This window comes from Thalia democratica, chromosome 4, assembly GCF_965202585.1.
Source record: "Thalia democratica chromosome 4, ktThaDemo2.hap1.1, whole genome shotgun sequence".
Classification (NCBI taxonomy): Eukaryota; Metazoa; Chordata; class Thaliacea; order Salpida; family Salpidae; genus Thalia; species Thalia democratica.
In genome coordinates this window covers 13,795,835-13,853,635 of record NC_139168.1, presented here as the reverse complement: position 1 = coordinate 13,853,635, position 57,801 = coordinate 13,795,835, and the positions used below count along the sequence as shown (strand labels likewise).

The 57,801-nt window shown below is 25.8% G+C and overlaps 1 protein-coding gene across 1 annotated transcript; it reads left to right on the top strand.

Annotated features, from left to right (window-relative positions):
* Positions 1-26,692: 26,692 nt before the first annotated feature.
* On the top strand, positions 26,693-28,000 carry LOC145833047 (kelch-like protein 25). Its single transcript, XM_082940248.1, has one exon. It carries the CDS (start codon positions 26,693-26,695, stop codon positions 27,998-28,000), a length of 1,308 nt encoding a protein of 435 aa, XP_082796374.1.
* Positions 28,001-57,801: the final 29,801 nt, after the last annotated feature.

Sequence of the window (57,801 nt, the reverse complement as noted above, 5' to 3'; positions counted from 1 at the left end):
CAAAAAAAGCTCTCAGAAAGTTTGTTCCAAAAATTTAGTGTACGGATGAACTTTGCGGTTATCGAGTTTTACACCACTTAGATCAGTCTAACGTCATTGTCCAGATAATTTTTATTATGCAAATGAGATAAAACAGTGTTACATCAGTATATGAATAACATCTAAACCCCTATCCGTAACTCACCTTAACCAAACGTGTTCAGATAAAACAAAAGAAACTTTTTTATTTAAAACAAAGATAAGTAAAGTATCAGCCAATCAATTTTGGCGCCTAGAATTTGCAGCTGACAAACAAATTATATTAAAATTAAATATTCTTCAAAAACTAAGCATTTATAATAATATATTTTTGATTGCGCTTAAACAAAGGTTTCGCTAACTGGCATTATCTTTAGGCTATCAGGGGCAAATGACTAATAAGTCTGCAAAAAAGAAAACGAGTAATTAACTAGTAACAACTTATAAAGGGGAGCAATTGTTTATTGGATATTTGCCCCAAGGGAGTGTTATGCAAATTAGTTAGATTAACCCTGGTCTAAAGCTATTATACTAACAATTCTTATATTAATAACAAAACTTAACTTGTAAGAGTTTTCTATACTTTGACAAATATTTTCTAATTGGTGGAAATTTAGGTTTCTATGTAGTTGAAACTTATATTAGTGTTTTCACTTAGTATTTATAGTGCTATACTTTTCAAATCTGTAGTGTATGGTAAGAAAGTATCAGTAGGTCCAAATTAACAACAAAAAGCTTAAAGCTGTTTGTTGTATAGTCAAAACTTGTAACACAAAACTACATAATTCTTACAGATGGGAAAGATGGATTAAATTTTCTAGCTTTACTATCTGCAGCTTTCATAACTTAACTTGAAATCTCAATCAAATAAGCACGCATCTTATTATTTCTGATCCATCTTTGCATACTTTAGTATAAGATAGATTTTAATCAAAAACTTTGCAGCGATGGGAGACTGAAACTGGTAAATCACTGTAAAATGAAACCAGCGGTGGACCAAGTTTTCTTAGAGAGAGTAAATCATGTTTAAAAAACAATGATATTGAGATTTACTGTAGACTGTAATTAAATATTAAAAGTTTTAGCTGCATACTTTTTTTAATTTTCATTTGTACCATATGAAGCAAAGTGTTAGATAAGTTTTTTTTTTAGTTTTCTGTATTAACAATGATTAAATATTAAGTTTGTGCTTTAAGTAGAGATCAGCAGTCTTTATAAAAAACGGGCAAAACTTACTCCGAAAAGTTCTTTTGAAGGATGTATCATATTTAAAACTTTTGAAGACTGTTTAATAATAATTAATTATGCAGGCAACAGCATTTCAAAAAGTGTTATACTTTAGATTAGGTCTGTACTAAAAACACATTGCAGGCTACAAATGTTTGTTCTTCTTGCAACAGTTGACCCACGGACTGCAATTTAGGATATCTTGACTTAAAGACTACGTGTTTTGCCTCTAAAATATGCAAAAACTTCAAGTAATTTTTTGGATTTTTGAAAAACCAACTTTTGAAACTATTAAAAAATGTTAATCGTAAAATAACTACAGCCTTTTGAGTGAAAATTTTTAAACTTTATTTAAATATGTCATAGCTAAAATTTTAGTATTAACTTTTTCATCTTAAAAGTTTCCATTAAAAAGTTTAAAAATTGTTAAACATTACTTAATAAAAAAAGCAGCATATTTCAGTTTTTGTAACTTATTAGTTCATCACCAGAAAACATATTTAGAATATGTCCACAAAAGTTCTATATACAACCTCGATAAGTTGATTCCTTACACAGAAAACTAGTTTTATTTTATACTGTAACTTGTCAGCAGGTCATAACAAAGGAAATTTAAATCTGTTTGACTACATACAGCATTGGTTACAATCCAAAGCGTCTGCGAATTTTTAAAGCACACAAAACTAAAGTTAATATGAATATACTACGAAAATTATTAGTTTTAAAAAACGCTTTAAAAAAATATAAAAATTATAAGCTATTAATTTTCACGTTCACTTAACGACTTTGTACATCTATTGAATTAAAACCAGCTTTTTATATTGTAAATAATAAGTCACCTTTGTCAAAAAAATCACGGGCTGTAAAATAGCATTGACCTTATACTAAGCAGTCTTTCAGAGCACTCTGGTTTGTGAAAGAAATAACAAACCATCGCATACCCTTATAATTAATATACATAAATAAATGATGACTAAATTAGTTGTATTAAAACCACGTTTAATTTAAGAACTACATTTTATTTACAATTGACATCGAATAAAACGAGGCGTGTGTATCCAAATAATCAACTTAATTTCCTATTCTACAAAAATTACAACTATTTCTTCAAGTTTTTGATGTTTTTATCCAAAATTTTGAGGTGGTGCTGAATTTTCTTCATATTCGTGGTGTACTCACGTTTATATTCCTCATACATTTCTATTTCTTCATTGTACGAACTAAAATAACATAGAATGTATTAAAAACATCATCTTATTAAAAAAAAAGCTTGATACTCAGGTGAGCTTATATAAAAACAAATTATTAAGGTTTAGTTTAATACGATAAAGTTATAACAATAAATTTCGAGTTATAAAATTTAGTATCATTCTTCAAAGTTCTGTATCAAAACCTCAGTTTACATTGCCTGCAAATGTCAAAAACTACAGTACTAGAATACTAAATCCAATTTATTTTATTGAAAAATGTTTATAATAAACAAATTTTAACAAAATTAACTTATAAAAAACAAGGTAAATACTAGCTGAAATTTAACACCTACTATTTACATACAACAAGCCTTTACTGTCAATACAAAACTCGCTTTAAAACTACTGATAATGTAAAGCGTTTTATATGATAAACTAAACACAACTAACTCCAAGTTATATCCGGTCAATCCGTTAAGAAGCTCTTCGTCAAGGTCGTTCAACTTCTTATGGTGAGCATTTTTGCGTCTGAAAAACATTATTTGAATTTTTAATGTGCTTCTTTGGGAGAATTTAATACCAGATGGACTTAAACATGATAATATATTATAGGCCTTATCCTTAAAGTTTAAGGTTATTTATTTTAAAGTTTCTTTATTGTATAAAATTACAACATTTTGGTGAATACCTTTCATTACAGAAAAAGTACTGTAACAAGTTTTCTGGCTAAACAAACGTACAGAACCATAAATTTTCAACTGTTAGAAAATAAGTTTTGTGCTTTTAAAATTCAAAGTAATAGACATTAATGGAATATCCTTGGTCTTTAATTTTGTTTTAATTTAAAGATTAAGAAATATTAAGATAATTCATATTATAATTGGTTTGAGTTAGATAGAAAAAAAGCATTTAATTATTTTTGATATCCTACGATTTTAAAAGACATTTTCCAGTCTGAAGTTTACTCGATATAATTCATTTTAGTTTTTATTGTAAGTTCTGTTTTCATTATATCTGAACTTTCGTTTAGTTTAAACGTGGATATAGAGTTATAACTAGTTAATACTTTGTTATTTATACAAACTGATTTAAATTAGTGGTACATTAGCTTTTGTTTCAATAATTGTCTAAGACATTTATGAAAAACTATATAGTTTTAAATACTTGTTGCAAAATATTTTAAATATGTTTTTCAATATATCAGGTTGTAAAAAAGAAACATACTAACTCCTCAAAGCTTTCTTCAACCAATTGTTTTCTTTGAAGGAACTGATTTCGTAAAGCGACTACTTGTTGTAATTTTTCTTCATCTTCAATAGAACGCTAAAAATTAAGGATAATAAAAATCATATACTATGATAATACATTAAACCTACTTTAATATAACCACAATTCTTAAAATTAAAAAAAACTTAGTTCAAGTATAAGCTATGTTGTCCGTTTATGACAATAAAAAAAAAAACAGTTCCATTTAATTAAAGTAAAGCTTATAAGCGTTTATGTTCAGCAGACTGCTAAAACGTACTACATCATTACAAACGTAAGCTAAATTTACAGTACAGCAAACTAAATAAAAAAGCAGCTTAAATTAACTAAATAGCTCAACATTTTTGCATCAAACTAACCATTTTTGAGCTTTTTCCACCAAACTCTTTGCACTTATCAACTTGACAAACCGAATCTTCTTGATATCCTAACTCCTTCAATTCTTTTTGAATGTTCTTCAATTGTTTGTTCAACTTCAGAATATTAAGATGCTCCAGTTTATACTCATAAGGTCTGTCCGTTCTACAGGTCACTTCTCCTTTTTCCAAATTAAAGACCTTCTGACGATAATCCTCATTAAGTCTGAATATAATATAAGTTAAATTATTATTAAATATTTGTATAATTAAAGCTTGACTAAAATGATAAACTTTAATATATCTTATTAATTTTTTTTTATTGAAAAGAATATTTCAATTATGAAAATTTTGAAAAATTATGAGAAATAAATAATGTTGAAATAAAGAAGCTATACAATATTCAACTCTTAACAATTTCTTAGTAGATTTATTTTCTAAAGTTTTTTTAAAGCTAAGTCACCAATTATCTGCAGTTAAAAGTTCATAATGTTCTAAACCTTATTAAACTAAAAACATCTTACTTATTTTCAAATTTAAAATTAAATTATAATTTTTTAGGCACAATGGTACCATAACTACAACAAAACAAAAGTAAGTGCTTAAATGTTGAATAAAACTTTATACTAATTAGTGTTCAAGTTCACAATATTTTGCTTATTGAGATCTTAATATCTTATATCATTTTTTGAAACGGTACAACCACGATTTATCTTAAATGCTAAAAACCACACAATCTACCTTGGATATCTAATCAACTATTTACATACAACATAGTTGATAATTTGAATAAAAAAAATTAAAAAAACATAAATATTTTATAGTACTTATAAGTAAAAGAGATTATTGTAATTTTAAAACATGTCAGCACATTTCAACTTTGATCTTAGGCATTATTTTAGGCTATATTTAGCTTCTGTTATGTTTTAAATTCTAGTAAAGTATAAAAAAATCATCCAGTAATTTTTTTTTTTCTAATTTTTTTGAAATTAAAATTAAACAAGCTAACTGTTTAGATCTTTCCTTCAGTTTTTGTTTTTCTTCTAGGAGCTTATATTTACTCATTAAAAGTTCACGAATCCTTAATTCTTCATCAGAATAAGTTTCCTCGAAGCCCTGATAAATATGTTTATTTTCATAAAAATCATCTACAAATGGTAAAGGAATTTTATTAACCTTTTTCAAATAATAGTCTACAGTTTGTTACAAATAGAGCTTACTAAATTTTAAGGCGAAAAAAACAGCTTTAATATCTATCAGAAACTTAAGTTTTAATAAACTAACATTGTGCTGCATATGTTTTTTTTCACTACCTCTTTAAATTTATTTAAAAAGAGCAAACTTTTTCATGTTACAAAAAAGAAACTTATAATTGAAAAAAAAAAACTAATAAAAACTGTCAAAATAATTAAATACTTTAGTTTACATACACCACACCAACCATCTTCGAATTTTTTCCACCGAATTCTGTGCACTTATTAACTTGGCAAACCGAATCTTCTTTGTATCCCAACTCCTTCAGTTCTTTTTCAATCTTCTTCAGCTCTTTATTTAATTTCAGTATCTTAAAGTGCTCCAGTTTATATTCATAAGGTCTGTCCGTTCTACAAGTCACTTCTCCTTTTTCCAAGTTGTAAAGCCTCTGACGATAGTCTTCACTTAGTCTATATGTATTTTTTTAAATAATATAAAACTATCCAAAAAAATTTTTTTTGATGGTAATTAAAATTACAGTTAAATAAATAGTATTTAACATAATTTGGTATATATTAATCAGCTTATAACAATCTTTTGGTTTTATCTTTTATTTTTTGCTAAAGCTAGTTTACCCAAGCAACATAATTATGGAAAATAAAAACTAGAAAGATGCCCTTTTTTTTCGATAAAACCTATTGTTGATTGGCCTTCAAATAACAATTTTTTAGTTTTTAAAATCTACGCTATATTTCAAGTAACGGTACAGCTTTAATTTATTCAAGCTACTTTTTTTCTTTAAACGCTACAAAATCACGAGTGTCATTTTAGATAGGAGCTAAAATTATACTAAGAGGACATTTTAAACAAAATAGTTTAGAAAGTTGTAGACCAACAATAGTACTTGAAAAATTATAAGATAATTTTATGAGCATTTATAACTATGCTCCTAGTTGTTATCAACTCATGCAATGTTTAATTTGTTATAAGTTCTATTAAACTATTAAAAAAGCATCTTACTTCCTGGTTTTTTTAATGAAATATTATTAAAAAGCTAACTGTTCCGATTTTATCTTTAGTTTTTGCTTCTCTTGCTGAAGCTGGTATTTTTTCATCAACAGTTCACGAATCATCAATTCCTCATCAGAAAAAGTTTCCCCAAAGCGCTGATAAATGTTTAAAACTTAACTTTAAAATCTTTTAAAACGTATTTCAATATGTAAAGTTTAAAAGTATTTCATTAATGCATCAGTGTAAATTAAAAAATGTAAACTTTAAATAAATTTTTAAACCATCATAGTACATTTGGTATCATATGGACTTTTGTGTGCTACATTTTTTGAAAATTTATAAAGCTAAACAAGACGTAGTTTATTAATGGCACAGTAATTTAATTAAAAAAATAATTAAAATTTGACTGTACATTTTTGCACCAAACAAACCATCTTTGAACTTTTTCCACCAAACTCTTCGCACTTATCAACTTGAAAAACCGAATCTTCTTGGTATCCCAGCTCCTCTAAATCTTTTTCAATCTTCTTTAATTGCTTGTTCAACTTCAGTATCTTAAAATGTTCCAGTTTATACTCATACGGTCTGTCCGTTCTACAAGTAACTTCTCCTTTTTCCAAATTCAAGACTTTTTGACGGTAATCTTCACTAAGTCTGAATGAATTGTTTATTTTATGTTATTGTTCTTAATATTTTAATTTTTTGAGCTATTTACTTTTCACTGTTTGTTTTTTTTACATATTTTATATCTATATACTTGTTTTCTATATACATTTGTTTTTCTTATAAGATTAGTTTGGTTTAATATGAAGCATTTTAAAAACCGAGGTCGATTAACGCGAGCCAATAAAACTGCCTAAAACAAAACAGTTTTATTTGGTCTCCATATGAAAGTTTTTAACTTTAAAGGTGTAACAACACTTGCATAAACACATGTATAAAAACTAGAAGTAGTATATATCACGAAGCTTTCATAAACAAACAGTTACTAAATAAAATACTCTAACAACAAATCTTAAAGAAAGTTCATCAACGAGATGCAATTTCAAATTCATATAGTTGGAAATGAGACAAAATTATACTTCTAATTACTTATAAAGTTTAAAAATAACTTAGGAACTTAAAACATGTGAGCAGTTATTAATTCTGTACCAAAGAGTTGTTATCAACTAAAGTAAGAATTTTGTCAATTTCTAAAAGTCTAGAAAATATAGAAATACATATGATTTTTTTTTGGAATTTATTATAATTAAAAAAGCTAACTGTTCAGATTTTTCTTTCAGTTTTTGCTTCTCTTGCTGAAGCTGGTGTTTTTTTATCAACAGTTCACGAATCATCAATTCCTCATCAGAATAAGTTTGTTCGAAGCGCTGATGAAAAAGTAAAGTTTTACTTTTAAAACATGTCTAAAAATAATAATAATAATAAACAATAATAATAAATAAATAATAACAAAGTTGATAGACTATTTGAAAATATTAAGATTTAAGACAAGATTGTTAGTAAATCAATAGTCCTTTATAAAGTTTGAGAACTTTTTAGAGACAAAAAGTAGTTCATAAAAATCAAACGTTCAAGCTTAGTAAATACAAATCTAAAATAAATATAATACGGAAAAACTATGCATTAACGGTTTAGCAAACTCAAGTAATAATAAATATTAATTTTACTAAAAACTTGATGTACAGTTTACAAGCACCAAACCTACCATCTTTGAACTTTTTCCACCAAACTCTGTGCACTTATCAACTTGAAAAACCGAATCTTCTTTGTATCCCAGTTCATTCAATTCTTGTTCAATCTTCTTTAACTGCTTGTTCAATTTCAGTATCTTAAAATGTTCCAGTTTATATTCATATGGTCTGTCCGTTCTACAAGTCACTTCTCCTTTTTCCAAGTTGAAGACCTTCTGACGATAATCCTCACTAAGTCTAAATAAATTGTTTAAAACAAATCATTATGAGTCAATAAAACCTTCATACAACATTGTATATTTTTATTACTTGTTAATAAGTTTAAAAATTAAAAAATAAATTAAAATAATGTTATACAGTCTAAAAGTAATATAGATATTATTTAGCTTTAACAATCTAAAAGTAATTTTAATTAAAGAATCGATTCTTAATGTTATTTACTAATTAGCTTCTACTGTAAACTCATCAAATTTGATATCTATAAAACAATTATTAATTAAATTATTTTCTTATACCTATTTTTATATTTTATTGTTGCTTTTTTGACATTGTTGTTACTTAATAAATATTGCTATGTAACTATTCTAAATTAGACTAACTATAATTAGTGTATATTTATTTTCTAAAATGACTCAATAAAGCATAACTAAAAAACAGTTTTTCTTTTGATACTCAACTTGAAGTTTTGAAAAGTTAATTTATTTTACAATAATAGTAAAAAGTTTTAAACTAAAGAAAGTAATATGTTTTTCAAATGTTTCCTAAAAGCTAATTTACCAAATAGCTTATTTTTTTTATTTTAACTTTAACACCTTACAAACTTTTATTTTTACAACTTACATATATTTAGAAAAAGCAAGTTGAAGTTTTACAGGTCTTAAAACATTTATTTATATTAATCAAAAACAAAAATAGATAACTTTTCTAAAAATAAAATGTAATGTTAATTAGTATTTACATTTTTACTACTTAGTTTTAAAAAATTTGAGCTACTTTTTTTAAGGAACGTAAGAGCCACAATTGACTCAAATTATATTTTAACTTCAAATGCTACAAAACAAGAAATGTCATCTTAGATAAGAGGTAAAAGTCAAACAGTTTACATACATTACATACTAATAGAGAACATTTAAGTAAAGCAATAACAAAATTAATGGTATACAACAGTGTTTGAAAAATAGATAGTTACAAATTAATCTATTGTGAGCATTTTAAATTATGATCCCACCTCTTATTATTGACTGAAACAAGCTTTTTTTTGTTTCTTGAATTCAATTTAAACATTTTACAAAACATTTAACCTCCTTTTTTTTCAATAAAATACAAACAAAAAACTAACTGTTTAGCTTTTTCTTTCAGCTTTTGCTTCTCTTGCTGGATCTGATATTTTTTCATCAAAAGTTCCCGAATCATCAATTCTTCATCAGAATAAGTTTCTTTAAAGTGCTGAAAAGTGTGTCAAATTTTAATTTCAACATATTAAATAAACTAATAATGCTTTACAAAAAAAATACGTTTTAAGTTAAATAACTATTTAGAAATATTTAAATTTAAAATACTTTTTTTTTCAAATTGAAAATAATATTCTGTATTCCATTAACGAATTGTTAGATACAAAAAGTAATTAAAATAACCAAACTTGTATCTAGTATTTACAAACTTAAAACATACTTAATGTAGAAAAAAATGTACATTTATGGTTTAGCAAACTGAAATAAAATAAAATATTTCTAAGTAAAAACTTGTTGTCAAGTCCAAACCAACCATTTTTGAGCTTTTTCCTCCAAACTCTGTGCACTTATCAACTTGACAAACCGAATCTTCTTGGTATCCCAACTCCTCCAATTCTTTTTCAATCTTCTTCAACTGCTTGTTCAACTTTAATATCTGAAAATGCTCTTTTTTGCATTTATACGGTCTATCAGTTCTAGAAGTTTCTTCTCCCTTTTCCAAATTAAAAAGCCTCTGTCGATAGTCTTCACTAAGTCTAAAAGCATTATTTAGAATTAGATAATATAAACCAATGAAAACTACCATAGAAAAAAATTATAATAATACAAGTTTCCGTTATAAATATAGTGTTAAGCTTGAAGCGGTCTACGTTAGTCAGCTTCTAACAATTTTGTAAATATATTTTGAAAGTTAGTTTACTAAAGCAACATAATTATGATCAATATAAATAACATATATGTCTTTTTTAAATAAATAATATCGTTTATCAGTATTAACGTTTACAATTTTTATATCTTCAAAATATATGCTACTTTTTTTAAACGGTACAGCAATAGTTTTCTAGGTTTTTATTTTTTATTCAAATTTTACAAAACGACGAGCGTCATTTGAGGAACTATTTAAAATCGTACTACGTGGATATTTTAAACAAAATAACTTAATTTTTTTCATTAAAATAGTATATAAAAATGAAAGAGATAGATTATGATGTATTTAGGTGATATTAAGAGCATTTTTAATCATACTCCTAGCAGTAATAATTAACTTAAGGAAGTTTTTATTATTTCTTAAATTCCATTTAAGCTCTTTTAAAATTATTAATTTTTTTTAATTAAATAAAATTAAAAAGCTAACCTTTGAGATTTATCTTTAAGTTTTTCTTTCTCAACCAAGAGCTGATATTTTTCCACCAAAAGTCCACGAATCTTTAGCTCCTCATCAGAATAAGTTTCCTCGAAGTGCTTTTGAAAAAAGTAAATTTTAATAAATTAAAACGGTAGTGTTGACTTAATAAACTAATATTTTTAAACACAAAAAAAAAACTAGTTCCTAGGTGTTATATTTTAAAATCTTAAATTTTAATTGTATAGCACGTAAATACTACAAATAACCTTAAAATATATGATGTACAAAAGTAAAAATTAAACAAAAATCTGTGTATGTTAAAGTCTTTAGTGTTTTATATTTAAAAGCCACAACATAACTTTAAGAAGACAAATATACATTGATTCGTTAAATTATGTATATATTAACAAGTTTGCATATAACGTAGTAGACTTGGAGGTTATGAAGATTTTTGAAATGAGTGTATGATAAATTTAAATATGACAAAAACAAAATTGTTCGAAAACAAACTCGGTCTTACAAATTGGTGTACAAAACGATCTCTCGGTTATCGAGTCATACACTACTAAATAATTTAAGCTTATAACAAAACTTAAATCTAAAAACTTTCTTTCAATACCTTAAGTATACAGAAAAACTAAAAACACTGTCTAATTATTTACTATTATATTTAAGCAACTTATTCAGTATAGTATATATAGAAAGAAAGTGCCTATTTTTAGAGCGTAGGTGTTCCATCTATAAATATTTTAATTATTTGTTTAACTGATTTCAAACTGTTTTCGTTATGTATTTTAAGTTTGTTTAAAAACTGTGTATAAGGCAGTGCTTCTGAACCTTTTTCTAGTGGAGGAACCCTCTTCCAAAGTTCAACTTTTCTGCGGAACCCCTAACTTTAATTTCACATAAAATTTTTAATTAAATAAATGTTCTTTTTCAACTTTCTAAAGGCTTCGCGGAACCCCTGAGAGGCGTCGCGGAACCCTAGGGTTCCGCGGAACCCCATTTCAGAAGCACTGGTATAAGCTAACTAGTATTTTTGTAAAGTAAAAAAGTATCAAGTAAATAACTAAATTTTATGACAAAATATAAACTGCACATTTACGGTTGAGCAAAGTGAATAAGAATTAGAAAAATGTTAAAATACCTAATTTGCTTAGTGTATAAAACCAAACCAACAATCTTTGAACTTTTTCCTCCAAACTCTTTGCACTTATCAACTTGACAAACCGAATCTTCTTTGTATCCCAATTCCTCCAATTCTTTTTGAATATTCTTCAACTGCTTGTTCAAATTCAGTATCTTAAAATGTTCTAGCTTATACTCATAAGGTCTGTCCGTTCTACAAGTCACTTCTCCTTTTTCCAAATTGAAAACTTTTTGACGATAGTCCTCATTTAGTCTAAATATGTCATTTAAAATAATTCAGTATAATTCAACAGAAACTATTTTTCACTTAACATAAAAATTAAAAAAGATATAGAAATGAATTTTTAAGACTATAAGTAATATTTTTACTCAGCTCCTAACAATATCGTAACATTTTTTTTTCTTTTCATAAAGCTAATCAGCTATAAGCTGTAGATATAAATAGATAAGTTTTAAAATTGAACAAAACTGTAATTAACTAGCCTTCTTAAATACATAGTAACTTTAATACCTATTTTTTAATGAAAGCTTTGTTTATTAATACTTACGTTTTAATTTTAGTTTTAAAAGTTTAAGTTGTACTTTATATAAAATAGATGAATGTTATTTTGGCTACGAGCTAATTATTAAAATTATATAAAGATACAACTTATTGAATACTTTGAATTAAACAGTTTTAAAAAATTATGGTATATACTAGTATTCAACAAATTACAGATATTATTGTAAAGTGAAAATATATGAGCACTATTTATTTTGCTTATACACTTTGTTAAATAAAGAAAGCTACTACTAATCTTATAAATTTTAAATGTTTTAAGAACCATTTAAGGTCTCTTTTTTAGGTTATACGATAAAACAAGCTAACTTTTCAGATTTTTCTTTCAATTTTTGCTTTTCTTGCTGTAGCCGATATTTTTCCATCAAAAGTTTTCGTATTTTTAGTTCCTCAACTGAATAAGTTTCCTCAAAGCGCTGATAAGTTTGTAAAACTTAATAAACTTTATAATGATTTTAATCTACAAATAGTAAAGAAGTTTTAGTAAATTAATTGATAATTAAATATATCAATAAAAATTTATTAATAGAGATACGAACGAAAACCGATGCACCAGTGTTATATTTTTAACTTAACTAAGCACTTAAGTAAAACTGCATCAAACCAACCATCTTAGAGCTTTTCCCGCCAAATTCCTTATTCTTTTCAACTTGGCAAACCAAATCTCCTTCAAATCCTAATTTCTCCAACTTATCCTTTACTTTTTTCAATTGCTTGTTCAACTGAAACATCCTAAACTGATCTCGTTTCCATTTTTCTAACCTATTTTGCTCCTTTTTCATCAGACTGAAAAGTAGGAGAATGTATATTATACGTTAATAGTTTACATACAAAAAAATATAATAAGCTAAATTCGGTGTTCCAGATCTTGTTAAGCTGTAACTATAGCTGTCAAACTAGCTGAGTATTCCAAAAACTATAATTAAACAGATGTAGACGAAAATAGACAAAAACTATGGCTGCAATGCTTGTGAATGAAGGGCTAAAATATATTTAATATTTGTTAGATTGTAATAAATTTTGAGCATAACAAACTTTAATTTGATACGTTAGATAACTAATCAAAAATGCATATACTTCTTTGAAAGGACTATCTAAATAAGTTTGTTTCAAAAAACATATAGTAAATAATTTAATTTTATCACTGATGTAAAGTATAAACATTAAACATTTGTATTAAAGTATTTTAAACTACTTGTTAACTTTAGTTTGTCTAACTAATTGTAAATGCTCAATGTACTCTTTAAAATTGTTTTATTTATTAGAATATGTACGGTGTATATATTGGACACGGTAACTCATCAGTCACATACCCTTTTTCCAAACTAGAAGCCCTTTGAAGATAATCCTTATCTAGTCTAATCATATTAATATATTATTATCATAAGTTGTTATTTTTATTATATTGTTTTGTGTTTATTATTTCAGTCATTTTGTTTTGCTACAAACTTGTAATTATCTATTAAACTAACACTTTTTGTTATGTACTGTTTTCATGTTACAAACTATACAAGCTTTCTTGGATACAAGATTAAACTCAAACAATTATGTAATTATAACTTAACGATATTACAAACAAAAAAGTCTAAAAAAAATTATACAATTAAACTAGTATTTAAAAAAAATAAAAATAAAAGTTAAATAGGTGTGAGCATTTATTAACTGTGATCCAAACAGTCTTTATTGACTTATATAAAAGTTTATTGTTTTTAATTGCCACAAAAACTTTGAAAATTATCTCAGCTTTTATATTTTTAATTCAACTTTACAAAAAACTCACTGCTCAGAATTTTTAGTCAGTGTCTGTTTCATCTCCTCATCAAAATGTTCCTTCATCAAAAGTTCACGCAGAACTAAGTCCTCATCAGAAAAATCCTCCGCGTTGCTCTGTCAGATATATAAAAAGTATTAATAAATTCAAAAAAAAATTCAACGTCTAAGGTTTTAATGTAAAAGCTCAAGAACGATCATGCTTAGTGTGTTTTTAAACAAGTAAATAAACAATATTACTGTTAAGTGATAGGTTATGCATCTATATCCATACAATTTGCTTATTCTTCGGTTGTATGTATTTAAAATTTTAAAATTGCTAAAATATGTTGAAACTACTAACACTTTTTCAATGCATTAGTTACACAGTAAAACTTCAAATTTAACGAATGTTTTGTGTTAGAACTAGGGAGTGAATAATAAAACGGTTCAAAAAAAAAAATCGTGATTTTCATAAGCTTACTGTTTATATCTAAAATGTTTAATAAATTTTACTTTCATTGTAACTTTTGGTTACTTTTATCAAGTTAGGAGCCATTAAAAAACATGTTGAAAATAATTGTTAAATGTAGCGTTTAAAAAACCTCAAAACTGTGCTGTGTAAAACTTTTTAATAAAAGTACTCAAAAATAAAATTTAAATATTTAAACTTATGTATTGTGCAACAAAAACTTGTCGATTTTCAAAACTATTATTTGTCGTTTTAGATTTATTGATGCCGTAAAAAAATCACAAACAAAAAAATGACTCTGTCCTGGACTGATTAAATCATTATATTCAGTATATAAATTTTTTTATTGTACAAACATTAAAGTTTTTTAACTAGATGTCGTACTTTTACTTAATAATATATTATTCAGCAAATATATTAAATCATGCTATAGTTGAGCAGTTTTAAAGTAAACACAACGTTTAAACACTTTGATAAATTACTAAACAAGTAAGATTAGTAAATGCTTACAAATCCTTACTTACCAGCCAAGAAGAAGCTCCACAAAATTGCTTGTTCTTTTCAACCTGGATAACCAAATCTTCATAAGGGTCTTTCATGATCTTAGGTTGACCTGCTACTGCTTCAATGTCGACTTTCTCCAACAACTTTCGGTTCACCTCGATTTGCTTTTTCAGGTTGAACATTCTTTTGGAAAACTCGCTTTTATACTTTTTATAGGTTCTAATCCGCTGGTTTTTTAAACTGAAATTGTATATAAATACTTAATAAAGTACTGAACCTGGTTTTTTTCTACTTGTATAATTTTTTTTACATTAACTTAGTAATTGGTATGTGACTTGTAATTGAACTGACTAATACTTTGTGCAGTAATAAGTATATATCAGATTTTTTTGCAAGTTAGTACAAAATAAGTAGAAGTATAATAAAAAGTTTGTTTATCAAAACTAATACTTTTTCTTGGTATCTTGTGTGCAAATAACTAAAACTTAAACCTTGTATGAATATTTTTTGTTATAGTTTATATATATATTTATTATATACCATTTACAAATGGTAATATTCAAAACAATTAGTTGAATTGTATCATATATGCTTCTGCATTTTACCTTCAGCTGTTCAAATTCAAAATGAATCAAATGAACTTGAGATTAATTAACAATTCAATTTACTCCAAAAAAAAAAAGTAATTATGAAGTTTTATACAAAACAAATCAGTGCATAATTTAACTTTGTTCAAAACAAACAACTAAAATTACAAAGTTACAAATAAGTGACAACAAAATCAAAATTTCAAAATTTATTGAACTTTAACATAAGCTTTTTCATATGTCGGCAAGACAATATAAGTTTGCTTATCTAGTTTAAGAAACCCTTTTTTTTCAACGCATACGCAACAGCTGTTAATTGTTTTTAGAAGCACAGCCTCATACTGGTTTATTACTATCCGGGGTACTACTGGATTATTGCCGACTAACATTGGATCATTATAATCCGGACTATTACTGTCGTTGTTTATGCGTTGAAACCAAAGTGTTTTCTTAAACAAGAGAACGAATCTTGCCGAAATACGAAAAATCATCTCTTAAAGTTCTAAATAGATTTTATTTTTAAGTTTTGTAATTGTAGTTGTTTGTTTCGAATAAAGTTAGACTTTTGTACTGATATGCGTTTTGTACAAAATGTTTTAATTAAATCGTAAATTTTTTTTTGTTTTTTCATGCAATTGATGTTATGTTAACTTCTTTGTTTAAATAAAAACAGCCGAGTATTGTATGCAAAATCACATTTGAAACAATTATACTGTTTATTTTCAGTGTTACCTTTTGTAAAAAAAAATCTAAAACCCCTATAAGTAGTATCAGTGAAAGTTGACTTGGTAATTTTTTTCTATTTTGTGTACAAGCACATTTATATCTGCAACTTACTCGTTATACTGATTTTCCGTCAGCCGGGTACCAAGGTGCTCTTTCAAGTAAGTTAGTTTCTTTTTATGATCGGTAGCTTGTCTGAAAATAAGATTTTAACTAAATCATTTTTCATATTTGTAAGAGTTTGTTTAACTAAAAAGTGTTAAACCTTTCATATTTATGTTAGATCAAAAGCTCAAGTTTTTTTACTTATGGAAATATTACAGGCATTGTTGACTTAAAATTAACATTACATATTTAAAATTATTATCGAAATTCGTAGCTAACCTTGTATACTCGTTTTGCAACAATTCTTTGTTTTTCTGTAGCTGAAAACTTTCAAGTATAAGCTTTTCCGTATTACTAAGAACTCCATCATCATCGCCATAACAAAGTCCGTTGACCTATATACATTTTTTAAAGGGCTTAAAAACTTGATAACAAAAATTAATATAAAATTAGTTAATTAACACACTTCTTGCATCATAGTTTTCAGATTTTTTCAAAATAAAAAACATATATTGCGTTATAATTATAAATAGAGTAATCTTTCTGTTAAGTAAACATTTTTATGCTAAAATATATTTTTAAAAATTTGACTAAATTGTAAAAGATTATATATAAGTCATTAATTTTTTTATAAAGTTATAACGATGTTAAGTAAAGACCTAAGAATATATGACAAAGAATAAATATTGTTAAAAGGTTTTCAACTACAAATATTTATTGTTTAATTTATATTAAAATATTATATTTTGATATGAATTAACAATGGGTTCAGAGAAAATTATAGGACAACAATTTTGGTGTAAAAACAATGTTTAATTAATGAGCAAGAGTCGTATACTCAAAAATGTTACTGTTTCATCAAACAAACGTAGCTTAACAAAATTATTGTTGATACAACATTTTCCCATTTTGCGAGCTTACTGTATTACAGCAATTTTAGTATATGGTGTAGTATACTAATGAGGTGGAGTGGAAAATACTCACAAACGAGTTACTCACCATTCTGGAACAAAATCCTCCAAACTCCTCCTCCTTGTCAACTTGGCAAACTGGTCCTCCTTCGTTCAAAATATCCGACTCATTCTGAATTTCCTTTTTGCTCGTCCTCATTGAATAAGTTTATTTATGTTTTACAAGTTATTCTACACCTGTTTTAATCAGGCTTGTAAAGTATTCACAATTTGTTATATTTATATATATATATATATATAATCTGAATCTCTAAACAAAAGAAACGAATTACAAACTGGCTGCATACATTATCGAAAGCAATTTATCTAAAAACTCTGTTAGTAATTTTGTCTAAAATCAACTATCTATTATTACGTAATACTTAATTTTGTATAATTTTATTGCTGTACTTACAAGTTTGCTTTTCATTGAATAAAACTTGGCAGAGGACGCGTATTAAACGCAGAAACAGCTGTACCAAGCAAAAGTTTATTTTGTGTATGTTATTTCTATATATATATATATATATATATATATATATACACAAAATCATTTTTGTTAAGTGAAAGTTTTAATGTATTATCCATGGACGTAGCAAGCTCAAAAAAGTTGTAAAGCTGCACATAAAAACAAAAAAGTGGCGACGTGTGATGACGTCATGAGGGGTGGAGATAAAATCGCCAAGAATCGCTACCTATAATAAAACATGAAGTTATGTTTAAACTTTACAAACAAATTAATTTTGATTTGTTATAAAAGATAACTCTGTCTTCAATGAAGTTTTTGTTAATCCACACCCCTATGACTTCTCACGTGTAGCTTCTTTTTGTACACACCTGTTAATGTTTTCAATTAAGATAAAAACAAAAAATCTTTTTTTAAATAAGTTTCTAAAATTTCTTAAATTTACTGTTTAAACTTTTGCCTTTATCATTTAAATGCTAAAGTTTCAAGATTTTAGTTAAGAATGATATAACCTTAAAATCAAACTTTACTTCAATGACTATATCTTAAAAGTTAATTGTAATTGTGTATTCTATAAAAAATTACGATATATTATATATTTTTAGCTTTTAAGTAATAGCCAATACCAATTTTACAAAAAAAAAAATCAACCGCCTTGTGACTTTAAGTGTTTAACAAGCAAAATTTTTGTCACTAGCCAACTAAAACTAAAATATAAATATGGCAATCTAAAAGTAATTGCCAAGCTAAAAAACCAGGGTTGCCACTCGTTTTAAAAAAATATTTTCCAAGTTTTTCAAACTTCTTCCAGGTTCAAATTCCTTCGAAGTGTACATTTTTAGGTCTATTTTTAGTTTAAATTTAGGTTTGTGGTAAGAAACTGTATTGAACAGTAAACAAACATTATAAAGATACTGTAAAGCAACTTTAAAAATGTTTTTTAATAAAAAATATTTTCGATGATGCAAAAAACTTTTTATTTATATGATAGATTTTTGAGTCAAATCTAGGTTTTACAAATGAATATGTGAAAATTTTGTAAATTCCAGGTTTTTTTAGTAAATTTTGTTAAAAATTCCAGGTTTTTCCAGGTTTGCAGATAAAATGGCAACTCTGAAAAATGCTTTAAATCAAATGTTTCATTCAAACTAGTACTTGTATTTGAAATTTCATCAATAAAAATAAAGTCTTTTAAATATAATACCAATAAAAAATCTCTAACAATATGTAAAAGAACAACTTTATATAAATTATAAGTACAAATTATTGAGTTTTTCTATTTATTTTTCAAAAGTTAAGCCTATGCCAAATGTTAAAGCTGTTGTGAGTTTTTTTTTAATATAATTTAATCAAATAAAAGTTTGTGTTTTAAACCTTCTTTGCTTTAAATTTTATTTAGTTATTTGTGATTATTTGTGATTAGCCAAAAACTTTTTGATATTGATCTTTAAACCCTAGCTAAATTAAAAAGTAGACTTACTATGTATTAAGTTTATGTAATCATATGGAACACACAAAATTAATGTTTATTTTCCAAGAAAGTTCTAATTACTAATAAAATTGACTCAAAGTAAAATAACTTGTCCCTCTAATTATATATTTTTTATTTTCTAACCTTCTTTTCTACATGTTCTAAAAATTTAGTTTAAACTTTGTTAATAAAACAGTTTTTTATTATAGAAAATTCAAAATCTAACAAGATTTTATAGTCAAACTTTTTAAATAAGTTTTGTATGTTTACACAAAATACACAAACATTGCTATAGAGCTATTATACTAAAATATCAATAGAGTTAGCACTACTGAAGTATAATTACATACTAACACTAAAACTAGCAAAGTCTTTAGTTAGAAATTTCAAAAAAATATAGAGTTTTTTTTTCTAAGCTGTGTGCCTGATTTGGTGATTACTAACTAACTAAATGAATAACTAAAGCTTACTATCTTTAGTTAATATTTATGTACCTTTTGGTTTAGGTTTAGTATTAATAACCCACTTTATTTCTTTAATTAAATTATACTCAGTTATTTTAGTTATAACTAAATAAAATAGCTGTTAAACTAATAATAATCAAACTAAATAAGTTTAAATTAAATTTAATAACAAGTGTCTTACTTATTTCTATCACAAACACTTACTGTAACAATGCAGCTAACTAAAAAATATTTTTTAAGTGTTAGCTAACTATACAAAACAACAGTGGTTTACTAGTTCAATGCTTAATTGAGTCTAAGCAGTGTTGTTAACTTTACATCACGCCATAAACATGCCATGCAATTACATCATACCATATCAATTTACATAATTAGGATTGCAACAATATTTCCCGCTGTAATAGCCTTAAGCATTTCCCTTTAAAGGAAACTATATCGTTAGGCTAGTGCATTCAAGCGCGAAATTTAAGCGGGAAATAAAATGTTGAGCTGTAGTTATAAGCGACTGAAACTCTTATAGCAGGTTCAAATTTCCTTTAATCCATTTCTTTTATTTTTGTTAAGTTTCTGTAAGTCTGCGCTTTTCAACATCTTTTTATTCTAAGTGATTAAATGAATTTGCTTTAACTTGAACATTATTTTTATATCTAAAATTATTTTAGTATACTTGTATTAGTTACTGAGTGCTTAAGTTACATATTTTTACTAAGAGTCTACTAGAATCAATATCATTATTACTTTTTTGCAAGTTTATTGTCTTACGCTGGACCCGGGCATCGAAATATGGGCCGCTTAAACTGAAAGACACATTAGTAATAGCCTATAAAGAAAGAAATAACACAAAAACTCATTCTGTAGGCATAAATTAAAGTTCATAGTTTCACATAAATAACAACTTTCAACAAATAAAACTTTTAAAATCAACTTATTTAGGTTTTAAAGTGAAATTTTTTTAACATCTTGTTAAACTTAATTTTTTAGTTTTTGATAAGTACCATCACCATCTGCATTTTTTTTGATTTGTTGTTCTTAATGACAGCAAAAAAACTAGCACCGTTTTGAATTTTATCATTAAATTCCAGCTTTTAACCAACATAAAAAAAAGCCTCTGCAAAGTCAGCAAAACATACTGAGCTGCTCAATTCAGTTATTTCAGTAACTTTGATATAAAAATCAGCAGCATAGTCTTAATAAAGAACTGCAACAACAAAACAGGGTTTTGATTAAAATTTTTCTTTGTCACTTGGAACTTTCTAGATTTCTAGATTTAAGTCAAAAATAATAGTTTAAGACTAAGTTTTCAACTTAAATAAACATCAATTTGCCATACACATTCGGAATATTAGAACTTAGTTTTGCACATTTGTGCAACTTAACAAAGTTAATATAGAAACCATTGTTAAAAAACATAATAAGTTTAAATGCATTTACTAACTAAAAGTTAAAAGCTCAAAGCAATACGCACATTAACAGCAGACGGACAAATAACTAACGCATTGAAAAAAGACTTAATATTCGTAAAAGAAAGGCACTGCTAACAAAATGAAATTAAACTATAAGTTAACCAAAATGCTACAAATTAAATCCACGATTAATAAAGAAAATTGTATATAAATTCTACTGATAAATATTCAGTTCATATTAATGACAAAATTAATTCGAAACTTTTTTTTTCCGTAAAAAATATAATCGTTGTGAAGCTTGTTCTACATTTCAACTGAACGATAAAAAAATGTCAACATCATTATCGAAATAATGTCTTAATATAGTTTTTTTGTTTTTACCTCTCAGACTGAGAGTCTCAGTAGATAAAGATAAGACGTAAAAGATTAATTGCAGCGGTTGAAGATTATTCTAGTGTAATTGCTTGAAAATTTCTAAAAAGTAAATATCTTTTCAAGTGTTAAAACCAGAGTGGTGTGATGTATTTGAACTGTAAACAAACGTATATGAGATACATTTCTTTAGGAAAAATTATATTTGTAGGTTTAAAACTATTCAAAACTTGTAAAGATACAGTTGATGCAATTTGTTTATTGTAATTAATATGGTGGTTCGATCCAAATTTCCAGCAATAAGAATTAGGAAAATTTTAAAAACTTTACTTAATACAAGCTTATATAGTACATTTTAAAGACAAAAGTAGAGAAAAGAAACACTTTTATCAGTATTTAGAAACATGAAATTTAAAAGAGTCAAGTTAAATGTTTTATAAATACCTAAGATTAAAAACTATCTAAACATTTTAATAAAATTGTGGTAGTATAGAACGGAGATAATTTTTGTGACGTCGCAACTTTGTCTATAGCGAATCTAGTAGTTACTTATTGATTTAATATAACAAGCCTTTAATAGAAAATAAAGTACATCATTTTGTTTTTTTTATCGTTGTTCAGTACTATGTTCAGTAAGCATGAAAATACTGATGAAATTTTAATACAGTTAAGAATAGGAGAAAATAAAGAGCAAATACGCAATTCCTGATGTAATGTCAATTAAAGTTGAGAACATTGCTTTATAAACCAGCCACAGAAATGGTTGACATTGTGGCCACAGCCTGCTGCAGTAAATATGTTTTTTTCAAAATAGACATTTATATTGTTTGTTGAACATTGTAAATTTTTTTTTATTCAATTTAATTTCTTACAACCAGTTTTTTATACAAATTCTAAGTAGTAAAATGTAATAATATTTTATAAATTCTTAAAGTATACTAGATTTAGTTATTGTCAAATGTTTTGACCACACTTAAAGTGCTTTCAAAGACCTAAAGTGTATTGTTTTTATATATTTGTTGGTGTTTGCAATTGTTCATTAATATAAAAAATGTTCATTCATGTCATGCCGAGTATCATATAGAATAGCCATAAGTATTATTTAATATTAGCAATTAGTATAAGTTAAGCATAAGTTCAATTATGCTTTTGTGGTTGTACACTACACTACACTCTAACCTTGCAACATTTCAAAAGATGATTGTTTCAATTTTTTTGTATAAAAAATAAGAAAAAATACTTATCACATTTAGGTAATGTATCAGAGCAATTATACAAATAGTCAATTTAGCATCTACTTTTTAAGTTCTTCAATTGTCCAGAATCAAAATGAAGCACTTAATAATTTGGTCTTTTAGTATATATAAGATTATAAACTTTCATTTTAACTACTTTTTAAAAATAGAATACTTGTTTTTATAGAGTATTAAATACATTTATTAGCTCTATAGATACAACTTTTCTGTAACAGTAATTATACAATAATTGTTTTATACTTAAAAAATAAAAAGCTAGCTTGAAGTTTCAAAGAAATTATTAAACAAGCATATTATGATTGAAAACGTATATATTTTTTGAAGAAAAAACACAAAACATTTATACAATAAAAATGTATATTATTGAAATTAATTTTAGAAAGCTGAAGAATGATTGCATGTAAATTCTAAGAAAATACATATATTAATGAAAGAAACAAAAAGTTATTTTTATTGAATTCTATTAATAGTAACTTATTAAACTCAATTATATTTAAACCTTATACCTTTAAATAAAATTTTAATTAAAAGAAAAGGAAAAAAACAGCTACAAATTAAGTTAAATATCTTTAAGAAGCCATAATGTTAAATAAAGTGGTACTCCCTATGGCCTTGACTTTCAATATGTATTAGATACACAGACATTTGTTTTACTTGATGTTGTGTTTGCAACTCATACACCCTTATATCTAGAATTGTAAAAGATATATAAAAGTTTGTAAAATTTGATAGACTTTTAAATTTGAAATTTATATTGTTTAGACTTAGTTTATTTTGTACTTTTAATTGAGGTTACTTTTACAGAAAGTTTTTGGCTTTAACAAATTTACTTTAATATTAACAATATGTTTTAATTAGCATTTTAATAAAACTTAACTGAGAGTACTAAATAAATTAGTTTAAATGACATACTACAATCAAAATTGGTAATGCAAAAGGCCACATTTGACTATTATGAAGTTGATTCTATTTGCTCTTATAATTGCACTATATATTTTTAAAAGCTAAAACTGATCTATTAATTGTTTCTGCATCTCTTAAATCTGTTTGCGTTATTTAAAAAAAAATATTTTGAAAAATGGTATTTGGAGAGAATATTCCTTAAAGCTACTGTTAGCCAGAGAGGATTGTTAATATTGTAACTTGTTTCAACATCAACTTTAAAACTTATTGTTAACTAATTTAGCTGTTTTGTCTTACATACATTATGTTTAATAAAAGTATCTTTATCTTAATGTATTTATTTAACTTAAAAGTTTCAAAACAGTTTAAAAAAAACAGTATGATTTTGTGTGTAATTCATGATTTTCAAACAGATTTAATGATCATGAAATTCAAGTTCAAAAGCTATATGAAGTGCAAGGCTTCATCTATTATTAGAAAGCTTAAATTGTATAACATTATTGAGCAATGTATCACATCAAATTTTTGTTGTTTACTTTATATTGACAAGTTCGTAGGTTACAAAAATATTTAAATTTAGCTTTTTTGGTATAATATTAAGCATTTTAAATTGCTTGTTTAAAAAAGTTAAATGTAAAATTTGCAAAGAAATTAACTAGCACAATAATGTTTAGGTAATGTTTTTCTGTATGTTACTTTAACTGATTAGACAAACTTCTTTTTAATCAACAAAAGACTTAGAGAACTTTTTTCAAACAGAACTGTGTACTTCACTATTTTGATAAATACTAGAAAATATATTAAAAATTTGTAAATTTTTACATTTTAAAGTTTTTAATAAAAGTATACTTGTATATCTTTGACTTTGATTTACAAATTTCGTGTTTTATTTTTTGATTTTTTAATAGAAAACAAAATATATTTTGAAATATGACTTAAATTTTATTTTATGTTTTTGAGTATTTTAGTAAGGAAATATAATAAGATTTTTTAGTGTCTTAAAATTTTTTATTTCATTTATTTTGTATGAACAATAAAAAACTAATCAAAAAAAGACAATTGGTTTTTATTTTATACTAAAACATTTTTTGCTAATGTTTTTGTTTTCTTATTCAATCAGAGAAGCTAGAAGAAATAAAACTTTTAAGTGAACATTTGACTTTCATATTTCTTTGCAATAAAATTTTTGAAAAATAAAAGTTTTTTTTTAATATATCTTTGCGAGACTTTTTAAACTTCAAAAGTTTGAGTTAACTGTGTTTTAATTACAAATCTATATGTTTTTATTTTTAATCTATTTTTATTTAAATTCTGTTAACTTAGTATTTTTGTATATCAAAAACAACAGTTTTAGATAAAAGTTTACATTACCGTAAGAGTATTGTGGAAATTATTTTTTAAGCTAATTTTTTGTTTTTGAATTCAATCATTAGTTTAAGGTGTTTTTCCATTTGAAAATATGTACTTCAGTTGAAACATGTGAGAGTCGTGGGATGTGGTCACTGACACCTATCATCTTTCATTCCGCATATTTTTAACTGTTAACACAATTGCAAACTTCAATACATTAAGTACGAAATCATTCGAAACAGTAAACCTATGACGTTGCTCCTGTTGTATTTTATCGCAGCATCGTATTTTACTCGAGCTCGTTCTTTGTATAAAAAATTAAGTATAATTGCTTAGTAATTTCATTGTCCAAACATATTTATTAATCATTTAAATAATGTTTTATTTTTTCAGTAACATTAAAGTATACACTATCTAACTGATTTAATTTTAGGAAATACTAAAAATTATATTTACATAGAACTACTTTAAAATGTTTATTTTTACTTACAGGTTTTTTTTTTGTACTCTGTGAAGCTTGGCTAAAAGTAAAACTACATTTTTGTTTAAAAAAATGAAAGAAGGAAGCTTAAATATTATAGAGCTCTCAAAATGTAACAAAGCCAAACTTTGCAAAAAGGTAACAAACAAGCTGAAACCATGGTACCCTAAGAAAAAATATATAAAAACTTTCAAGTTTCATGCACTTAAGGAGTTTGATGAAAACACCCTTAAAACACTTATGAAGATTGATAAGTTTGGTTAGTGATACGATAATTTTTTTTTTATTAAATTAACTATTGTAAGTAAAAATTCTAAAAAATACAATGCTATTTTATGTGTAGTTAAATTACTTTTTCTTATTTTTAGTAAAACGTCAAACTAATAAGTTTTTGATAGTAAGCTAAAATTATGATCATATATTAACTTGATTAGATTCTAGGTTTTAAATTTATAGCTTGTTTTTTGTTATAGCTCAGTTTTTACTGCAGTTTAACTATTGATTAAATCTTGTAGTTGTCTTTTTATTTACTTAAGTACTTAATATTTGCTTGTAATAGTACTTACTTGTACTCAAATAATATAATATTTATTCTTGTTTTTTTTTTGTTTAAAAGCTAAAATTTTTAACTAAGTTTTCTTTGATTTTGTTTTTTATTCTTGTTTTATATAAGTTTAAGTTATTTATCAAACTCTTTTCATTTATCAAAAAGAACTTTTTTTTTAGTTTTTAAAATTATTTAAACTTATTTATCTAAAAATATATATATATATATATATCAGTTTAGCAGAAAAAATAAATTTTAAACTGGAAAAACATAACTTAGTTACAAATACATTTTAGTATTTACTAACATTTTAACAGTTATCTTTTTTATTTTTTTATTGTTATATACAGAAACTTATGATACTTTTAACTAGTTTGTAAAATAAATTTTTGAAAGAATAAATTCATTATTTATCCTCTAGTAGTTGAGATCTCATTATTTGTTTTGTTACAACCGAAACATATAACATGTTTTTAATTAGTATAGTTTTTGACAATTTAATTATTAAATAATCAAAATAGTTGAAACATATGTTTAAGGTAGTAATTTTTGGTACTTTGCTATAAACTTTGACTAATATACTATTTCGCAACAGATTATACCACCCTTGCCAGCCTGAACATCACACAGATCTTAAAAATTGCAAAAATGCTAAACTTCGACGTCGTTAAAAAACAACTCACGCGTTCAATCAACAGGAAAATGAGCCTGGAAAACGTCGTGTTCTACTACCAGTTATCCGAAGTCTTCGACCATTCCAACAGCGCTTTCAAGTACGTCGAGAGGTGGTTCCGGTTGATCTGCGACAGAAACATGCACCCGGATCTGAGCTACCCGCTTTTCAGAAGGATTTTGTCCAGCTCCGCTTTGAAAGTGACGTCGGAAGTTGAGGTTTTTAACGCGTTGGACGGCTGGGTGTCACGTGACGTGGATGGGAGAAAGGAATTCGCGATTGAGCTGGTGAGAAAGGTCAGGCTGCATCTGCTGTCAAAAGCCACTTTGGACTGTTTGCTGGCGAGCGATGGTTGTTTGGTGAGAATTGCAGAGTGCAGAGAATATATTGAAAATGTAAGAAGCAACAATAAAGGTAGTTTAGAGTTAAAAGAGAATGGGGTAGATTTTCAAAATAGGTACTGTTCACAAGCAAACTTTGACGTGATTGTCAGCGGCTACACGGAAAAATTTCAAGGCATTTACAAGTTCAAGCAGCTCCAGCTCACTGAGGCGCCAAGACTGATGGGCTTGAAAAGAGACTTTTCCGTGTCCAAAACGGTCTGCGTCAACGAAAAAATATACTTTCTCGGTAAGAGCTCGCTGTATTCGTACTCAGTCTTAACTAAGCAGTGGAGCAGTAACATCAATTTTCCGCATGACCGCCTCTACTACTGCGCCTGCAACTTCATGAACAAGATTCTCGTACTGGGGGGGATGGGACCCGGCGGCAGTCCGGTGGACAATATGGCGTTTGACACTGCGACTGAAAAGTGGGAAAAAATACCCAAAATGAGGGTTTGTAGATTGCAGGCGAGTTATGCGGTGTTCGGTAGTAGGGTTGTCGTCACCGGTGGGAAATTTTTTGAAGAGCTAAAATCAGCCGAGCGTTACGACGGTCACGCTTGGTCAAGGGACATCCCCAACATGCTCGAGAAGAGAAGCAGGCACGCTAGTGTCGCCACAAAGGGAAAGATGTACGTCATAGGCGGCAAGACGTCATCGTGCGAGGTTTTCGACGGTTTTGCTTTTGCTTACGTCACCGCAAAACTCCCCCACCGCTTGTCTCTGGTTTGCGGTGAGCTGAGGTGCTTGGCGGTCGGCAACAAAATCGTCGCGTTCGACGGAGACAAGCATCGTTTCTACGTGTACGATTGTGATGAAGGGTGGTGGTCCGGCCGGAAGTTCTTTCAGCTTTCCAAGTTTGTCGACGGTTACGACCTGTCGAAGGTGCCAATGTTGTGAAACTGAGTTCTTGTAAGCAAGAAAATATTAGCAAGAGACTGAAACTCGATGTTTTTCGATGCTGTTAGAACCCTTTTGTAGTTTTTTGATTCTGCTTTAATGGTGTTTAAGTAATTTAAGCGCTTTGATATTTTAAAACTTAATGATAATGGAAAATATTTACTTTTAATTTTAATATTAGAAAGTTATTTCAAAATATCTTGATATAAATTTATACAATGAACGTATTAAACTTAGCAAATAACATTGTATAACTTCTCAATATCACATTTTTAAAATGTTTAGTTTACTATAATTGATAAAAAACAAATAATAAAATGTTTTTTTTTTGATAGATTGAGAAGTATAATAACGTCACTTGGTAATATTAAAACGTTTGTTATATAAAACTAAGTCAAGATAAATTAATTTCGTCATTATAAGTTGAATGTTAATGAATTAGTTGTAGTTACAAACGAGATAAGTTTTTAAATTTTTTGAGTAAATATTTTATTTTAAACACGCTATGTTTATGATAATTTTCAAATTGCTTCACAGTCAAAAATCTTTGTAGATTGTTTTAAAGTTAAAAAATACAATTTAAAATGTAGCAAAACCAGTCAATGTAAATCAAATAAAGTTGCCTGACGAAGGCATTAAACCCATGTGAACTTGTAAATAGAAAACCTTTTAAAACTGATGAAATCCAATTAATGAGGAATTTGTAAAGCTATTTAATTAGTAAAGATAACGAAAATTTCGAGGGAGTCTTGAAGAAAACTGATAAGTAAAAAATTAAATTATTAACATATGTTCAAATTTGTACTGTATAAAATTTTTAAACTATTAATATTGTTACTATAAAAGAGTAAAAACTAGTTTATCAGCATCACTTTATTCATTACACTGTACTCTTTACGTTGAGTATTTTAAGTTTAAGTAACTATATTCACTGTTTTTCAAAATCAATTTATTAACATGAATATAGAGAAACGAATCTTATGTTATCCAGAATGTTATAGTTTGGAAGTAATCTATAATTTATACTATTAAAAAATAATAACTTAAAGTTTTTTGTTAACTATACTATGCAATTAAACGTCTTAAACAGCTTAAATTTACCTGAATTTTTAAAACTATTTAGATTTTTTTGAAAATTTAGGAAATGGATACTGAGTTTAAGAAATTTAAACATTACATTTTACGGGTAGGTGTCAAATTTTCACGAGCGTACAAAATTGCACGAAGGGACAAAATTGCACAAAGATACTTTTGCACGAGGGGAAAAAATTTCACGATTATAAAATTGCACAAAAAAACTTTTGCACGGAGGGTCGAATTCGCACGAAGACATTTTTGCACAGGTTGAATTTTTTTTTTAATTTTAGTTATTTTTTATTTTTTTTTTTACTTTTAAATTTTTTATTATTATTACTGTCACCACTAACCCTTACCCTCGGTTATTAACTTTTTTTTTATTAAATAATTTTTAGTTTTTAATTTTCATATTCATTGTTATTGTTTTTTATTTCATTTATACGATAACTGTTATCCCTAACCCTTACCCTCGGTCGGTAACTTTTTTTCTAGTGTTTTTAGTTTTTTTCTGTATTTTTTTTATAACTTTTTTTTCTGTTAGTTTTTAACTCTCTAACGAAACTGTCACTTGTGCAAAGTTGAAGCACCGTGCAAATTTGTTTTCGTGCATTTAGTCCCGTCGTGCAATTTTGTCTTCGTGCAATTTTGACCCGTTTATAAACTTTATATAGTTGACAGATTGTTTAACCAATCCTTGGTATGGTACTGTATAGAGCGTCAGCTGCAGTTTTAAGGTCGCTTCTGATTTGCTAATAGTTTACTTAGTTTAAGTTTGAGTAATTAAACTTTTTTTCTTTGGTTTAATTTTTACATATTTGGGTAAGGTGGAATATTGACAAGGGTATATTTTGTTTTAATATTCCGCTTTTTTATCAATTTACCTCATTTGCATGAGTTTGCATAATGTTATGAATGAAAATATTTCCAAAAAGTTACAACTTCAGCCGACCTTTGTATAACTGTATAAGTAATTTATCAGGGTAGCTTCAAAAGCCTACAACTAGTTTGCATTTATTTATTATCATTTATGATCGATCATTCAACGATTTATTTTTCTATATTAGAATTTTATTTTAATTTAGCTATTTCCCCAGCTTTACTTAAACTTATAAGCAAAAAAATTTAATAGTTAAAATAAAAAGGAAACGAAAACAAGTATAAAAATATAACTTATTTTATTATATGCAAACTAAGTTTTAGGTTTTTGAAGCTATCCGTTTAGTAAACCGGCTTGGGAATCTACCTAAAGTAGATTTGTTAGATTTTAAAGCATTAGCTCTATAAACTACACAGAGAAACTAGGTAAATTCTTTTACATATATTAAATTGGAAATATCATAGAGCTGCTAATGTTGTAAAATAGGTAAACATAATTTACTCGTTTTGTTTTTGAAATAACAAAATAGTTTTTTTGCAGTCATGTTAATTATCTTTCTTAGCTATTTCTTGATGTTAGAGCAAACAAAGGTAACAGGGTTACTGTACACTCAGGAGAAAGAAAAAATCTGAACGCTTGCAGCTATGGTCAATGGATTGGTGTGGAGAAAGACCTTTCGGTCATCAAGCCTCACACCATACATTTTATAACTGTATTTGAGCAGTTTTAATTAAAAAAATATAAATAAACTTAAGATCAACAAAAAATCAACATTATTATTAACTAATTGTTTTTTTTTTCAAAGTATTATTATTTAAATTAACTGTAAACGAAATTGTTTTTTAATAAAAAAATATATCAAAAGCACTCTTTTTTATACCCATTTCTGCCAATATTGACTATGGAAATCATAGTCTGCCATGGGCACCACACAGTCTCTTCCCCTGAGATTTCAATTTTTAAGATCATGTACGCTCACATTTTCTTGTTGCTCTTTTTATAACAACAACCACGAAAAATGCAATATAAAGTTCCATAATAACATAAAAATGGAGAATTTGTAGAAATGCAGTGAAGAAAAAACATATATCTCATCTTTTAATATAAAAATAAGAATAAACACGAGTATGAAACAAAAACTGTAAATCATACTATACTTTAGAAATATCTGTAAATTTTCTTAGTATGTGCTTAAATTTATTTAGATAAAAATAAATAAATAAAAAATATATATTATGTACTCCTAATATATGTTGTTGCTCAATTATGATAGCTAATTCTCATAACTATAATTGAGTTGAAAACTTAAGACAATGTAAATATCTACCTAAGAGGAAACCAATTATATATTTTAATGTATAGATATATTAAAAAAAAATTAACAAATATCTAATAAACTTTACATAAATATAACTTAACAAATGTCTTATAGACTTTAGGTAAAACCAAGTTTCAAAGTAAAATATGACTTATCTAGTAAACTTGATAATGGATCAAGAGATTTTTTTTTATACGGTTAAATAAAAATCGCATTAAAAAATAATAAATATGCTATCAAATAATACTGTACATACTTAAATGCTTTTATTACTTGTATAGTGGACTCATCAGCTGTTTTTTTCTAAATAATAATATTAACAGGGTTGCCACACACTCAGGGAACTCAGGTAAACTCAGGGAATTTTCAAGTTATAGAATATCTCAGGGAAACTCAGGGAATTTTGATTCTTTTTTTTTAACTCAGGGAAACTCAGGGCAGTTTTGTTTTTTTCTAAAAACTTCAGGGAAGTTTTAAGTTTTTTGAAAATCACAGGGAAAATTTTTTCTAGATCTAGAATAACATTTAGTTGATCCAGTTTCAATATTTTGTTCAAAAAAGTTAATTTTATTTGTTTTTAAGTACTTATTTAGAATTTTTTTAGCCTTGCGTCTAGTTCTTCAATACTCTTAAAATTAACATTGTAAATTTTTAATAAATAATAAAATTTTTATGGATTTGAAAAAACTCAGGAAAATTAAGGGAAGTTTAAGGTTACTCAGGTAAGTTTCTGGTCACCCAGGGAAGATTTTTTGACTTAAAGAGTGGCAACCCTGTATTAATAGTTTAACAAGTAAATAAATTTCAACTTATTAAAGATAGTTAAATACAATAGTGTACCTCTGTAAAAAAACAAACTTTATTCATATAAATAATGAATTGATAATATTTTACTTGAGTAAAATAAAAACTAAGCAAACCTATTTTTAGCCACATAGTCAATGGAGACAAAACAGTTACACTAAACCCCAAATTTAAATAAACAAAAATCAATTCATCTCTGCCCACACCCAGTCAAACCACCATCTATTAGCCAAAGAATAGATAACAAATCTACCAATATCAAAAATTTATCTTAGTTGTTAAAAAATAAAGAGATAATTAAATTTGCATTCTATCTGATTTATTTTTAAGTAAAAAAAAATTTAGTCCAGATTGAAAAGCTCCAAGTTAGCTCTGATCTTTTAGTTTTCTTGGAATTTCCTCCCATACTTTACATCCAAGATAGGATAAGGCTTTAGAATTATAAAGACTATTTACACTAGGGATATAATAATTTGTCTCTGAAAATCTTGTTGAATAATTGTGAATTTTATTTACTCTTGTAAAGTAATACTTAAAGTTAAATGGCAAAGTATATCTTTTAAACTTATGCAAAAAAAAATCTCTTAACTCATAATAAACATATTTTCAACATTTTGTATTTTCTTTTCTATTTTTATACTGTTAAGACTTTCATTCCTCAGGATAACTCAGGATAGGTAGATACAAAAAAATTCAGGTACATTTTATAATTTTAGAAAACTACTGACAATTTTTTTTAAATTTTAGATACTCCTAATATTTTGTTTAGTAACAAAAAAAACTTGAATTTTATTGACACTGAAAAGTTTTTATATCTTTAAAACCTTTTTCAGAACTTAAAAAAACTCAGTATGACTCAGAACTATTTAAGATCACTCAGGATAGTCTTTGTGAATCAAAGAGTGGCAACCATATGTTATACCTCTCGTTAGTTGAATTAAACCTTTTGAAAACAAATCATCCTGTAGCTTTGTTAAAAATCTGCAAAATCAAGGCCAAACTGTAAAATTGTCTTCCTCAAGTTTACACAATAGGTTGAAAAAGGGAAGAGGGGCTTCTTTCACAAAAGAAATTTCATAGAAATTTTTGGCTAAGTTTTAAACTAGCATGATTTGTAAGTTTTTTTGTTTAAAGTTTAACTGTTAGGTTCATTTTTGTAAACTACTGTTTGGGACAAAACTATCCTGATTCAAGACTCTCAAGAACAATTTGACCATATGAGTGGCAAGCTAGAAGAAATAAGTTTATTGCAGAGTTAAAATGTTCACTTAACTTAATAATAGTTTTAACTAAAAAAATGAAAACATGAATCTGCTTGAAAGTATGAATTCAGACACATCTTATTTCTAAAATAAGTTAAAATTGAAGATTTATAAAAGTTTCCAGCGCTTTGGTCTGTCTATTGTTCTCAAACTTAACTTTTTGAACTTCATAAAGTGTTATGTTATCAGTTTCTGTACAATTGGCGCATCTTATTTTATCTAAAGTCCCAATGAAACTATTGTCACTTGTGTCAGGGTTCCGACAAACTTAACTCATAACTCAGGATATTTTGAATTTGTATTTAAGCTCAGGGTGACTAAAGATAATTTGGTTTTTTTATATAAAGGATAGTTTTAAGATTTTCAAAAAACCTCAGGCTAATTTTTACCAGATTTTGAATGAGGTTTTGTTAATTTAGTTTCAATATTTTGTTTTTTTATAACTAGTTTTGTTGAAAAGCTTGATTTTTATTAATTTTGAAAAGTTAATTTTTTTTTAATACAAAAAAGAAACTGGATGACTTAAGACAGGGTTGACAAAAACCTGGAATCCTGGAAAAAACTGGAATTTAAGTATTAAAAAAATGGAATTCAAACAAAAAATCACTATAAAACTTAAAAAAAGGGGTATTTATAACTATATTTACATGTAAAGTGACAAAGTTTTGATTAGATATAAAAAATTTATCATAATAACAGGGTTTCCACAAAACCTGGAATCTTGAAAAAACTGTAATTTGACAATTTAAGCTAAAAAACTTGAAATTTAAGAAATTTGGAAAAAAAATCTGAAATTTTGAATAAAAATAAATTTTTACAAGTTGAGTAATAAAATTTTAATTTGAATCGAAAAATCTACCACATATATAAATAAAAATTGTCATTATCATCAAAAAATTTTTTTATTAAAAATCACATTAAAAATAGTTTTACAGTATATTTTCAATGTTGCTATACTACTTCACACAATTTTTAATCATGAAATTAAGATAATTTTTAAACCATTAAAATTAGACTAAAGAAATGCTCAAAAACGTGTACTTTTAAAAACCTGTAGGGAATAAAAAAAACCTGGAAGACATTTTTCAAAAACCAGTGCAACCTTGTAATAATTAAAAAAAAATTGTTCAGTATTTTTTTTGTATGAAATACACATTTAAAGTAGCTTTACAGTATCTTTTCAATGTTGTTGTACTAAAGAAGACAAATTTCTAAACTAGTTTTTTCGAAACCTGGAAGAAATTCAGAAAAACTAGAAGATTTTTGCAACTTGCTCAGGACAATTTAAGGGTAAACAAGTTTTTCGAATCAAAGAGTGACAACTCTAATGAAATTAAATGGATTTCGTTTCAGTGTTTTGTTATTTTTTAACAAGGTTTTTTGCAGAAATTTGTATTTTTTAATTTAGAAAAGTTAAAAAAGTTTTTATTCAACATTGAACAGATACTGTAAAGCTACTTTAACATGTGTATTTCATACATAAAAAAAATTATTGCACAAATTATTTTAACATTTCAAAAATTGCAACATTCAAAGTCATATAAACTTTAAAAGCAACGTTTCCTGAAAATTTGAGATCTCTTGCTCAAAAAATGAAGGAGAAGATATATGTTAAGTGATATATTAAATTTCTGAGAAAATTGACATCAAAAAACTTGCAGCCCACATGTTTATATAGGAAACTGTTACAAAAGTTACAATATCTCAGAAATTAAATAATACAATTTTAATTATATATAACTAGCTTATAGTTTGTACTATAGCTTTTGTATAAGAGTCAATGTTTTTTTAGTAAAAAACTGTTTTACCCCCCCTCCCCCCTATGCCCCAAAATTTAGAAAGTAAAAAAAAAATCAACTTTTCATGGATTTTACTTTATGACCTAGACGAATTTGTATATATTTTGAGTGACTAAACCAGGGTTGACAAACATTCAGGATAACTCAAGACAGTTGATATTTTTTCATATCTCAGAATTACTCAGACTAGTTAAGTTAAAAAAACTCAGGATAGTAATAAGATCCTGAGAATCTCAAACAGTTTTTTTTCTATATTTTTAATTAAATTTAGTTGAATTGATTTTAAAATTTTGTTATTTTATAAACATTTTTATTCAAAAACTACAGTTTTACTGTTTAAAAAAATTAAGGATTTTAATGAAACTTAAGATGACTCAGCTAAATTAAAAATCACTAAAAAAACCTGGAATTTTTAACAATTTTTCTATGTAAACTAATGAACTTGATTTGACTAGAAAATCTATCATGAAGATAAAAAAAAATATTATTAGTTTTTATTATTAAAAAACACATTTAAAGTATCTTTACAGTATTTTTCAGTTTTGTTGTACTATTTTAGACAGTTATTATCTAAAACTTTAGTTTTAGATAAAATTAGACCTAAAAACTTGTTCCTTTAAAACCTGAAAGAAAATTCTCAAAAAAATTTAGCAACCCTGTTTAAAGCCTAGCAAGTTTTTAAAAAGTAGTCAGTAAAAAAGATTAAGTGTTGTCGTGTTTAATTTAGATTGATTATTAAGATAGAACCTATTTTAAACTTTACAGAACTATTTTTTAGTTGTGAGTTTAATTGGTGTAGTATTTTAACTAGGTTATTGAATTATTTATGAAAATTTAAAAGTAAAATCTTAAGATGTAAAAGTTTTGGCTAGGTTTCAACTTTGAACTGTAGAATTATGTTTAATTTATTTCTTATATTTTTTTCATATAGGTTAACAATTGTTTAAAATAATATTTGAGTACAAAAAAGGTGCACTAAATGGAAACATAAAAATGTTACTTAATGTTTAAGATAAAGTTACTTTTGTAATAAGTTGTTTAATCAAATAATAAAGAAAACAACCTTTTATCAGATTATTAAAACTAAAAACCAAAAAAGTTTATTTTCTTTCGTTTGTAAAAACAAAAGTTTATATTTTTAGCAAGCATTCCTTTTTAATAGTTTGAGAACAATCACATGTTGGACTTATAAATACTTGCAGTAAAATTAGAGACAAAAAATTTCTTTATTTTGAAAAAAAGGGCATTTTCTTTGATGATGCAAAACTTCCTGATTGTAATATTTTTAAATAGTAAAGATAAACTTTTGAAAATTTAAAGAAAAATTGTAAACAACTTAAGATTATAGATTTTAACTGCCACAATGAAGCTTTGTGTTTTTGTATATTTAGCTTACACTTAATAAGGATTTTATCAACTGTACTAATATTTATTAACAACAAAAAGACCATACCTACTAAATCAGAAGCTTAAGTAATGAAAGTATTAAACAAAGGGATGTTATGTTAATTGCGTTTCTCTTGTAACTCAGGATACTCAGAAGATAATCTTTTGGTTAGCTATTGTAGTCGAATAAAGTGCAAAAGCTTTACCAGCATTAGCAATTCCAAAAATGAAGACTTCTCAGTTGTTACTGTAATCAAAATCATAATTCTTGTTTCAATAAAAGATTATGATCTTAGCTTCGTAAATATCTTCAGGTATAGTCATGGCCTGGTTTATTTTACGGGTAAATGCTATAAAAGATCTCAAAGTAACTATTTCAAATACTCATAACAATACTAAAAGCAATGCTATCATGTAAAGTAATTTTCTAAACAAAAAAAATCTACCACTTAATGGTTAGAATTTAAAGCACAGCAGAAAACAATTTTGTTGAAGTGGCACCCTTCCATCCCTTCAACTTTTATATAAAATTTCATGTGGAGAAGATTTTAAGTAGAGACTGCCATGATGGATCAAGTTTGCTAGCACACCATCACTGGTTTGTGTTTTTCAATGTGCCATTTAAGTAATAGCTTCACTGAGTTTTTAAAAGTTGGTTTGCTATCAATGTTGTTAAGTACATTGTCAGTAACAATATTCTGTGTGGAGTAAATAAGAAAAAGAGTTGAACCCATATACCCAACTCTCCAGTCCTACCGCGTATTCATTTTCAGATTGCAAATGTGACTTTTTTGTGAGTCCAAAAGCTTCTCCTCTATAAACTGATTTGGTGTCACCTCTACCACCAGGCACCTGCTTAAAAACAAGTAATAGCTTTTAATCAAAAATCGTTATTGCATGTGGTAGAGCTGCTATGACACTATGATTAGCTATGACTTGATAAAATAAGACACATGTTTTACTCATTTTACTAATTTCTTATAAAAATGTAATTAAGCATATCAAAATAAAAAAATATCTAGTTATTTTACAAGCCTATAAAATACTTTTATAAAACGAACTATTCATCTAGTTAACATAAAAATTAAAATATTAATTAATTTTTATAAAATTATTTTAGAGTACCTGATAAGGTATATAGTTACATATTTAAAAAGACTTTAAAACCACGCACACAATCTCAAAAATGAGTGAGATAAAGAAATTGTGGTTTATTATCATTATATTTTATAAAATATTAAATTCAAAGAACAAAAGCATGTTTTTAATAAGACTAAGGTAAATACTGCACAGTTATTTTTTAAAGTATTTAGTAGCTCAAAAATAAACTTAAGTATATTGTTTCTCAAATTTAAGAAGGCATTACATGGTGGCCACTAAACCTGGAACCCTGGAAAAACCTTGAATTATAGAAACTTTAATAATAAATGGATTGGAATTTTAAACAAAAACTACTTGAAAGCCTGGAATTTTAAACAATTTTTATATGTTAAGTAATAATTCGATTTGACACAAAAATCTACAATAGATATAAAAAGTTTTGGTCATTGTAATTTTTTTAACACATCTAAAGCAGCTTTACAATATCTTCTTAATGTTATTACACTATTTATAACAGTTTTTTCCATTAAAATCAATTTTAAACGAAAATAAAACCAAAAAACTTGTACTTTCAAAAACCTTGAAGAAATTTAGAAAACTTTTTAAAAATTTCTCAAAGTCAAGTGTCCACCCTACATTAGTTTTTGTCAGGTTTATAAAGAGTAAAATTTGTCTCAGAAACTAAGGTGTGTATTACAATTTCGCTTGAGATAAAAGTGTATAGTCTTTTGGGTGCACACAATGTTTATAGACTGCGATGGCTATTTAGGTGTGCACTAAAAATTAAAGGCATACAAAACTCCTAAATAAAAGCAGATCAAAGGTACACTTACAGGAATTTCCAAACTTGTACTAGGTGTTCGAAGGTTTGTATTAAACGGCAAATCAAAAAAAGGGGCAGTTTAGAGCTTGGGATGCACAGATCATAGTTTCCAGCTAAGTGTCACATAGCTCAATGAAGTCCACTGCTCTACTAAATAACAATTTTCTACTTGTCATATAGGATATAAAATCTTAAGAAAATTCTAGATGTTTAGTTATGCTTGTCTTGCAACTAAATCATTTATAGTGTTAACTTAACTAATTTTGTTTAAAAAAGTCATGTACATACACTAGATGTTCTGTGATAAATTTATTCATTGCTTAGATTGTAACAGTCTATCTTTCAGTAAAAACTTACTTCTTTATGTAATACTTAAATTTTATAAAGTTGTTTAATGGTACTTATTACAATAATATATAATAATCCTCATAAATACAAATATGCTAACAAAGTTTTAGTATTTTTAATGCTATACAAAATTTGTTTTAGTACTTTGCAATGTAGTAGGTGTTATATTAATATCTATATTTTCTGAAAATTATATTTACTTAAAAAGATCGTATATGCTATATCTCAAAGTTAAACGCTCAAACTCTCTTACAGTTGTAGTAATTTAATTTAGAAAAAAATGAAACTTCAACAAGAAGATAAAAGCAATATTTATCAGCCAAATGTGGACCAGAATCAAAACGAAGGTCAAAAAGTCATTTTCAAAATCCCAGCACAACCTGAAGCGCCTAAGAAGCAAAATCCATCAACTCCCCACCAAAATCAACTATATTCTCCACAACGTTTCATACAAGTAGCTCAATATTTTGCATTTTTTAGTTATCTTATTTTTTAATTTAAGGAAGTTAATTGCAATATGATTAAGTTATATGATCTGTGGACTTATATCAATATAACATTTTGATTTTCTTTTCATAGCTGAAATTGAGATTTATATTGAATGTATATACATTTTATTACATTGTATTTTAGTTAAAGAGGTAAAAATTAAGGGCATAGGGGGAGTGGGGGAGGGGTTGTATAACATTTTTTTCACAATTAGATTTTATTTTATATAGTTTTTACTAAGCTACTAGGTGCATTTACAGAATTTAAATAAACAAGATAGTTTTTGAGATATCAGAGGTCAAAGTTGGAGGCAACAATAGGTTACTTATGGGAGGCGCAAACTAAAACAGCAAGTCACTAGAAATCGCTAAAAATCTATCTCCTCCTACGTTTTTTTTTTGATAACTATATCAAATTTTTCCGAAATGTTCCTTGCAATATTTAGAAAATTCTGTTGGAAAATATTTCAAAAAATTAAAATATAAAAACTTTATAACAAAAAAACAAAAACAAAACTATTGTTTTTTTGTTTATTTTTGTATAAATTTTTTTAAAATTCCATGTGACAGAGTTTTCTAAATATTGCATGGAACATTTCCTGAAAGTTTGAGGTAGTTGTCTCAAAAACATAGGAGAAAATAGATTTTTAGTGAAATAGTCATTTTTGCCCGTTTTAGTTTGTGCCTCCCATAAGTAACCTATTATTGCATCCGACTTTGACCTGCTATATCTCAAAAACTATTTCTATTTTTTTATTTTTGTAAAAACTATCTTCTAGCTTAGTAAAAACTATATAAAATAAGATCAAATTGTGAAAAGTGTTTAACCCCCCTATGCCCTTAAAAGGTAAGCTAGTGAGTATGAAAATAAAAATCAATCATACTCTATTCTGAAACTGAGTAATTTTATTTAAAATGATAAAAATTAACTTTTGAAAAGTTTCAATGGTTTAAATGTTTAAAGTTTTTACTCTTTTACAGTTTTACTAAGTAATATTTTTAAGAATTCTCTTAACATAGAGAATGCAAGCACATATTTGCAGTAAATAATTATTTATAAATAAAGAAAACTATACAGAAGCCTAAGGTAACTATTTTTGCTGCTGAGACACATGAGTTTAGCTGTTAGCTTTTTATTAAACTTAGGTTAAATAATATTTAAAGCAGTTGCAACTCTGCGCCATAATGTATACTTTTTCAACATTTTTTCTTACGACTTGATATTTCTGTACAGTTTGAAAACTCATTGGAATTTATCAAGCATGTCAAGACAAGATTTGCTTATACTCCAGAAGATTATGATAAATTCATCAGTACTGTAAAAGAATATCAAGGAAACAGGTATAATTTTTATTATGCATTCTAACTTGTTATCAACCCTTGATAATAACTGATATTTTTTTTGACATTACTGTTGTCTATATATGTTTAAATGAAAAAAAATCCGCTAAGTTTAATCGTTGTTCCACAATACATAAGTTTATTGCAAATATATACTTGTTAATAAAATGCTCAAATTTTTATTTGTGTTAAAAAAAATCATAAAGTCTTTTAAGACCATTTAAGTTCACTTAAATTTATTAAATGTATTGAAGAGTATTCCATGACTCTGTTCAATATACTTACTTTCCATATAGTTTAAAAAAAAAAGACTATTTTCACTCACTTACTGAATATAAGGCATTTAAGACCCAAACATATGGTTTTTAGAAACAAGTACCTAGTTTGTTTGTTTTTTTTCTTGATAATTAATTTATTTTATATATTTTAAGAATGAACATTGAGGAACTGATTGAAGCTGTGGCGGAAATTTTAGAAAATAATTTTGATTTAGTGTTGGGCTTCAACACTTTTCTACCTCAAAGCAACATAAAAGATGAGGTTTGTGTAATTTTTTGGAAATATATAGTTATATATATCAGTTAATGAATAATATATATTGATTTATTTGCTGATTCTGTATTTTAACTAGCTTGCGGTTGAATACACAGTATTAGTTTTTAAATTTAAAAAGTGCATAACTAAAACGTTGACATGTTTTAAAAACTTATTTCATTTGTTTGTAATAAGACTGGTTTTCCAATTAATATAAAACGGAACTATTTTATGTTTTTTAATTAAGGCATAGCTTTTAATCATGTGAACATTACTTTCATTTAATCAAGTTAATTTTAAACATACTTGAAAACATGATTTTATTGGAGAAAATTTTAAGTCTTTTGAGTTCATTAAATAACTATTTTTTATATTTTTATTGCATTCTACATTCTATTTAAAGTATTATGCTGTTAATATTTTTTGATTTTACTGATTAGCTGAAGAACCCCATGAACTTTATGACGGAAGTTAGAAGCAGGTTTCCTTACAGCCCTGATGTGTACCAGAACTTCATGGATTTTCTGCGACAAAACTGTCGTTCAGATAGGTTTTATGACACTCATAACTTACAATTTCTTACTTGAAAAGTTAAGTTAATTTTATCAGTTTAAGAACTATAATCTTCTTCGTTTGTATGCATTCTATAGTTTGCGTTTTTAGGTTTAGGGTTAACAATGATAGTAAAAAAAAAAAAAAAATTACCCGTGCAAAAATGTCTCCGTTCAATTTATTCTCTTGTGCAAAAGTATCTATGTGCAATTTTGTGAACTCGTACAATTTTGTCCCCGTGTACAATTCCGTACGCTCGTGCAATTTTGACATCTACCCGTTCTGAGTGCCTACTCAAGTTTACTATTGTATTTAAAGTTATGTGAACTAAAATATCATAAAAACATTTATGAACTAAAATTACTTAAGACTAAAAGTTGAACATTAAATGTAATGTATGATAGACTCTTAAGTCTTATTAAGTATTGTTATAATAATAACAGTATTTTGTAAAAATAATTTTTCCTAGCTTTTGGGCACTCCTTTTTTTACAAGAGAAAGTATAGCTCGACAATTATAAATTTATTCATAGTTTACTTTTGTACTATATGTAGTTACATTTTACGTGTATAATATGGTTGCCACAAAGTCAGGATAAAATGGAGGTTTTTGAAAAAAAATTCAGGAGATTTAATTTAAATATTCTCTTTATAAGAAAGTTTGTTATTACTAAAAACTGCATTGTACTAAATTTTTCTCTAAAAAGTTTTTATTTTTTCAGAGGTTAACTTAATTTTTGGACTAAATTAGAACCTAGCATTATCTTTATTTGTTTTTTAAGTCTATATCAGGGTTTCCCAAAGAGGACGGTATCGCCTCCCTGGGAGAGATTTCAGTAAGTTGGGAGCGGCAATAATTAGTAAAGGGGCAAAAGAGGGGGGAGTGGCAATTTTAAAATTTTGAAACTTACACTAGATATTCTTGAGTTGCAGATGATGAGATAAATTTATTCAAAGGGGGCAATTTGAAAAAAAGTTTGGGAAACCCTGGTCTATATGTTATGTCTTTTTGAATAGGTTTCAATTAAGAATTTCATTTAGAAAAGTCAGGAATTTTTTACAGCTCGATCTGTGGCAACCTTGGTATTTGCAATATAGTAAAGTTTAATCGATACTACTTAGTTTTTACAGGTTGGAATTAGCAGCCATTCAAGAAGTGATCGATTTATTTGATGGACACAGTGATCTGATCATGGCGTTGAACTTTTTCTTGCCTCAAGGCTACAAAATTAAGGTTTTTAATTTAACTGACACAATTTTAATTATGTATTGTAAGACTATGTTCTATTTATAAAATCTATATGTTACATAAAAATCAAAAAAAGTATTTCCATTAAATCTAAATATGTTTTTTAAGATTTAATGTAAAAACTTCTATTTTTTCTTTAAATTCTTTCAGTAAAAACATCCAAACGAGATCTTTAAATTTTATTACGAATGACTAAGGTTACAGTTTATGAAAACAAGATAAATTTTTTATTTTAAACGAAGAATAAATGAATTTTTTTTATCAAATTGCAGGAAATACATCATCTAGTTGCTGAGCGCCTCAACATCCCAAAGTTCACTGTCAGAACCCCTGATGACGTAGAATGACCAGGATTCCAGTTACCATGGTAACCATGAATACCAACCAGCTAGATATGTCAACCAAAAATTGTGAATTCATTGAAATATGAAATATGAATATCTGTATCATTAGTTTAATATACTACTTAATAATATTTGCCTTTTTTTAAAAATTTAAAGATTGTTTAGTAAATTTTTATTAGTCAATTTTTTATGAGATTTAAAAGCTATAAAGTTATATAATTTATTTATTTTATTTTTTATTTTTATAACACACAAAAACCATTACACTTTTAATTCTTACTATTTTCAGTTGTGATATGATTACCTTTTTAACATTTTCAAGTTTTTGATTATTTCATGCCAGCACAGCGATAGGCAATTTTGTTGTTCGCAACATAGTCAATTATTTTATACAATTTTTTCATGAATTGTATATGTAAACAATTAAACACTAAGTTAAAGATTGTGTTTTACACTGCATGTAATACTTTTCTTTGCTTTTCACTTTCTGATAATCTATATTATCAGTGAAATAGACAACTTAATAAATTGATTTATAATGCTAAAGTTTAGTGATTTTTTATTTTTAATTTAGATTTTCTGATCATTTTAGCACATAATAAAGGTTTTTCAATATCTTTTCAGATACTTGTTTCTTATTCTTCAAATTTTTTTTCACTAAAATTAGTATTTTAAACTGCAACTTTAAACAGTTTGTATTTTATTATGAATTAAAAGTTTTGAAAAGTTATTTCAAATTCAACAAGTTGTTATTTGTTTTTAGGCATTATAAATAACTAAAAACTTTTTTTTAACATTTCCATGATTTAGACGCATATATATATAGTAAATTTTCTTAAATAAATGCAAAATCATTTAACGTATAAGTTTTAAAATATTAAAATAAAGTTTAAGTTTACTATATAAAATGTAACTTAAATTGAAGAAGCAATTCCGGTTGTATAATACATTTTCTTAATCATATGGAATAAAATTTAAAAAGTATTTAATACCTAGTATTAACACTAAATATGTTTAATAAGTTGTAGCAGTATCTTTTGATAAAGAAATTGAGTTTTTATACTATATAACGGTGATTTATAAATTGTTTTGAAGATAAAAGTTGTAACAAAACAAACTTATATTTAACATAAAACAATCAAGTATTAAGCTGAATTAATGCATTATGGCAAAGTTAATATTAATCGTATTTAAAAAGAAAATACCAAAATCTACCTCAAATGCTCAATTGTGAAAAATTAAAAATATTGTCTAAGTTAAAGCGAGTTTATTTGAGATGATATAAAGTTTTTATAGTAGTAAATTATAATAATTTTTATAAAGATTGTAAAAAAAGAAGCTAATGAAATACAGTTTTTTAAATATATCATTTAGATGTTTAACTAAACCATATATGTTTTATATATAGAGTTATTTTAAATACATATTTAATTTGTAACTAGAACAACTCTACATAATTTTTTTTAGTTAATTTTGAAGCTTCTAAACAGTCATATTTAAATTTGCAACAAATTCAAAGTGTTTGCTTATTGATTGCCATTTCAACAAATTAAAAAAAAAAACACTGTTTAAGAAATTACACAATTTTGCAAAGATTTGATTTATTTAAACTATATTTAACCACCCATTGCTTTAAATTCAAAGTAAGATCAAAAACTTGTTGGTAAATTAAAACCATTAAATGAAAGATTAATTTTTTTCAGTGAGAGAACACAAAGTTTTCATTTACTGCGAATCTTCAAGCTGTTTTTAGTTGTACGCAAACTCAAGTGCTTCGGCAAAGCCGGAGCATTGTTTCTTTTATTAATTAAAGACAAAACTTTCTCAAAAGCTAGCATTAAAAATCAATAATTAAAAAATTCTGTCGTATACATATTTCTTAAATACTATAAAACGTTAACCTATTGCACTAAATTTTATTTACAGCTTACATATTGTTGAAACACATTTTTCAACTTCTCCAATTTTTTGCTTCGCTAAAGTCAGCTAATATCTTTTATATTTATTTGAAGTTTTGAATAATTTTACAATTTCGAAGCTTCGTGAAGTTGACTTGTCTCTCAACTGAATGATAAATAGCCATCACAGTCATTACTCGATTTTGATCGCGTAATCAATTATACTTAAAATATCCTATTGAAACCCAGTGACACTATCGTAATTTTGCGTATTCATTGTATTTTAGCACTTTGTTACTTAAATACCGGTCATATATTTCCGTGAGAGCTTTCTGGGTGAAATTCCTATAACATCAAAAGTGAATAAAAAAGCAATTACAGATTTTATATCAGTATGTTGACTAGCATAGTGTTCAGGAGATTGATTATTCTTTTTATTTAGTGCATACTTTTTTTTTCGCACTTACAACCTCATTATTCTAAAATTGCAAAATATAAGAAAAAATAAGTTTTAAATTCTCACACATACTTTAAAAAATATTTATTTTTTAACTATTTTTATTGTTAATCTGATGCTAAGTCAATTGCTTTAATTTTAGTTTTAAATAAGTTTTAAAATTACTAATCAATTAAGTTAACTAATTTTTTCTGTTATTCATTTTCTAAAAGTTATAACAGTATAGTATAATTTGAAAAGATGCTGCTATTTAAGTTTATTGTCAAATGTTAATCGAAACTTTTTTATATTTTTGATGTTGATAAATGTTGCTTTTAACAAAACATGTTTACTATAGTTTCTAGAGTTGAAGGATTTTTATACTAATAACTAAAAAGTATATATTTTTCTAAAATAAGCCAATAATAAATGAGCCCAAAAGTAACTCTATTACAATTTAAAACGCAGCCGAAAATACAATATTTTTGATTATAATTAGAATTTTTATCGGTAATTTGAAGGCATAGGAGAAAGAAGTTTAGCATTAAAAATAGCTTATAAGCACAACTACTAAGCAGTTGAATTTGTAAATTATCATACACAAAATTCTATAAAGAAAAGTTAAAAACAGTAAAATTAAGGATTTAGTTTTCTAATGCTGTAACTGTAAAAACTAAATTGATTCTAATAAGAAGATTATCGTGTCTTATATTACTTAAAATAAATTACTTTTAATGTGTATAATCTATAATACTGATTTCATGACTACTTCAAGTTGATAGAAATTTTAAAGATCTCAAAAACTTATGGTTTGACTTTAGTTGTGTTTGTTAATAAGTTTAAATTTAAATAGTATTAATAAAGGATGAAAACTTTTTTTTCAATCTAAAATTTATTTATTAGTCTTGTTGTTTTATGCGTTTCTGCTTTATTTTCACGTACTTTTATTTAATGTATAGTTTATTGAACGACGAAAGAGACACTCAAAATAACTAGTCCTAGGACCTGGTGTACGAAAGAACCTTTAGTTATCGAGTCGTAAATCTTTAGCTCATAAGTTTACGAGTGATAAACAAGGTCTTACAGCACAAATTGAAGTAAGTTAACTTATGTTGTATGTACAGTTTATTTGTGATTAAACAAATTATTAAATTGCAAATAAACAAACAAAATCTTTAGGTTTCTAAGCTAAATCTTTAAAACTCTTAAGTTTATGTTTAGTTTAAAAGATTTAACTGCTTATTGTATTTGTTTTGATCTTGCAAGTTTTATGTATTTAACAATATATTGAAAATCGGACATTGTATATAAGGTATTAGAGTTTATACGTTGTTAAAGAGATCTCATGGTTCATGTACGGTGATAATTGTAAAGTACTTTCTGTAATCTTGCACAAAACTGTACTATAAATAACTTGCAATTACTTAGAAAATAAAATAAAGTAAATCATTTACTACACAGTAGTATGTGCCAAGTTTTTTTACACCTAAAAAATTTAGTTTGTAATTAAAGTAATTTGCTGAAAGATACATACAATACTGTAAGCTAGCTGGATCGCTTCTATATTTTTTCTATTTCATAGTTTATACCACAAGAAAAACAACTTTTGAAATTTATTTTAAAAAATTTGTAACATTTATTTTATTCGAGTAAGAGTAAAGTTTAAAGCACTCTATTAAACTGTTTACTTTTAATTATCTAAAAGTCCACCTGTTGTTAGAAGTTAAAACTAATGTTAACAACAACAAGAGTTTGAAATACTATAATAGTAATCTGTTTAGCTTGTATTATTTAAAAGTTAAATGTACAAAGCTGTAAGAAAAGAACTTGTGATATATTTCATTTTTATAACTAAATTTTAGTATTACAATTCCCTTTCTTCTTAGTTTGTATAATATACTGAATCTTTTATTTTTTGAGACCTCTTAAATTAGTAAAAAAACAGTTTTTTATTGAATAATTATTAAATATTATAACTGATTACGTATACATATTTAAGATTTTTATTGTATTTTAAAACTAACTAGCAAACAATTCAACATGACGAACGTCCAAGGTCAAACTGACGTTGAAATCCTCGACACGTACAAAGCAATCGACCAGGTAGCCAACAAGTACGCCGAGTTCCTGTACGTCATCGCTCAAGAAATCGATTGCGTCATAAGGAGCGGGGAGGGCAGCGCGGAAATTGACAAGAGAAAATTTGTCGCCGTCAAAACGGAGATGCACGCTTTTTTGAACGCGCACAGAACCTACTTTGTCCTGCTCAGAGACTCGGTGTACCTTGGCGACGACTCTCTGGTGCACTCCATCGAATTGACGGGAAACGACCCGCGCGGGGAGTTCTACAAGCTTGATGACGTCATAGAGCGCGTCAATAGGATCGAAGAGCTGATGAGGTCGGGCACGGAGCACTACAGCCAATTCGTGTGGAGCTTAAGCGCGGATGAGATCTTCGAAAGAGCCAAGACGATGGTGGGAAAAGAACAAGTTGGCAACGCGGATGTGAAAGGAATACTGGAAAGTCGCTTTTTCGTCGACGATGTGGGAGTCAAAACGAAATGCTCAAACTATGAAGAGTTGCGAGAACACGTACACAGAAGAATCGATAACTATTGCGACTCTCAGGTCTCGGTGGACAGAATTAACGAGTTGTCCTTCAAGTTTAGTGGGCCAATAGAAAGATTTGAAGACATGACATCTTGCGATATTTGCTTCGACGATTTTGAAAACGGTCAAGAAATATGCCGTTTGCAGTGCAACCATTTCCTGTGCAGAAACTGCGCGGAAAAATGGTTTAAAATTCCGGAAAGCGGTTCGGATGCGAACTTTCAGTGTCCGTTTTGTCGAGATGATTGTACTTAATAGAAAATTATGTGCTTTCTAACTAAAAATTTTTAATTTTTAAGGAATCAAGTTAAAAAATTAAAAAATTATTTAAAGTTTATCTAAAAGAAAAAGAGAGTTATAACTATATATATTTTTTAACCGTGTCATATTCCTTTTAAAATTTAACCAATTTGAAGTTAAGAAACCAAATAAGAACTGAAATGATCACAAGTCTAGCGGTTTTGTTACCTGGAATTTTTGTCTAGCTTAAAAGCAAGTCGATATAAGTGTGTTTACAAAAACTAAAATTTACTGGTAACTATGATCCTGAATACTTACAAACATCTAACATTTCTATTTAATTCTAACATTGGCTACTAATTACATCAGTTGCCGGGAAACACCATTTCATTTTAAGCATAATACTTAAGTAAGGTTAGTTTTTACTGAAGAAAAAACAGATAAACGATTTAATTTTAAAGATTTTTGTTATCGAGTATGTACATTAAAAAAAATCTTTCTGTCCTTCTAAATTAAGCTACGAGTATCAACTTTTAGAATCGAGACCTTTAGTATTATAACAATCTAGCAAAAAGTATTAAAATTTTAATTATTTAAATAATATATTTTAAAATATTAGTACTAAACGTTATAAACAGTAAAAATTTCTTTCAAAACAAAAAGTAAAGCAATTTAATTTTATTAATGCATCAGATTATTGATAATTTTTTTTTTAAATCAATTCTTGTTAGATATATGTGTTAATCTAAAAATCTTTTTCCCATTTTTCGCAATTCTAGAATAGTGACGTCGTAAGTGTAAAAAAATGAAGTATGCACTAAACTCACTAAATACTCAATTACCTGAACACTGTGTTAGTCAAAATCCTGATATAGCATCTAAAATTGCTTTTATATTAATTTTTGATGTTCTAAGAAGTTTACAAAGAAAGTACGCATGGAAATATATGACCAGTATCTAAGTATTTGGTGTTTATTTGAAATATTTATGTATCTATGGTTAAGATATTTCCAATTGTATAAAATTCTTCTTATGTTCTTTATGAAGAACTAAACCAGTCGTTTGCTTGTTTAGTCGGCTTTAGTGTCTCGTTAAGGGGGACTTTTGTATTATGATTAAAGGAAAGTACTTAGTACTTACCCATGACTGATAGTTAGTATTTTGTGAGTAAGAAAGATTGTCTTATTATTAATTATAACTAATATTATTATTAATTTTAATTAATCTTATTTTTAATTTCAATCAAGTGTCTAAGCAATTGGCTTTACATACTTTAATTACTTGACCATAATATACGTATTATTTAAATTATTTGTAAATAATTGGGAAAGTAAAACTGTCTTAACTTATTTCAAAAGAGAAATATTTGAGGTCGTAGTTTTATTTTATATAGAAAGTATTGATACCTAGCTAAAACAAACAACATAATAAACTTTTAAAAATATATTTTTTGTAAAGTAAAAGTAGTCAAGTAAACTAGTTCTCATTTTTCATAAGTTCTAATACTGAAGCAATCAGAAATGTAAATAAGTTAGCCCAATTAGAATTCATTTAAATTAATTAGCCTAAAGATAGTACTGAGACAGCAATAAATGCTAGTTAAACTTAAAAAAACCTTTGATGTATAAGGTGTGTGGGAGATTGTTTAAACAGACAAAAAATTACAACTGAAAACACTTTTTAATTGTAAAAGCTAAAACTGAAAGGCATTTTTGTCTACTGAATATTTTTAAATTTCGATTAATTTACTTGAACTTTCTTTTTGTAATTTTTGCTGAAAAATAATAAACGCAACACTGTTTTATGGCTACAACAACAGCCTATTTATAACGCTTTTTACAGTTTTCTTTCAATATCTATATGAAGTAAAATAATTAAAATCAAGCTTACAAAAAAATTTAAAAGACACGGAGATTATATGTTTCTTTGTTTAAAATATCTTATAATGTATTTAAAAACCTCATGGATAAAAAATTTTGTTACTAGAATATACAAAAAAGACTATGATTTACAAATTATACTTAAAACTAAAAAGTAACTAAAATATGTTTATGAAATAATAGTAATAATTTACTTAAATAAATAAAAGTTTGTAAAATCAATCGTATATTTCATAATAAAATTTTTCTATGTAAACATCCATACCATTAAAGACTTTAAAATAAGATTTTAACTGGCTTTAATATTAAAAGTTTTTCTTAAATTAAACTATTTATATTTTAATTTAAACTGCAAAAAAATAAAACAAGTTAAAATTTAAAATTTATAGTGGTGCTTGTTTTTAATAGTTTCGAACTACTTTAACATACTTTTTAAATATAGTAAAATCAACTAAAATAAGAAAGATAAAATTTACTTTGTGTCTTGTTTTGAAAAATATGAAAAAATATATTTATAAACTCTACTTTAAAGTGAACCAAAAAGACTAAGGTTTACTAATCATGTATGAAATAAAGAAAAAAATCACTAAAAATACTCACTAGTTTAATAAACTAAATCGTAGAAATTTTTTAGAAAAATTGTAAAGAAAAATTAAATTTTCATAAATCTTGTATAGAAAATAATTTTTTCAAAAACTATACTATAGACTTTATACTTAGGTCTGAAGTAGATTTACTCGAAATATATGTCAGTTATTTCATAATAATTAAAAAGATTTTTTATTTGCATTAATATTCAAAAAAAAACAGCTTACTTTTATTTGGCAAAGATAAACGGTAGAAACTTCATATTGATTAAACCTATTTTTAATAAAGCTTAACTTAAGTTGTATTTACATAATTTAACTAGGAGACTGATAAGTGCTAACAAAACAAGTAATTGCAAAAAAAAAACTTTTTTACAAACACAGTACAGTAACCTTTCGCTTATTTACGCACATTGTGTCCACAGAAAAATGCGTAAATAACGAGAGATCGTAATGATACGAGAGGTACCGAATATACTTACTATAATGGCTGTTTTTTAATTATTTTTTTAGTTAAAACCAGACTGGAAACTTTCCCACTTTTAACAGTTTGTTTACTTTATTTATGATTATAAAATTAAAGTATAAAACTATATATATATTAAAAAAAAATTTAAATTCTTTTAGAAAAGCTGTTTTAAAGATGAACCTAGTAACCGAAGTAGAATAACCACTTTTTTTTGATGGGCTGATAAAAGATTTTTCAAAAATTGACATTGATTTGGAGAATGAAGATATAAACGATTTCGTTACGATTGGCAATGAAACAACTAAAGAATACTATGAAAGTATTTCAGAGAAAGTTGAAGCGGCAAACAGTGAAGTTGATTTGACAAACATGCCTGGAACTTCAAAGGACTATCTTAAAACTGATGAAGAATATTTTTCAAAGCAAGAAGAAGAACTTGAACTGCTGGTGAGCATTACAAAAAGTTGAAGGCAACGTGCGAAAATTTTCAACGCTTACTGTGCAAAGCAAGTGTTATACAAGAAGAACTTAAACTAAAAAATACGTCAAATGAAAATTAGTGATATGTTTACAAAAAAAATAATTGAGATTTGTGTTAATTGTAAGCTCTATATTTATTAAGTATTACTGCTACTTTTTGCTAAAAAGTTTCATTAGATTTCTTTTTTAGATGTTTATTCATATATAGGGCAAGAGTGCTGTATTATTTATTTGTGTTTTAAACTCTCATTATTTCATTATAATTTCATTATTCAACACTGTCATATTTCTTTCAGAATTTTAATTTAATCTCTTATTGTTAACAAAATTTCTAAAATAATGAGGTATAACTAAAAACTTATCAATTAGTAAAGGAACATAAGTTTACAAAGTCTAAAAATATAGAGAGATGAGTTAGCATTTAAAAACATATTTTAATTTTAAAATATAAAATAAACCTAATTTGTGCAATATTAAAAAAGTTAAGATTTTAATTTTGAATTTTTTAGACTTCTCAAATGTGTAACAAAACGAGAGTGCGTAACGTCATAAGTGCGTAAAGATGCGATAGGTTACTGCATTTATATTTACTAACAAAGTTGCGATATTATCGCAATAAATGTTTAAAGACTGAATTGTGAGGGTTTGAAGAACATTAATACGTCATAATATTGACGTGAGTTGACTTAGAAAAAAGTTAGTTGTTATGAATAACGTGTGTTTCATATTATATTGAGAAATTCTTAAAACGCTTATTCATTTGAGTTTAACTTCCTCTTTCGTCATCATTCAGCATTAGTAGCTTTTACTGCATCCTATTGTGAAAAACTTAGTCAGCATAGAATAAAACAAAAATTACTTTACAAGACTTTCTATTCTTCTTTCTTTCAGCTTATTGGAGTTTATCTATTTCATTTTGTATTTAAACAGCTTATTTTCAAAAATGTTTGCGCAAAAACAATAGAATCAGTATAAGAACTATTAAAAAGGTAAAATTAAACTATATAACGACAACTTTAAATTTTGTTTTCAGAGACTATAATGTTTGTTTTTATAAAGCGATTGTAAAATGCAAAGGAAAAACTTTAATTTCATGGCTGTACTATATATATGCTTTGCCGTTTGTGTTAGTTTTTGAAACAGCTTTAAACTTTTCTTAATGTGTTCTAGAATAACATATTGTAATTTTAATCAGCTATTTCAAAAACAATGTTCTTATAAACTATAATCTAATAAGTTTAAAAAAAAATATTATTTTGTATCGTTCACTGATTACCTAAAAGTTTTTAAAGCATACTGGTGCAGTTTTTGTTTGTTTTTTGATCAATTGCTGTAACTTGCTAAAAAAGTTTAGTTCAAACATGCTTGTAAACAGGTTTTAATACACACTACTGAAGAAGTTTTTCTACGAACCAATGAAATAAGTTTTAATAATACTAATGACGTCACAATTAAAGATGAAGATCAAAGTGTGTTTACTTTTGTAACACTTTTCTTTCTTTGATCTTTAAAAATTTTATTTGTATGTTAATGTTATTAATTTTTTTTTTCAACTAAACTTACTTATTAAAAGTTAGCATACTTTTAGATCAAACTGACTTATTCGGAGTAAAAGCTTTAAGAAGTAAAGAAACTAGTATTAGTAATAAAACGGAGCTTGAAATATCATCATACGTACTTGACACAAAAAGTTCAACTGTTAGTTTTTAGAAAATTTTTAATTTTTCTTTTGACAACTTTTTATTAATATTTAGAAAGCAAATACTCATTATTTAAGAAAAAGTTATACTTCACAAAACAATCCTTCTGAAGTCGGTTTAAACAAATCTACATACGAAAATAACCAGGATAATGGATTGAGTGAGTGAAGCATTTTTAAACTTTTAACTACTCTCCTTAAAAATGTTCGTATATATCTGTTTCATTCTGTAAGAAAATAATATTGTAAATAGTACAACTTAAATAATTCTATTTGATTAACAACGAATGCAAAATTATAAACTATTGTCTTTTAAACACAATTAAAAACTTTTTACAGCAACTGGGGAAATAGTAGGCATTGTTATTGGAGTACTTTTTTTACTTGCATTACACATTTACTGTTGTGTTAAATACAAAGCAAAGTCTATGGAAATTGAGCTTTGTTGTTTTGAATGTGATGACTGTGATTTTGAATGTTGTAGTGATTGTGATTTTGATTGTGAATAACAAAAGTTTGGTTTTAAGTATTACCAGATTACTTTAGTAAAGCATTAGAAATATTCACATCTAAAACCAAAACAGTTATGCAATTTTTAAAAGTAAAAAAAAACTTAACAAAAGAAAACTGGTTAAATGTGTTTAAATAATTCATTAAACCATTTTAGTATACTATATATACTGAAAAAAGTAACATGTTTCAACATTTTCATAAGTACATAACACAATAAAGATAATTCATTAGAATCTATTCATCACTTTAATATTTTTGTTTTTAATATAAAAATAGTCGTTGTGCATATAATAAAAAGTACGCAAGTTTAAAGTTTTACTTGATAGTAGTTTAACTGAAATTAAAAACTTTACTTATACTTTTAGCACAAAGGTTTTTGTAAAAAATTTTTTCCAACTTAAAAATATCTTATGTGTTTATATTTTATCTACAGAGACTAACTATAGTAACGATAAAAACAAAAGTATAATAAACATAGTTATAATTAACTAGGACCTTAAACAATCAATATACATCCATGATTTTTTTATTAGCAAGTTTGAACGAATTAAACGTTTTGTTGATGTATACTAAAATATTGAATACTAATATAGTTCATTTGTATTAGTTTTTTTTTTTCAATTTCAAATATTGTTAATATCAAATAATCTTAATAGTCTTGTAAGAGTATGTTTATAATGTTTAAAACTAAAACTAATTTAAAAATTTCTAAAACGCTAAGGTGTATTAATTTGTGTGGTTAACATTTTTGTATACACTTAGTTTAAAATAACTGTTAATTTTATTCTTTTGATAAGCAGCTACTTTTAAAGCTTAGTTTGCTTACACGATATATTATTTAGTACTTTAAAGTTGTTATTTAACTAACAGTTTAAAACTTACATACACTTTCTTTTTAATTAATGATAAACAATCTTATTTTTATTTCGAATTTATAAACTGCTTCGATTTTTATATTAACTAAATTATATCCATGAACTTTGTTTTAAATTACACGTCGTTGTATTTAGTTTAAAAAATAAACAAAAAACTTATTATTTTTTGTTTTTTGTAATTTTAAATATATACTAGAAAACTATAGATTTACCATTTAGGTTTTTTTTGTAGTTTATGTATATATATGTATATGTTTAAATTAATTAATTTCTGTACATGCATGTAAGTTTTATATTTCATATACTATTGTGAGTTTTTGCAATCATTATCTTAAGTTTTAATTGTTTCTTAGTTGCTACACTTTCATTTAAAAATTACTAAATAAATTTATTATAAAGTTTTTTTCAGTAATTTATAATTTAACCAAACCTAATTAATTTTAAAATTAATAATATAAAGCTTTAAATAGATATATATTTATTTTCATTAAAATATATATTTCTGTTTTATTACAGAACCGAAAAGGTAAAATGTATTACATTTTTTTTTATTGCTTTATGTTTACAAGACTTTTAAAACTTCGAAAAAAAGGAAAAAAAATTAAGGGTTGTTAAAAGTTAAACATGCTTTTTTATAACATATGAAAATATACTTATATTAGTAAAACATATTTTTCTGCAATAAAAAATTTCATTTTGAACTTGTAAAAAAGTTTATATTTTTAAAATTTGTTTATACAATGGCGAACATAAGAATATTTTAATACCAAACAAATATAAACTATAGCACAATTACAACACTGTTTGCTAGTCTTGAAAATTTTTCAGAGCCTTTGAAACTTTTTTTGAATAAAAAAATTTATTGAAACTTTTTTTTAATATCAAATCTTAAGTTTTATTCAGATGTGAAACTTTTCGTCCAAAGTTATTTTAATTTACAATTTTATCAAATTATTTTGAGTAGATAAAAAAAACATGGTCTATAAAACTTTAGTTGTTTTCTAATTTTATAGATAACTAAAAATCATTTTTTATCATTTGCATAATTTCAAAAGTACTTAAAATTAAATTTGTTAAAATAAATGGTAACTATTTTTAATTTTTAAACATATTTAAACTTAAGGTTTTAAATGTTAAAATAAAGTTTTATTTTAACTTATAAAAATTAGTTTTCAAGATATGAATCAAAGCAAGTATAATACATATCCTTTATCATGGAGAATTTAAGTTAAAAATAAAAATACATTTAGTAACTATATCAAATACGTTTAATAACTTATACCAGTATGTTAAGGTAAAATAATGATTTTTTGTACTATCTATTGTTAGATTTCTACATTGCATTAAAGTCTTTAACATAAAAGTTTAAGCTCAAATAACTTAATTTGAAAACCTTAAAACTAAGTACTTAAGCTGAATTAGTGTATCATAGCACAGATAATTTTCATGTATACTAAAATTAATATAAAAATTAAGTTTAAATGCTCAATAGTAATACATCGAAGATGTTTTGAAAGTTAGAGAGATTTTGTTTTAAGTTGAATATCGGTAAACTTTACTACTTTTTTGATTATGATTGAATTTTAATTAAATACAGTTTTATAAGTATGTTACTTAGACGTTTTTTTTGTTGAATTGTAGGTAATACATCTTAAACGAGTAAAATACTCTTAAAAAAGTTTTTCTATAAGTATTTCAAAAGTTTCTGATCAGGTAAACTAAATACGCAACAAATTCAAAGTATTTGCTTATTGACTACCACTTAACAAGTTATAAATCAATGTTAAACTAAAAGGTAAATAGTGTTTATTTATTTACCAGTTCGTATTATTAAAATATTTTGTGATTAATTTTTGGTCCCCAATGCAACATACGTCGCACAGTTATTGGTTAATTAAAGATAAATAAGAGATAAACATTTTGCTACGAGAGAGAAAAAAATTCAACCGACGAATATTTTTTTTTAGTTGTGCACCAACTCAAGTGTCCTAGCAAAGCCGAACCGTTTTAACTTGTTTTCGTTAAGCTACAAAAAATTAACATTTAGTCTGTGATGTACACACTTCATAAAGCTATGAACGTCTAACTCTTTATCAAGTATTCTAGAAGTTGTGTAAACAATTTTTTTTGCTAGGATTAAGTACTTTATTTTTTGTAAAAATAAGTAGAAACGTATTAACTACTTTATGTTATTCTTTATTTGCTTTACTATTTCTGTTATTTTACAAAACAGTTATAACTTTTTATAGACGTCTTGTAAAAGTAAATTTACTATTAAAGTTATTTTTAAAATTTTTATCATTTTCGTTAAATTTCTTTGTATATTTATTTTAAATGAATTTAGAAACAGATTTTGGATTTGAATAACGATATAACCCTTTTTTGGGTGATGTAAGTAAATCAGGGGATAAAAATTGATGAAGGACGATTAAGGTTGATAAAGGAAGGGAATTCATAGTAGTTCTACTTTTTAGCTGTTTTTTAACTTTTAATTTTAGCCAGATGTAAAAGTTAAACTAAATTTTTCCAAAGTAAGCATTTTCAGAGAGCAATAGCGTAAAATACAAAATATGGGTAATGTTTTATTAAAAGGGGCGATTTTTAGCTTCTATAAAAATGACGATTAACAAGTTTGAGTTTAAGAAATATTTATATTCAAAGAAAATCTACTAATTTTGTATTAATATTTTTAATATCGATTAAAAACTATAAAAGAAAATCAGCTAACAATACTAAAAATCTAATACCAAAAAAAATTATTTATTTATTTATTATTTTGCAAGATTTTTTTTATTAAACTTTTAGTTTTATG

Coding starts and splice junctions, on each gene's coding strand:
- LOC145833047 (XM_082940248.1), top strand. CDS start 26,693: ATGCTAAACTTCGACGTCGTTAAAAAACAACTCACGCGTTCAATCAAC.